At 37.2% G+C, this 72089-nt stretch overlaps 3 protein-coding genes and 1 non-coding gene across 4 annotated transcripts; 2 read left to right on the forward strand and 2 right to left on the reverse strand.

The window, feature by feature from the left end:
- The first annotated feature begins 7221 nt into the window (after window positions 1–7221).
- On the forward strand, window positions 7222–7704 carry LOC112748856 (uncharacterized). The gene has a single exon (XM_025797101.1). The coding sequence runs from the start codon at window positions 7222–7224 to the stop codon at window positions 7702–7704; it is 483 nt and encodes a 160-aa protein (XP_025652886.1).
- A 930-nt stretch (window positions 7705–8634) lies between these two features.
- Window positions 8635–9324, forward strand: LOC140179309 (uncharacterized). Its single transcript, XM_072218031.1, has one exon. The coding sequence runs from the start codon at window positions 8635–8637 to the stop codon at window positions 9322–9324; it is 690 nt and encodes a 229-aa protein (XP_072074132.1).
- A 6597-nt stretch (window positions 9325–15921) lies between these two features.
- Window positions 15922–55712, reverse strand: LOC112747143 ((-)-isopiperitenol/(-)-carveol dehydrogenase, mitochondrial). Its single transcript, XM_025795151.3, has 2 exons — window positions 55461–55712; window positions 15922–16660 (listed from the first exon to the last, which is right to left on the reverse strand). The coding sequence occupies exons 1-2, from the start codon at window positions 55655–55657 to the stop codon at window positions 16057–16059; spliced, it is 801 nt and encodes a 266-aa protein (XP_025650936.1). The 5' UTR covers window positions 55658–55712; the 3' UTR covers window positions 15922–16056.
- Window positions 40753–40861, reverse strand: LOC112752756 (small nucleolar RNA R71). Its single transcript, XR_003177174.1, has one exon. It is a non-coding gene; the product is annotated as a small nucleolar RNA R71 (small nucleolar RNA).
- Window positions 55713–72089: the final 16377 nt, after the last annotated feature.

Here is a 72089-nt window from a genome sequence, read left to right on the forward strand (position 1 = left end):
AAGGCTTTGAGCATCAGTGGATAGGAGGGCCTAAGGGAATAAAATCCTGGCCTAAGCGGCTAAACCAAGCTGTCCCTAACCATGTGCTTGTGGCGTGAAGGTGTCAAGTGAAAACTTGAGACTGAGCGGTTAAAGTCAAAGTCCAAAGCAGAAAGAAGAGTGTGCTTAAGAACTCTGGACACCTCTAATTGGGGACTTTAGCAAAGCTGAGTCACAATCCAAAGGGTTCACCCAATTATGTGTCTGTGGCATTTATGTATCCAGGGGTAATACTGGAAAACAAAGTGCTTAGGGCCACGGCCAAGACTCATGAAATAGCTGTGTTCAAGAATCATCATACTGAAATAGGAGAATCAATAACACTATCTGAATTCTAAGTTCTTATAGATGCCAATCACTCTGAGCTTCAATGGATAAAGTGAGATGCCAAAACTGTTCGGAAGCAAAAAGCTGCTAGTCCCGCTCATCTAATTAGAATCTGAGCTTCACTCAAAAACTCTGAGATATTATTGCTTCTCAACCTATTAGTCTTATATTTTATTTGTCTAGTTGCTTGAGGACAAGCAACAGTTTAAGTTTGGTGTTGTGATGAGCGGATATTTTATACGCTTTTTGGAGATAATTTCATATAGTTTTTAGTATGTTTTAGTTATTTTTTAGTTTATTTTCATTAGTTTTTAGGAAAAATTCATATTTCTGGACTTTACTATGAGTTGTGTGTTTTTCTGTAATTTTAGGTATTTTTCTGGCTGAAATTGAAGGAGCTGAGCAAAAATCTGATTCAGGCTGAAAAAGGACTGCTGATGCTGTTGGATTCTGACCTCCCTGCACTCAAAGTGGATTTTCTGGAGCTACAGAACTCGAAATGGCGTGCTTCCAATTGCGTTGGAAAGTAGACATCCAGGGCTTTCCAGCAATATATAATAGTCTATATTTTGCTCAAGGATAGATGATGTAAACTGGCGTTCAACGCCAGTTCTCTGCCCAATTCTGGCGTTCAGCGCCAGAAAAGGATTAAAAGTTGGAGTTCAACGCCAGAAATGGATCCAAACCTGGCGTTGAACGCCCAAAATGGCCTTATGCACGTGAATTACTTAAATCTCAGCCCCGGCACATACCAAGTGGGCCCCATAAGTGGATCTCTATACCATCTGCTACAGTTTACTCATTTTCTGTAAACCTAGGCTACTAGTTTAGTATTTAAACAACTTTTAGAGACTTATTTTGTATCTCATGACATTTTAGATCAAAACTTTGTACTCTTTGACGGCATGAGTCTCTAAACTCCATTGTTGGGGGTGAGGAGCTCTCGATGAATTAATGCAAGTATTTCTGCTTTTTATTCAAACATGCTTGTTCCTATCTAAGATGTTCATTCGCGCTTAACTGTGATGGAGGTGATGATCTGTGACACTCATCACCTTCCTCAAACCATGAACGTGTGCCTAAGTATCTCTTAGATTCCTTAATCAGAATCTCCGTGGTATAAGCTAGAACTGATGGCGGCATTCATGAGAATCCAGAAAGTCTAAACCTTGTCTGTGGTATTCCGAGTAGGATTCAATGATCGAATGACTGTGACGAGCTTCAAACTCGCAAGTGCTGGGCGTTAGTGACAGACGCAAAAGGACGAAGAATCCTATTCCAATATGATCGAGAACCGACAGATGATTAGCCGTGCTGTGACAAAGCATGTGAGCATATTCTTCACTGAGAGGATGGGATGTAGCCATTGACGACGGTGAACCCCTACATACAGCTTGCCATAGGAGGACGTGCGTGCGTGAACAAGAAGATAGAGGAAAGCAGTGATTCAGAAGACAAAGCATCTCCAAAACTCCAACATATTCTCCATTACTGCATAACAAGTAACCTTTAATCCTGCTCTCTTGTTTATTCGCAACTCAACTGATAAACATAATTGACTTCCTGACTAAGATTTACAAGATAATCATAGATTGCTTCAAACCAACAATCTCCGTGGGATTCGACCCTTACTCACGTGAGGTATTACTTGGACGACCCAGTGCACTTGCTGGTCAGTGCTACGAGTTGTGAAAAGTGTGATTCACAATTTGTGCACCAGAGGCACAGTAAGCTTCTCTCAAAACAGAGTCAACCAGAGCCCCCACAGTCAAACTCTAAGTTTGGTGTTGGGAGGCCACAACCAAATTCTAAGTTTGGTGTTGAATTCCCATATCCAAACTCTAAGTTTGGTGTTGGGGAGTTTCAACAATGCTCTGAACATCTGTGAGGCTCCATGAGAGCCCACTGTCAAGCTATTGACATTAAAAAAGCGCTTGTTGGGAGGCAACCCAATTTTTATTTATCTAATTCTATTTTTATTTTTATTGTTTTTCATGTTTTATTAGGTTCATAATCATGTGGAGTCACAAAATAAATCAAAAAATTAAAAACAGAATCAAAAACAACAGAAGAAAAATCACACCCTGGAGGAGGATCTTACTGGCGTCTAAACGCCAGTAAGGAGCATCTGCCTGGCGTTCAACGCCAGAACAGAGCATGTTTCTGGCGTTGAACGCCAGAAACAAGCAGCATCCTGGCGTTCAGACGCCAGAAATGCACAGTGAGGAAAGCTGGCGCTGAACGCCAAAAGCAAGCATCTGGCTGGCGTTCAACGCCAGAAATATGCTGCATCTGGGCGCTGAACGCCCAGAACAAGCATCAATTCGGCGTTTAAATGCCAGAATTGTATGCAAAGGCGTTTTACATGCCCAATGGGTGCAGGGATGTAAATCCTTGACACCTCAGGATCTGTGGACACCACAGGATCATCTCAGGATCTGTGAATCTCACAGGATTCCCCACCCACCTCACCCTCTCTCTCTCTCCATTCATGGTCATCCCTTTTGTTTTCTATTCACCACTCACATCCATACACACATCCCTCCATCTCCTCCATATCTTCTTCTTCTTCTTCTATTCTTTCTTCTTTTGCTCGAGGGTGAGCAACATTCTAAGTTTGGTGTGGTAAAAGCATAATCTTTTTGTTTTTCCATTACCAATGATGGCATCCAAGACCGGAGAATCCTCTAGAAAAGGGAAAGGGAAGACAAAAGCTTCCACCTCCGAGTCATGGGAGATGGAAAGATTCATCTCCAAAGCTCATCAAGACCACTTCTATGATGTTGTGGCCAAGAAGAAGGTGATCCCCGAGGTCCCTTTCAAACTCAAGAGAAATGAATATCCGGAGATCCGACATGAAATCCAAAGAAGAGGTTGGGAAGTTCTAACAAACCCCATCCAACAAGTCGGCATCCTAATGGTTCAAGAGTTCTATGCCAATGCATGGATCACTAGGAACCATGATCAAAGTAAGAACCCGAACCCAAAGAATTATCTCACCATGGTTCGGGGGAAATACTTAGATTTTAGTCCGGAAAATGTGAGGTTGGCGTTCAACTTGCCTATGATGCAAGGAGATGCACGCCCCTACACTAGAAGGGTCAACTTTAATCAAAGGTTGGACCAAGTCCTCATGGACATATGTGTGGAAGGAGCTCAATGGAAGATTGACTCCAAAGGCAAGCCGGTTCAACTAAGAAGACTGGACCTCAAGCCTGTGGCTAGAAGATGGTTAGAGTTCATCCAACGCTCCATCATCCCCACTAGCAACCGATCTGAAGTTACTGTGGATCGGGCCATCATGATTCATAGCATCATGATTGGAGAGGAAGTAGAAGTTCATGAAGTCATCTCCCTTGAACTCTACAAAATAGCCGAAAAGTCCTCCCCCATGGCAAAGCTAGCTTTCCCTCATCTTATTTGCCATCTATGTTACTCAGCTGGAGCTTTCATAGAAGGAGACATTCCCATTGAGGAAGAGAAGCCCATCACTAAGAAAAGGATGGAGCAAGCAAGAGAGCCCATTCATGGATCTCAAGAAACGCATGAAGCTCATCACCATGAGATCCCGGAGATGCCTCAAATGCATCTTCCTCCACAAAACTATTGGGAGCAAATCAACACCTCCCTAGGAGAATTAAGTTCCAACATGGGACAACTAAGGGTGGAACATCAAGAGCACTCCATCATCCTTCATGAAATAAGAGAAGATCAAAAAGCAACGAGGGAGGAGCAACAAAGACAAGGAAGAGACATAGAAGAACTCAAGGACATCATTGGTTCCTCAAGAAGAAAACGCCACCATCACTAAGGTGGACTCATTCCTTGTTCTTACATTCTCTGCTTTTCGTTTTCTCTATGTTAAGTGCTTATCTATGTTTGTGTCTTATTACATGATCATTAGTAGTTAGTAACTTTGTCTTAAAGTTATGAATGTCCTATGAATACATCACCTCTCTTAAATGAAAAATGTTTTAATTCAAAAGAACAAGAAGTACATGAGTTTCGAATTTATCCTTGAACTTAGTTTAATTATATTGATGTGGTGACAATGCTTCTTGTTTTCTGAATGAATGCTTGAACAGTGCATATGTCTTTTGAAGTTGTTGTTTAAGAATGTTAAATATGTTGGCTCTTGAAAGAATGATGACAAGGAGACATGTTATTTGATAATCTGAAAAATCATAAAAATGATTCTTGAAGCAAGAAAAAGCAGCAAAGAACAAAGCTTGCACAAAAAAATAGCAAAAAAAATAGAAAAATAAAAGCAAGCAGAAAAGGCCAAAAACTCTTAAAACCAAGAGGCAAGAGCAAAAAGCCAATAGCCCTTAAAACCAAAAGGCAAGGGTAAATAAAAAGGATCCCAAGGCTTTGAGCATCAGTGGATAGGAGGGCCTAAAGGAATAAAATCCTGGCCTCAGCGGCTAAACCAAGCTGTCCCTAACCATGTGCTTGTGGCGTGAAGGTGTCAAGTGAAAACTTGAGACTGAGCGGTTAAAGTCAAGGTCCAAAGCAAAAAAAAAAGAGTGTGCTTAAGAACCCTGGACACCTCTAATTGGGGACTTTAGCAAAGCTGAGTCACAATCTGAAAAGGTTCACCTAATTATGTGTCTGTGGCATTTATGTATCCGGTGGTAATACTGGAAAACAAAGTTCTTAGGGCCACGGCCAAGACTCATAAAGTAGCTGTGTTCAAGAATCATCATACTGAACTAGGAGAATCAATAACACTATCTGAACTCTGAGTTCCTATAGATGCCAATCATTCTGAACCTCAATGGATAAAGTGAGATGCAAAAACTATTCAAGAGGCAAAAAGCTACAAGTCCCACTCATCTGATTGGAGCTATGTTTCATTGATAGTTTGGAATTTATAGTATATTCTCTTCTTTTTATCCTATTTGATTTTCAGTTGCTTGGGGACAAGCAACAATTTAAGTTTGGTGTTGTGATGAGCGGATAATTTATACGCTTTTTGGCATTGTTTTTAGTATGTTTTTAGTAGAATCTAGTTACTTTTAGGGATGTTTTCATTAGTTTTTATGTTAAATTCACATTTCTGGACTTTACTATGAGTTTGTGTGTTTTTCTGTGATTTCAGGTATTTTCTGGATGAAATTGAGGGACTTGAGCAAAAATCAGATTCAGAGGTTGAAGAAGGACTGCTGATGCTGTTGGATTCTGACCTCCCTGCACTCAAAGTTGATTTTCTAGAGCTATAGAACTCAAAATGGCACGCTTCCAATTGCGTTGGAAAGTAGACATCCAGGTCTTTCCAGCAATATATAATAGTTCATACTTTGTTTGATATTAGATGACGCAAAAGGGCGTTGAATGCCAGTTCTATGCTGCAGTCTGGAGTTAAACGCCAGAAACACGTCACGAACCAGAGTTGAATGCCAAAAACACGTTACAACTTGGTGTTCAACTCTAGAAGAAGCCTCTGCACGTGTAACATTCAAGCTCAGCCCAAGCACACACCAAGTGGGCCCCGGAAGTGGATTTATGCATCAATTACTTACTTCTGTAAACCTTAGTAACTAGTTTATTATAAATAGAACTTTTTACTATTGTATTAGACATATTATGATTTTTAGTTCATCTTAGGATCATATTGATCACGTTTTGGGGGCTGGCCATTCGGCCATGCCTGGACCTTCATCACTTATGTATTTTCAAACGGTAGAGTTTCTGCACTCCATAGATTTAGGTGTGGAGCTCTGCTGTTCCTCAAAGATTAATGCAAAGTACTACTGTTTTTCTATTCAACTCAACTTATTCCGCTTCTAAGATATTCATTCGCACTTCAATATGAATGTGATGAACGTGACAATCATCATCATTCCCCCACGAACGCATGCCTGACAACCACTTCCGTTCCACCTTAGATTGGATGATTATCTCTTGGATCTCTTAACCAGAATCTTCGTGGTATAAGCTAGATTGATGGCGGCATTCATGAGAATCCGAAAAGTCTAAACCTTGTCTGTGGTATTCCGAGTAGGATTCTGGGATTGAATAACTGTGACGAACTTCAAACTCGTGAGTGCTGGGCGTAGTGACAGACGCAAAAGGAGGGTGAATCCTATTCCAGTATGATCGATAACCTCAGATGATTAGGCGTGCTGTGACAGAGCATTTGGACCATTTTCACAAGAGGATAGAATGCAGCCATTGACCACGGTGATGCCTCCAGACGATTAGCCATGCAGTGACAGCGCATCGGACCATTTTCCAGAGAGGATAAAAAGTAGCCATTGACAATGGTGATGTCCTTACATAAAGCCAGCCATGGAAAGGAGTAGGACTGATTGGATGAAGACAGCAGGAAAGCAGAAGTTCAGAGGGACAAAAGCATCTCTAGACCTTTATCTGAAATTCTCACCAATGATATACATAAGTATTTCTATCGTTATTTTCTATCTATTTATTATCTATTTTCGAAAACTCCATAATCAATTGTTATCCGTCTGACTGAGATTTACAAGGTGACCATAGCTTGCTTCATACCAACAATCTCCGTGGGATCGACCCTTACTCACGTAAGGTTTTATTACTTGGACGACCCAGTGCACTTGCTGGTTAGTTGTATCGAAGTTGTGAATGAAAAACGATTTATTAAGACGTGCGTACAGAGTTTTTGGCGCCGTTGCCTGAGATCACAATTTTGTGCACCACACGCCTAGCCCCCACGCTGAATCCGAAAGCACCGGGGAGAGAGGGCGCGCGAGAAGATGTCGTGACCCCGTCATTTACGCCAGACGTGAGAGGCGGCGTACCACGAACCCCGGAGACGAGGACACTCGTCGGGAAAGCGACGAGGGCAGAACGACGGGAACACAAGGACCCGTAATAATGGGAGCGACCCCATTCCACCGTTCCATACTCGAAGTCCGGCTGCCAAAACAGTTTGACAAGCCAACGGACATGAGGTACGATGGGACACAAGACCCGCAGGAACACCTCATGGCCTTTGAGGCCAGGATGAACCTAGAAGGAGTGGGAGACGAGGTAAGGTGCCGCGCTTTCCCAGTTACCCTAGCGGGACCTACAATATGGTGGTTCAATAACCTCCCGCAGAGTTCGGTGACCCAATTCTACGACATCAGCCACGCCTTCCTGGCTCAGTTCACGACCAGGATCACCAAAGCCAAGCATCCGATCAATTTGCTGGGAGTGACCCAGAGAGCTGGGGAGCCGACCAGGAAATACCTAGATCGTTTCAACGACGAATGCTTGGAAATTGACGGGCTGACGGACTTGGTGGCGAGTTTGTGCTTAACGAATGGGCTCCTGAATGAAGACTTCAGAAAGCACCTTACCACAAGGCCGGTATAGACCATGCAGGAGATCCAGTGCGTGGCTAAGGAGTACATTAACGACGAAGAAGTCAGCCGGGTCGTGGCTGCCAATAAACGGCAACCCCCCTACAACCAAGCCCGACACTACGAGGGTGGAGAAAAACAGAAGGAACACGCTAGGGACGGCGGTCCGAGCAAGACGCCAAAGCCATTTCCCCGAGTCGGGAAATTCACCAACTACACCCCCCTCACGGCACCGATCACGGAAGTTTACCAACAGATAGCCGAGAAAGGGATACTATCGAGACCCCGACCTCTGAAGGACAGGACGGGGGGAAACAAAAGCCTTTACTGTGAATATCACAAGGGATACGGGCACAAGACCCAAGACTGCTTCGATCTAAAGGATGCCCTGGAGCAAGCAATCAGGGACGGAAAGCTTGCTGACTTCTCCCACCTCATAAGGGAACCGAGGAGACAGAATCGGGATCACGATGGCGAGGACAGGTCCCGGGCGACAAGACGATGTCAAGAACCCGAGGAGGACGACCACGGTCTCACGGTGGTGAACGTAGTAACAGCGAGGAATTTCGCCCCGAGGTCGAAATCTGCACAGAAGAAAGACGCCAAAGTCCTGGCGGTCTCCTCCTCATCTGCTAGAAGTTCCCGGGGACTCCCACCCATCTCCTTCGGCCCCGAGGACCAATGGTTCGACGAGGTACCAGAAAGCCCACCCATGGTCATTACGGCCAGAGTCGGAACCGGCCTCGTCAAACGGATCCTGGTGGATACAGGGGCGGACTCGAACATCATGTTTCGCAACGTGTTCGATGCCTTGGGACTGCGTGATGCCGATCTGGCGACCCACCAGCACGGCGTGGTGGGGTTGGGAGACCACTTCATCAAGCCGGATGGGATCATCTCACTCCCGACCTCCCTGGGACAAGGACAGAGGTGAAGAACGGTAATGGCCGATTTTGTTGTCTTAGGAGATTCCACAGCTTACAATATCATCCTGGGGAGAAAAACCATCAACGACCTTGGGGCAGCGATTAGTACAAAGCTGCTCGTAATGAAGTTTGTTACTGATGACGGATCCGTAGGATCCATCAGAGGATACTTGGAAACGGCAGTCGCTTGCGACCACGCCTGCCTCTCTCTCAGGAAAAAGTCCAAAAAAGCATCGGGGGTTTTCCTTGCTGACCTGGATGCCAGAATAGATGACAAGCCCAGACCCGAGCCAGAAGGGGACTTGGAAAAATTTAGGGTCGGTGATGGGGAGGAGAAGTTCACGTTCATAAACAGAAACCTCCCCCATGAACTAAAAGAACCTTTAATGGAGATGGTCAGAGCCAATGCCGACCTCTTCGCTTGGACGCCAGCCGACATGCCGGGGATAGATCCCCAACTCATGTCACACTACCTGGCCGTCAAGCCGGAAGCTAAGCCAGTGGCCCAGAGGAGGAGGAAGATATCGCAGGAAAGGTATGAGGAGGTGGCCAGGCAGACGGCCAGCCTCCTTGAAGCAGGGTTCATCCGAGAGCTGGACTACTCGACGTGGCTGTCGAAGGTAGTGTTGGTTAAAAAGCACAATGGGATGTGGAGAATGTGTGTATACTATTTCGACCTCAACAAGGCATGTCCCAAGGACTGCTAGCCCCTCCCAAACATTGACGCACTCGTCGACGCGGCGGCGGGATACCGTTATCTGAGCTTCATGGACGCCTATTCTAGGTACAATCAGATACCGATGCACCAACCCGACGAGGACAAAACGGCGTTCATAACGCCAGGAGGGATCTATTGCTACAAGGTGATGCCATTTGGTCTGAAAAACGCTGGCGCCACGTACCAGAGACTGATGAACAAGATATTCAGTGAGCTCATAGGCAAGACAGTAGAAGTCTACGTGGACGATATCCTCGCAAAAACAACACGGCCCGACGATCTTTTAAGTGACCTGGGGGGCGTGTTCGCAGCCCTCCGACAACACGGCATGAGGCTCAACCCGCTCAAATGTGCCTTTGCCATGGAGGCTGGGAAGTTCTTGGGATTCATGATCACCCAAAGAGGAGTAGAGGCCAACCCTGAGAAGTGTGAAGCGATTCTCCAGATGAAGAGCCTGGGTTGTATCAAAGACATCCAACGGTTGGCAGGAAGGCTAACGGCATTATCCCGCTTCCTCGGCGCATCGGCAGCGAAAGCCCTACCCTTTTTTAATCTGATGAAAAAGGGAATAGCATTTGAATGGACCCCAGCGTGTGAGAAAGCATTCAATCACTTCAAGGAAATCCTGGCAACACCTCCGGTGCTCGGGAAGCCCAAGGCCGGAGAACCACTCTATCTCTACCTAGCAGTAACAGAGGAAGCGCTTGCAGCAGTGCTCGTACAAGAAGAAGGGAAGTCTCAACAACCGATTTACTTCGTGAGTAGGGCTCTACAAGGAGCAGAGCTGAGGTATAGCAAATTGGAAAAGCTGGTGCTAACACTCCTAATCTCCTCCCAAAGGTTGAGGCAGTACTTCCAGGGACACCGTGTAGTCATGAGAACGGACCAAGCAATTCGCCAAGTACTCCAAAAGCCCGATTTGGCTGGGAGGATGATGACCTGGGCCATTGAGCTCTCCCAATATGACTTGCAGTATGAGCCCCGACATGCGATCAAGGCGCAGGCAATGGCAGATTTCTTGGTAGAGGTAACGGGTGATCCCCCCGAGAAAACAGGCACACGGTGGAGGCTCCACGTAGACGGTGCCTCCAACCAAACGTCCGGGGAGCCGGGGTCATCTTAGAGAGCCCGGCGGGGGTCATTTACGAGCAATTGACCAAGTTTGAATTCCCTGTGTCGAACAATCAAGCGGAATACGAAGCCCTCTTGGGTCGACTAAACCTAGCCCGGGAAGTCGGGGCAACGAGGCTGGAAGTGTCCAGCGATTCACAGGTCGTCACCTCACAAGTAAACGGAAGCTATCAAGCTAGGGACCCCCTCCTGCAAAAGTATTTGGAAAAAGTTAGAGAATTGACCGAGCAATTCTTAGAGGTCACAGTCCAACACGTTCCAATAGAAAGGAACACACGGGCAGACCTCCTATCTAAACTATCGAGCACGAAACCAGGAACGGGCAACCGGTCTCTCATCCAAGGCATGGTGAAGGAACCAACAGTTGCCCTTCATTTGACGGAATCAAGCCCCTCCTGGTTGGACCACATCACAAACTTCCTGGAACACGACAAGTTACCTGACGATGAGAAAGCAGCCAAAACGTTGAGAAGGGAGGCAGCCAGATATGCAATCATACAAGGGCAACTGTTCAGAAAGGGGCTCAGCCAACCCCTATTGAAGTGCTTACACCCCGACCAGACGGACTATGTACTTAGAGAAGTCCACGAGGGATGCTGCGGCCACCACATCGGGGGCAAAGCCCTAGCAAGGAAGCCCATCAGAGCTGGATATTACTGGCCATCAATGATGAGAGACTCCAAAGAATTTGTCAGGAAATGCGTAAAGTGTCAAGAAAACGCCAACTTCCACAAAGCGCCGGCTTCCGAGCTGAGTTTACTGACGTCTACACGACCTTTCGCTCAATGGGGAGTCGACCTCTTAGGACCTTTCCCAGTTGGCCCAGGACAAGTTAAATATCTCATAGTCGCCATCGACTACTACACCAAATGGATAGAGGTTGAACCACTAGCCAGCATATCATCATCCAATTGTCGGAAGTTCATGTGGAGACAAGTGATAACCCGTTTCGGTATCCCGAAGGTCGTCATTTCGGACAATGGGACGCAGTTCACTAACAAGAAGTTCACGAAATTCCTCACCGGCCTGGGCATAAAACAAAAGTTTTCCTCAGTAGAACATCCCCAGACAAACGGACAAGTGGAGTCTGCAAACAAAGTCATCCTACTAGGCCTCAAGAAACGCTTAGACAGCAAAAAAGGCGCATGGGCCGACGAGCTCGCTTCGGTCCTCTGGTCCTACCAGACAACCGAGCAAAGCTCCACCGAGGAAACCCCCTTTCGCCTAACATACGGAGTCGACGCAGTGATACCCGTGGAAATTGGCGAACCGAGTCCACGATTACTTATCACGGGAGTAGACGAAGCAGTAGAAAAGGACCTGCTGGAAGAGACCAGAGAGATGTCCCACTTGTCAGAAACGGCACTAAAACAAAGAATAGCCCTGCGCTACAACACTAAAGTCCTCAGAAGGGATTTTGGGGAAAGAGACCTCATCCTGCGACGTAACGACGTCGGTTTACCGACCCCAGGGGAAGGAAAACTGGCGGCAAATTGGGAAGGTCCCTACAGAATCAGGGAAGTGCTCGGCAAAGGCGCCTACAAGCTAGAAAGACTCGACGGCAGAGAGATCCCGAGAACATGGAACACAGGCAACCTGAGGAGGTTCTATTCGTAGCTTGGTCGCCCCGACCAAGCAGCCTGATAAGCGAGATAGAGGTTTACTTTAATCAAATGTTAATTCCCAATTATTTACTTTTATCAAATGCCTACTGTGCTCATGAACTTGTCTAGCTAACGCCTAATTCTTACTTGTCTAAATATTCCAACACGTACCCCGCGAAGATCGCACTCGTAAACAGCCACCCGGGACTGATCACCCCGGGAAGCCAATGGAACCATAGCCATATCGAACGGCCGCGATAATAAGACCACAACGGTTTCAAAAATAAAACCACGACGACCCCAACGGGGTTACCAGTGCAAACGGCAAAACGGACATAAGCAATAAGTCCGCCCCGGAAAGACGGTAACAAAAATAAAACACCAAGCAAGATAAACGATAGTAACGATAAGTCGACCAAGCGACCAGTTAAGCATAAAAGTTATAAAGTCACGACGAAATATTCAACAAATCCACACCAAATCAAAGTTACAAGAAATCACTTCCGAGGCATGTCAACAATCTTGCCGTCTTGGATCGTCTTGAAGACCCCGATAGCCGACGTGTCGAATTCAGGAGCCACAATCTTCACCTGGGCCTTCAGAGCATCCTCGGTCATAAAGATCGCATTCTTCCCTTGCTCCTTGGTCGCTTTGTGCTTTTTCTTGAGCTCTTTGACCTCGGCTTTAGTGGCTTTGGCCAACGAGATGGCCTGGTCACGCTCCTTCTCCAAGGACGCCACCCGACCCTGAGCAGCGTTCAGCTGGCTCTCTAGGGTCATCTCCCGTTCAGCTAAACAGGCCACCGTCTCGTCGGAAGCCTTCAATTTCTCCCCGGCAGATGTTGCTCTCTCTTCAGAGGCCTTGAGCTCCCCATCTCGGACAACTGACTCTGGAGCAGCTCGACTTGAACCTTAAAGTCGTTGTTCACCTTGCCTGAAGATTCGAGCTTCCGTCGGAGAGCCTGCATTCTCGACAAATCGAACTCAGCCTTTCGAGCTATCATGGCCCCCCGGAGCAGAGTCCGGTACATCCATCTCGCCTGCCCAGCCAGGTCGGTCCCGAGAAAATTCTCCTCCGTCCAAGGATCAGCTGGGAGTCAATGAAATTTGTAGCATCAAAATTTCTCTCCATGATGGTAAGAGTCCCTTCCGGGCTGGCAGATGCCTTCCGTTTCTTGGGGGTATGGCTAAGTTCCACATCATCATATTCTTGATGGGTAGGAGACGAGTGCCCAGCAGTGGCCATCTCTTCGGGAATGGGAAAAGCCTGCACCTCGGCTGGATCTTTTTCAGACATACCGGTGTCCTGGGGAGAGGGCACGGCCTGATCCTCTTTCTCCCCGGAAGGGCCCCCCGGTTCCCCGGCATCCTTCTCGTCAGCCTTCTCATCATCGCTATCCTCCAAGAAGGTCTTGACCAAATTTTCAAGCCCAGTTACCGAAGCAGACATCTCCACTACAACGGGAAACCAAACACATTAGTCGTGAAGTCGGGAAAAACAAAATAAACAACAAGCCATGCAAAAACACAAGGCAGAATAGCTCACAAATATAATTCATGGCCGACTCCCGTTCACCCATGAGGAGATAGGGGTTCACAGGGTTCTTCCCAAAAATAGCATACAACACATCGGCTATCCTTTTATTTACAGAGGACATCCCCTTGTAGGTCACCTTGATGAAAGAGTTAGACCCCGCCCCGAAACTCCAATAGGTCGGGATGAGGCGTTCCCCCTCTAACGATAACCAAAAGGGGTGGCGACCTTTAGCAGGGCGAACTTTGAAAAATTTGTCCTTGAACCCATGATAGGAGTCCTCGAACAGACCAAATATTCTCCGGCCCTGGGCAGACCGGAAAGACAAAAACCCTTTCCTCGCCTTCCCTTGTTTGGAGGGGTTGGTAAGGTTGAAAAAGAAAAGGAAGACATCCACTGACGCCGGCAGCTCGAGATATTCACAAACCATCTCGAAACAGCGGATAGAAGCCCAGCTGTTCGGATGGAGTTGCGACGGCGACACGGATATCCGACTAAGGAGAGACATCTGGAAATCGGAGAACGGCAGTCGAACGCCGACCTGGGTGAACATGGCTTTATAAAACCAAATCCAGTCGGCGACCCGGGGAGAACGGAAATTAATCTCATACAAACGCTCGTTGGGCGCAGGGACGAAGGTCTCATAATTGGTCTCTTCATCTGTCCCCCCCGCAGAGATATCCGGCTTGCCGAAACTCCGTCAACTCCTCCAGATCCATCTGGTTCGGCGAATCCTTTATGTCTGAGGTCACCCAGGCGTAGGGGTCATAGTTCGCCGCGGAGGTGGAAGTCCGGGAGACGACGCGAGGCATACCTACAGTGGGGGTACCACTCCATTAGTCTATGAGGTCGGGAGCCCGGAAAACCCAAAAAACTAATCAAGCATGGCCAAAACTACACCTATCCCGAGAGCCACCTAAAAATCTACCCTAGAATGGTACCCCTCCCCTAACACGTCTACCTTGCAACATAGCCACTAATTCCAAGCAAGACAGCAAGAACAAACAAATACAAACAACAAGTACACAATAACAGAGCAGAAAAAAAGAGAAGTCCGAAGATTACCTGAATTTGTTTTGAAAGCTGGAAGGATGAAAGGAAGATGTTCGAGAAAACTGTAACAGCACTCTGGAATTTCCAAGGGAAGAGGAGAGAGATAGCAAAGAAATGGAAGAAACACGCATAAAAGGAGGAAAAGGTGGAAGACAAACCATTTAAAACTGCCTCCCAAGAAGCGCGAAAGACTGGGGGCAAAATAGTCTTTGCGTACGGGGTTTCCCAACCCATTATGAGCATTCAATGCTCAGCACGGAGAACGAAGCGATGAACGGTTACCTTAGTAACCAAAAGACACGCGCACAGGGGGCACGTCCACCCCACAGGCGGCCGATCTGGCGACGACGTGTGAAGAAAGAAAAAACGCGCCACCAATAGTCCTCACGGCTACCACCGGCGCGTGGGGGCACTGTTACGGCCTGGTCCAAATCCTCCGCTGGCTTGAGCCGACCCGAGCTCCACCCGACCCGAACGGTCAGGGGTAGGGCGCTCCATCGCCAACCCGGACACGCGTCCGTGACAGCTCACTCATAGCTGTGAAGGAAACGTCTCGGGAATAGTGGGCCTACCTTCACAGGGCCCACCTCTGACAATATATAAGGGGAAGATTTACTCTTCCCCCGAGGTACGTCATATATATCACATCATCCTTTCCGTCTGCGCATTTTACTGACAAGGGCGTCGGAGTGTCTTTGCAGGTGGCACCCCCTTTTTCACACGAAGTACTCGGAACCTCGCACACCCTGACCGGCAGTCCACGACCTGACGAGCCCCTACCATCTCCAAGGATTTTCGCCCGAACCGACCGGTAACCGACCTACCGAACAGATATATAGGACTAATTTATTTATTATGATTAATCACTTTCACTACGATGGAGACTGAAGTTAAGAAAATTTAAGTTAGTTGTACATTAAAAGATGGCATTTTTTAGAAACTTTCTAAATGATAATATCTCCTATGGCGTCATTGAAGATAAAGAATTAAAGACTATCCAAGAAGAGAATGTTGATAGAGTACTTAGATCAGTAGATAATGAGTGTGTGATGCAACTGTCCGATGAAAAAAAATTGATATGATCATGGAGGTACAATACCAGAGTGATGGTGAGTTTGATGGGACAAATTAAAATTTGTTATAGTAGAACATTATGGATATTATATATATTTTGGTTGTTTTTAGTTATAAATTTTTATAATTTTTTATAAATATGTAAAATTATGAAATATTAAATTTTATTAAATTTATATATTAAAATTATATATAAAATTTTTAATAATTTTATTTAATATTTAATTCAATCGAACTAATAAATCATAAACCAATAATCTTACCAATTTGTTGTCGGATCCATTTCCGCAATTTTGATAAAATATATAAAACATCAACTAAAAGTGTCAACCACCGATATAACTACCATCGACTACGAGATCATGTCCGGTGACAAATTCGGAGTCACCGGACACGAGAAACAGCACGGCGTCGGCAACATGCTTCGGAGTCAAAACCATACCCCTCAACCTCGCGTTATGCGCATACAGCATTTGCATCTCCTCCGTCTCCAACCCAAACGACGCACAGGTCAGAGGCGTGGCCAGCGCGTTGGGTGAAACGCAGTTCACCCTAATGCCGTGCGCTGCGAGCTGTAGGCTTGCCGCGCGCACTAACCCGAGAACCGCGTGCTTTGACATGGTGTAGTCGACACGCCGGGGAGTACCGTGTGTGGCGGCCACGCTTCCCGTGCACACGATACTGCCTCTCACGCGCCCCTCCATCATGGCACGCGCCGCGTGTTTGACGCAGAGGGCCATGCCGCGAGCATTGACAGCGAAGAGGCGGTCGAATTGGGAGATGTCAAGGTCGAGGACCGTCTGGTCTGAAGGGCTTAAGATGCCAGCGTTGCTGAACATGATGTCCAGTTTTCCGTGAGAGTTGACTGTTGTGTTCACAAGGATTTTTACTTGATCCTCGTTTGCCACGTCACAGTGGACGTAGGTGCACCTGCGAATGTTTCCAAGGAAAAATATCATATAGAAACGGCCTAATCACTCAAATTGATCTTTGAAAAGTTTGAGAGAATCTTTTGATATTTAATAAATATTTTAGTTAGGAGTCAAAAATAAAAATAAAAATAAAAAATCAACATCATTCAACAAATAAACTAACTAAATTACTCAAACTTTTTTAAATTACTCTTTTTTTTGTCATTTTTTTTTTCTTTTAAATACTCAAATTTTATTCATCCACTATCAGTATCACCAGTTAACCTTCGCTATCCACCACCTCTTATTTGTTGTCGATAACTTTAAATTTTAAATTAGTTTTACTTTATTTTACCTTCAAATATTTTTTAATTAATTATTTTTATATTGTTTTAAATTTTAGATGTTTATATTTAATATTCAATTTACATATTTATTAGTTTAAAAACTACTGACTCCTAAGGCTTTTTATTTAAAAAATAAATATTATCCTTTAAAAATGTTCGAGGATGTCACTCTTATTGAAGAGACAATTAATCCTTTCATCGATTTCAATCAAATTTTTTTACACGTATTTTAGATAAATAAATTTCTAATAAATTTTATTATAAGATAATTGGTGTAAAAAAAACACTTTAAAAAAAATTAGATCTCTTTTAAAATGATAGAGAGACTAATATGTCAAAAGGAAGTATCTTTTAAGGACTTATAAAAAATAAAAGTTTATTAGACTAAAATGTTCAATCTAAAATTCTCTAAAATCAATTTGGGTGTTGTTGGTACTAAAATTGAATTTTCTCAACAAAAGGCATTTCGACTACAAATTGTGTCGGTCTGAAAAAATTAGTTAAAATTACCAATAGATGCAGATACAATAAGTCGAAGTCGAAATAAAGATGGTACATAGCATCAAAGTCGAAGATTTTCAACACTTGAAAAAAAGATTGAAAAACAGTTATTGTTTTCCTTGAATATTGATAAACTCCATTTTGTTGTTATAAATTGTATTAAAAAGTATGGAGTTTATTAACTAAATCACACAATTTTAGCTTAATTTGTGGAGTTTTTCAATTATTGCTTCCAATGAACTCATGAGTGAAAAATATACTTTTTATGCTCTTAATCATTGATTTCTTAATTTTTTTTATGCCATTTGATGTCGTGATCAATTTTATTTAAGTGTTTTAGAGTTAAGACACTTTAGTGGCTTCAAGGGATCGAAAAGAACGGAGAAAAAAAGTAAATTCGGAAAGCAATTTGGAGTGGAAGTTGCTGAAGTCTCGCGTGGGTGAGCTTATGTCGCCGTGCGCGTTCTTCGTGTAGGCGAGCTTCTGTCGCGCATGCGAGTTATCCGCGAGAGCACATTTCCTTCATGTGCGCAAGATTCTCGCGTGCGCGAGATTCTTGTGAGCGCGAGACTTTTCCGCGTGAGCGAAATACCTCCACGTGCTTGGATTAATAAAACACGTGCTTCCTCACTTTGGACTTCCAAAAGGCCCTAAATTGCCATATTCTAAAGCATTTTGAGTGCTAAGATGATGAAGGGAGGGAACACACTCGTACACTTACATTTTACACATTATTTTTTTAGCCTTTAGGGAGATTCTAGAGAGAAAAACTCAAACTTCTCTCTAGAATCCCTAGAATTCAACTTAATTTTCTTGTTAGTTTTAGATTTTAGTCTTGTTTAATTTTAGTTTTAATCTTGTTTTCTTATTCTTGCATTATAATTCTATTAGACTTTAATGTTAGTTTGCTTTCTTCCATTTTGTTATTTGATGAACTTGTGAATTCTTGAGTTTCATTAATGAAGTTGATGTTTTAAGTTTTATATTTGCTTGTTTAAGTTGTTGATGTCGCTTTCTTGAATTTGGTAGTTGTAGGTTTTATTATTGTTGCAATGTATAATGTTTTACTTTTATACATTTTAAGTGTTTGATAAAATGCTTGAACTAGTTATGGAGTAGAATTTTCAACTCTTGGCTTTAGTTAGTAACTTGGGTGACCTTGAGTTACTAATGTCCAAGTTGATTGATAATTTAGAGATTTAATTATTCTTGTTTTTATTGATGCTAATCTTTTCCTAATTTAATTAGTATGTTGATTAAGACTTATTGATTATGATTAATTAAACCCGGTTGATTTTTCTCGTCGTTTAGAGGTTGACGATTGGTTTTGGTCTTTGTAATTATCATGTTGTGGTTAGTGACCAAGACAGTGATCCTTAACCATCAACCCTTGCCAAGATCTTTCTTAGTTAATTTCCTTAATTGTCTTAGTTTAAATACCTTTGATATTTAGTTATTATTTGCTTCTTTAATTTTATTTCATTAACTTCTTGTTTATTGCAATCAAAACCCTCGATTTCTCATAGCCAATAATTGAGCACTCGATTGCAATCTCTAGGGAGAACGACCCGGGATTTAAAACTTCCGGTAATTGATTTGAATTGTGACAATTTTCTAAACTTTGTAGGGTTATTTGCCAGTTTAGAACTATGCTTATAACAAAATTCGAGTTTTATAACTTGTGAATTTCTAAATCAGTGTTTAGCCATGCATCAAGTTTTTGGCGCCATTGCCGAGGAGTTGCAGCGTGTGTCATATTATTGACTGTTGTGAATATGTGAATAGTGTGAATAGCTTGCTTTTTGTTTGTTTTCTTGTTTTGCTAATAGTTGGGAGTTTGTTTTTCTTTGCTCTTTGTTATTCCATGTTTTTATTTTCTCTCTTTCTTATGAATTCTCATCCTTTTGATTTTAGGTATGGTTGTGGAAATACTATAGGTAATGGCAATTTCAATGACAGTTTGCACCAAGGAAGAAACTATCAATGGAGGGAGGAGGCTTACACTCAAAGACAATCCTCATGTCAACCCCCTCCGTCGTGCTACTATGATCTCAATTCATCCTATGGTGTATAACCACCCAATAGATTTGGTGGTCCTTGCAATAGTTATGAACCTCAATGACCATATTCATATGATCACCATCTTCAACATTGTCCTTAACCACAATACTCACAAGCCTCATTTTACCATTAAACACCTCCATATCATTCTAATCTATATTCACCATACCACCAACCTTATGTGCCTCAAGAACACCCATATGAGTCATATGAATCATACTTAGAACCACCACCATTCCAACACCAATACTCTCAAACTCCCCTTGACTAATTACCTCCATATACACAACCTCAACACTTTCACCCTTATGAACCACCTCCCATATATGAAAACTTTCTCCCAAATGATGAATCCTTCTTTCCACTACAACCCTCCATGGATGATACTCTTTGCTCCTTTCTTCAAGAGCAAAGGGAGACGAGAAAGAAAAAATAGGAATCAATCAAGCGACATAATCATTGTTGTCAAACTCTCGAGTTAACTCGTAAACTCGTATGAGTTTAGGTAGTGGAATCAAGTTAATTCAGACACAAATTCATTTCTGGATAGACTCAGGTAGACTCGAGTAAACTCGCATAAACTCGGTCAAACTCGCGAGTTTATGGGCGAGTCAGCGAGTTTGTTTTGTTTGGCCTTTTTTGCAAAAATGGAGCCGTTTTGGGCCCAAAAAAGAGGAAAAAAGGGAGCAACGTATGAACGTAACCCTAAACAGCTAAATCCCTCACTTTGCTTGCCACACTCATTCAATCACTCTGTTCTCCAAGCCCTTTTCGCGTTTTATGTTGAACTAGATGCATACTTGTGAAGGATTTGAATGTATGTTCTAGAGTACTTGTTATAATTGTAGTATTATGTTAATTTATTATGTTTTTTTATGTTGAAATTGTTGAGTTTGAATGGCTATATTTGAGTAAACATATATATTATACACGATATATATATTTTTTGCAAAAAAATTATAATAGGTAAACTCATACGAGTCTACGAGTCGAGTCTAAGTCAGCTCCACGAGTTTACCTAGACTCGCGAGTTTGACAACCTTGGACATAATGCTATCATGGCTACCTTAGTCGAAGCTTCAACCCGATTGACCTCAATACGCTCTTGCAATAATCCAAGCACTTCCACGGATGAATATGGAGAATCAACCTAAGAACTTAGTATAGAAGAGAGCTTGGAGCACCAAATAAAGGAAGAGGAGTTGATGGATGAACCGCAACATGTGAAGGATGTTGAAGAGGAGAGATTGGAGGATTCATTTCAAAAAGGTGAGAATGTTGAGTGCATTGAACTCGACAGAGTGGTTGAAAGTTTAGGAGAGGTTAAGCAAAAGATGAATTCCATTATTGAGGATGATTCTGCACCGAGCAATGATCTCAATGAGTTTGTTAAACCTTCTTCCGTGAGATTTGAAATTGATGTTGAGGAGGACTGTACACAACCTCCAAAATATATTTTGGGCAATGAAGATTATTTGAAAGAAGTTGGTGAACAAGAGATGGAATTTGAAGAAGCTTGCCAAGAGGTGGAGGTTGTTAAAGAAGAGTCAAAGGGAAAGGGAACAACCATAGCACATCTATTAGATATCTCCCTTGCTAAGTCACCACCATCCATATTACAAGTTAAGTGGGTAATCATCTCATCCTTTAACTTCCTTGGCCCATATCAATATGCTTTGTTAGAAACGGGTGGTCAACTTAGAATTTTTCTTGGGGTGCTAAGCAAGAGGAAATTGGATATTGGTTGGCCACTAGAATCAAGGTTCATGATGGAAGAAAACTCAAACTTTGGAGTCCAAAGGTGGAGTGAAGCTCAATTCGATGGATTTAGGATGAGGATTATGCGTTTTAAGGAGAATTCAAGAATTGTGTCACCTGAACGGAAACATGAAGATCAATAAGAAAGCGAGTGGACATACAAAGTTTGGGACCTCAGAATACACTTCAACAATCAATAATTTTGGGGTCTTACTACTTGTTTGGGATATTTTGAAAGCTTGGTGGCACAATTTGGGATCCCGAAGACCATTGGAAGTCCAAGCATTGGAGGGATTCAAGGAGGAATTCAACCATAAGCCACCTTGACATGAACCTCATTAACCATCCAACTTAAGGACGATAATTAAAAGTGCTAGGTGGGAGACACCAACCATAGTAAAACCTTTTTAAACAACTACAACAGAAAAGGCTTGTGGCCACACTTTTTTCTTGCTACGCTTTAAAAGCGTGGCCAACAAGAGTTAATGACCACGCTTTTATGAGGGAGGCGATTGATTAGATATTTGGCCACGTTTTTTGTTGCTACACTTTAAAAGCATGGAGAAAAGAGTCAATGACCACGCTTTTATTAGGGTGATAATTGAATAGAGATTTGGCCACGCTTTTTTTGCCACGCTTCAAAAGCGGGGCCATAGAAAAAGCAAGCACACTTTTCAAGAATGAAGACATGATTTCATTATAGTGACGTTTTAAAAGCCTGGCTATTTCTTGTAACTTTTTCGCACGCTATAAAAGTGTGGCAAAAAAGTTCCAAAAAAATTTTAATTTTTTGTGTCTGAGAGTGACAATGTTGTAACAAAACCCTTGTTCCCCATTCCCTAAGCCTAATTCACACAGCAGCGCCTTCCTCTCTTCCTCATTTTCTTCATTCGAGCACTCTTCCTCCATCTTTCTCACACAGACACGGAGGACGACAGCAGTGGTGGTAGGTTTATCGTCGCTCTGATGGCGCCTTCGCGAGTCCTGGCTACAGCGCTATTCTGTTCCTCTTCCTTCTCCATCCTTTTCATGCAGGAGCAGTGGTCGTTCTTCGTTGGCACTCTCACACTCGCTCCCAATAACACTCGTAGGTCAACCTCTCTCACAACCCCTCCGTCGGTGCTCCCTCCGCCGGTGCTCCCTCCGAGTGCTCCCTGTGTCGGCACTCCTTCAGTGTCCCTCCATGGCTCAACACCCGTCACATTGCCGTCTCCATCTCTGAAGTCATCGCGCCACTGTCTCCCTCTCCCTCACTTGTCACACCTCCGTTTCCCTCTCTCAACCCTCTTCCTCTCCATCCGTCAATGCCAACTGTCAGCCACGTTCAGCGTTCGCAGTGTCGTGGTAAATTATTTGGTCAAATTTTTTCTTGATCTGATTATTTGTTTTTGAATTTGATTTTTTGTTTTGATTTTCTTGGTTCTTCATTGTCTCTGATTTTTCTAAACTGTTTTTGGTTCTATTTTGATTTGGTTTAGGTTTTTTTCTCTAAACTTCTGGATATTTGGTTTTCGCATTAAACATTATTTCTCTATTAATATTATTTGTGTTGGAAGAGAATGTTTATTGAATAATTGGCTTGTTAATATATATTTCCAGTACTTCTATTTGGTTTTCAATGATTCCTAAGATTTTCATATGTAGCTACTAATTGAAAAATTGTATTAATTGTTCTCATGTATTCCTGAATACAACTCCGACTATATTACAGTTGCGGTACATAGCCGGTCCCAAGCCCGGATAAAAGAGGAGGGTTGTGTTAGGTCTTCGACAACCAACATAAAAATATAGTCGAATCCCTCTGACATGAATCGAAGACATTATTGCGCTAAAGCTAGGTCGTTGCCTGGAAGCAACGTGCTGTATCGCTCGAGTACGATGTCAAATGAGCAAGAGCCGCTGCATCGATGCCCAGATGTAGTGTTAAATGAGCAAGGGTTCTTGCATTTTCATGAACGGACGAGGGTAAATAAGCTAGTTCACAAAGTAAAAGGTAAATGTCGGAGCGACAGAAGGTTGAGATTTGGTACATGGAATATAGGCACTCTAATAGGAGTCCATGGAGGTGGTGGACACCATCACAAGGAGAAAGATTAACATTATGTGCCTACAAGAAACAAAATGGGTTAGTGTGAAGGCTAGGGAGTTGGATACTTCTGGTTTCAAACTTTGGTATACAGGAAAGGTGAAGAATATGAATGGGGTTGGAATTATTGTGGATAAGCAGTGGAAGAAGGACGTAGTGGATGTCAAGAGGGTGGGAGATCGGATCATCTCTATCAAACTTGTGGTGGAGGAAGGTGCTTTCCATGTGATTAGTGCCTATACACCATAAGTGGGTTCAGACGAACAACACAAGATAAGGTTTTGGGAGGATCTAGAGAGTTTGATTCAAGACATACCTTCAGGAGATAAGATTTTCTTAGGAGGAGATTTAAATGGCCATGTTGGGAGAGAAGTGACTGGGTATGGGAGTATTCACGGAGGCCATGGTTTCGAGGTGATCAATGCTGAGGTTAAAACTATTTTGGACTTTTCCTCAACCTTTGATCTTCTTATTGCAAATACATGTTTTAAAAAGAGAGACTAACATCTTATAACCTATAAGAGTGGCATGACAAGCTCTCAAATTGAATTCTTCTTGTTGAGGAGTGTCGACCGAAAATTTTGCATTAATTCTAAAATTATCCCGAGAGAGAGTTTGATAACACAACATAGGGTGCTCGTCATGGATTTTTGCATTGAGCAAAAGTTAAGAAAAAGACATCATACGAAGAACCCAAGGACGAGGTGGTGGCGGATGAAAGGTGAGGAACAAAGAAGCTTCCTAAGACGGGTAGGAGAAGAGGTAAAGTGGTATGGGAATGGAAGCGCGGAAGAGATGTGAAGGGAGATGGCAGAAGTTATTAGAAGAACAGCAAAAGAAAGCTTTAGTGAATCTAAAGGAATATGACCATGATACAAGGAGTCCTGGTGGTAGAATGCGAGTGTACAAGAAAAGATAAAGATAAAAAGGGAGTACTTTAAAAAGTGATCTTTATGCTGCAACGCAGACAACTGGGAAAAATATAAGGCGGCTAAGAAAGAGACAAAAGTGGCTGTAAGTGAAGCAAGAAGAAGAGCGTATGAGGGTCTCTACTAGTCTTTGGGCACGAAAGAAGGAGAAAAAGGTATATATAGAATTGCAAAGAGCCATGAAAGAAGAATAAGAGATTTGGATCAGGTTAAGTGCATAAAGGATAAGGATGGAGAGGTATTGGCTCAAGAGGAGAAGATTAATGAAAGGTGGAAGAGCTACTTTTACGAGTTATTTAATGAGGGACAGAAGACTCTTTCGAGCCTTGGTCAGTTATGCACAAGGGAAGAAGATCAAAACTTTGACTACTATCGAAGGATTCGAGACTTCGAGGTAAAAGAGGCTCTAAAGCAGATGAAAAATGGCACGGCAGTAGGACCTAATAATATCCCGATTGAGGTTTGGAAGGGCCTTGGAGAAAAAGACATCAACTGGTTAACCAAGCTTTTTAATGAGATTTTAAGGTCAAAGAAGATGCCTGATGAGTGGAGAAAGAGTACCTTAGTACCTATCTACAAGAATAAAGGGGATATACAAAGTTGCGGAAACTATAAAGGGATTAAGCTCATGAGTCATACCATGAAGTTATGCGAAAGGGTGATAGAACGGAGGTTGAGAAAAGAGACACAAGTAACAGAGAACCAATTTGGATTTATGCCAGGCAGATCTACCATTAAAGCGATATACCTATTAAGAAGGATGATGGAGAGGTATCGTAGTAATAAAAGAGATCTACATATGGTGTTTATTGATTTCGAAAAAGCGTATGATAGGGTGCCAAGGGAGGTCTTATGGAAGGTTTTAGAAAAGAGGAGAGTAAGAATCGCATATATTCGTGCAATTAAAGACATGTATGACGGGGTCATAACTAGTGTGAAGACTCAAGGTGGTGGGACAGAAGAATTTTCTATTGGTATAGGATTACACCAAGGATCATCCTTAAGTCCATACCTTTTCACATTAGTCTTGGAAGTACTCACAGAGCACATCCAAGAGCCTGTGCCATGGTGCATGCTTTTTGCCGATGATATCGTCCTTATGGGAGAGTCAAGGGAAGACCTAAATAAGAAGTTGGACTTATAGAGAGAAGCTCTAGAAGTGTATGGTCTGCATATAAGCCATAGCAAGACGGAATATATGGACTGTAAGTTCAGTCTGAGAAAGGAAAACCCTAATATAGAGGTGAAGATTGGAGAAAACATCCTACAAAAAGTTAAAAGTTTTAAGTATCTTGGGTGCATCATACAGGATAATGGAAAGATTGAACAGGATGTAAATCATAGGATCCAAGCATGTTGGTCAAAATGGCGGAGTGCATCTGGTTTTATATGTGACAAAAAAGTGATTTTAAAACTTAAAGGTAAATTCTATCGCACCGCTATAAGACTGGCTATGCTTTATGGTACGGAGTGTTGGACGGCCAAAGGAGAGCACAAACATAAGCTGAGTGTGACAGAGATGAAGATGTTGAGATGGATGAGTGGTCATACGCGATTGGATAAAATAAGGAACGAAGATATAAGGGAGAGAATTGGAGTAGTACCCATTGTGGAAAAGATGGTTGAATCATGTCTTAGGTGGTTTGGACATGTGAGAAGAAGACCGATAGAACACCCAGTCAGGAGGGTAGATGAGATGGAAGATGGACAAGGGGCGAAAAGCAGAGGAAGACCTAAGAAGACCATCCATGAGGTGGTCAAACGAGATCTACATGTAAGCGGTCTCTCTGTAGACATGATACATGACAGAGCACAATGGCGTCGTTTGATTCATGTAGCCGATCCCACCTAGTGGGACAAGGCTTTGTTGTTGTTGTTGTTGTTGTTGTTGTTGTTGTTGTTGTTGTTGTTGTTGTATGTATGTATGTATTCCTGAATACAGTTAAGTCTTTTTGGATTTTGCTCTAAGTTCTGTCTCAAAAGTGAATGAGAAAGATAGCTGCACCAGGAAGCACTGCCAGCTGATTGCTGTCCGAGCATACATGTTGCCATTGATGCGTAGTAGTACACATTCAGCTGCTACAGTAGTGCTGCTTTGCTGCTGGTGAGCCATTTTCTACAAATATTAAAAGTTGATATAAGTAGTATGGAGCTGGTGAGGGAGGTTGCTGTAAAATTTTTGAAGTTACTTACTAGTTATTAGTATTTACTTAAGTCTAACTCGATTTTATTTTAGGCTTTAGGTCATTTTAATTTAAATGGTAATAATTGGTATTGTTGTTTGTTTCTTATATTTGTGGTTGTAAATGACCTAAAATTGATATGTTAAAATTAATTAGTCTAGGTTATTTCTTATTTTTTGATGTCAATATTCAGATTCTTATTGTTTGTTGGTGTTGTGATAATAATTTTGATTTTGTGGAACATATTTGATACTGTTTTGAGTCCTTGATAATTGGTTACTAAGTTCTTGTAGAGGTTGTTATTAATTCAAGTTCTTTTGATACTGTTTTCAAGAGGTTCGTTTCTCTTCTTTTCTTTGCTTTATATGAAGTTATGAACTTTGGTTTGTTGTTTTGGCACCAAAGTTGTCTTGCCATGTAATGTATTCTCTTGCTGCTAATCTTCATTCCTTGAGTCATGGAAATTGATAAATTATTAGTTTTATAGAATTTAGGTAACTTCAATTCTCTCACTCTCGAAACAATCAATTGGGAAAATTGTTGCTTCATTATACACCACAACACAGTCTTCTTCAGTTCTACAACAACAATTACATTAAGGTTTCATTTATTTATTTATCTTTAGTTCTATTATACTGTTATTGATGCTGTTTGGAGGTGGATTGCATTATAAGGCTATGGATTTTTCCTTCATATGAATGTCATTTTGTGTATCTGCTGACTCATGATGAGGAATTAAATAATACCTGTCACATAGTTTTGTAATAAAATCTTTGTTTAATTCATTATTTGTTAATTTAAGTGTTTTCTGTGTGCATGTAACAATTTGTTGTAGCATAATATTTGTAGATGAACAATGAATTTGAGGACAGACAAGAAGAAGTTTTAGACAAGATTCCAAGCAGTCACCAGAGAAGAAAGCAGGTTTCTTCTTTTTACACACACTGTTCTTTTAAAAAAAAGAAAAAAATTCCTAATTTTCTATAGGTTTATATATTATTGTTCTAAATATTTTTCTGAATGTGACTTCAGTCGTTTATTTGGAAAGTTTTGATGATGAAAGAGAGAAATAGAGGCACAACTGGAAGAGATTTTGTTGATTCACTTGGTGAGTTCCATGGAATTTCATTTTTGGTTTATTTAAATAGATGCATAAAACATTTTAGTTGTGTATTTATAGATATGTAGCTTACTTGGGCAAATCATTTTGGTGATGATTACAAGATGACAATAAAAGCAAGAAGGGACTTGCAGAAATTTATGAGGTCTATATTTCTTTTGCTATTTTTAATTCTTAATGTCTTGTCATAAAAAATTGACCTTTAGTTACTGTTTTTGCTTGTGGACAGCAAGAGTATGATGAGAAGGAAGACCCCACTTTTGCGCCATTGTTATTTAGAGATGAACAGAACAACAGGTGAAAGTCTCAATTGCTTTACATTATTTTTTGCTTCCATTACTTTGTAATTTTTTTTCTTTTTTTTCTGAATTCTGATGTGTTCTATTGAGTGCCTTTTATTTGTGATCAGGAAAGCATATTATTCAAGAAACTTGGACTGAAATTGGATGCCCTTGCTCATTTCAATTTTGCTTTAAAACCGGCATTATATCATACTGCAGGTTACCCTTGATATATATGCACATCACTAGCTATTCTGCCTTTTAAATTGGCTTGTGTTGAAACTTGACAGGTTATAGAGGACATGTCTATTCAAATTAATGTGCCTGCTCGGACAATGGAAGAAGTAAAGAGCTATTATCTTGCAATATCAATTTAATCTATTCTTCTTCCAACTACTAGTGTTTTATAATGTGATACACTTTTCATGGGCATATTGCACCTGTGGCTGTCTCAGATACAGCTATGCTGGCTCTTGAGGAGGTGTTTGAAGGAAAGGGTGATATTAAAGAAGAAACAGAGCTTACAAAGGAATAGAGGAAGAGAAGGAGAGCTAACAAGAAAAGAAGATTTAAAGGTATGATTGTCTGCCTAGTGACTATACCATGATGCATAGTTGCATTATCATACCCTCTAATAGTTCTAGGAAGAAACCTACCCAACATTTTGTGAAAATCATCCATGGACAGAGAATTCTCTTTTCAGTTTTAGTATTAACAATGTTCATAGTTCAGCTGCAGTAGTAAAAAGAATGGGTAGAAGGTGCAAGAGGGTGCATAGCCTAACCAAGTGAATGGTAATTTCTTTTATATCACCTGTTCGATATGAGAAATATTGCTTTAGTGTCACTTCTCTTAAGTGTGCCAGAAAGGTTTTCTCTTTATTAACACTGACCACATTTTCTAATAGAATGAGACTTTATTATTATTAGATTGGCCATTCTATACTGAAATGTAGTTATGTTACTTGATTTCTATCTATTATTAGAAGCTTTGGTGCCCTCATCACTCTCTTTTTTCTTTTTCCTCTTTTATTTTTTGTTAAAAAGCTGCCTTAATTTCTCACTCAATTTTGACTAGTGGAGATTGCTGTAGAAAAATTTAGAATATCTTAGGCACCGTATAATTTAATTTCAATTTAGAATATCTAAAAATTTCAATGGTTGTGACTGGTGGGAGTGACATATTTAATTTATTAACACTGCAAAATGATATCATATTATATTATAACTTGATACATTTGACTCTATATTTCTTGATACATTTGACTCTATATTTCTCATATAGCTTTATGGTTTTGGTTTTGAAATTTTGTTGTTTGTAGTGCACGGTGTAGAGTTTGCATTCGGGGATCACGAGTACTCATCGACCGGGATATTCGAAGGAGAACCAAAAAAGTGTGAAGGGTTTAGATTCAGGAAGACAATATTGATTGGGAAGACAGATATGGCACCGGACGTAGTAAAAGCGGTGATGGAAGAACTTGCAGCTGATTTAGGAAGGATTTGCATTAAGAATGAAGTTTGAGAGTCATCTTTTAAGATGTTTCACCGATTATAGTAGCATGTAAATAATTCATGAAAATTAATAAAAAAAATCAATTCTTTTTATATTTTCTTATTTTCTCTTTTGTTTTTTTTAATTTGACAAAGAAAGAGGCCACGCTTTCAGGTTCTAGTTAGCAAGCCACGCCTTAAAAACGTGGCCATATCTCTCTTTGCACGCTTTAAAAGTGTAGTCATCTCTCTCAATCTTGGAACGTTTTAAAGCGTGGTCATATCTCTCTCTTGGCATGCTTTAAAAGTGTGGCCATATCTGGCATATATAGTCACGCTTTTACGCATGGCAATCTTTAAAAGCGTGGCAAAAGGTAAAGCGTGGCTATAGGTCACCAAAAGCGTGGTAATAGAGCAACTGACACGTTTGTAGATGTGACCCTTTCAAAAGTGTGCCGGTAGCTCGAAAAGTGTGACTAAAAGTTATCGCTACGCTTTAAAAGCGTGGCAAAATGAATATTTTCTTGTAGTGAACCCATCTCTTTTTATAACTCTTGTAAATATTTCTCTTAGCTGTTAGCTTGATTTGGTAGATTTTCAATTTGAATTGCATGTTTAAATAGTTGTATAGTTTTTAAGAGTTAGAAATCCTGTTAATTTGTTTGAGAATATAAATATTTAGGTTAAGAAGTCTTGTTTATGCTCTTGGTCATGCTTAGGTTGATTATGTTCAAAAAGAATGGAAAAATAAATTGTTTACATACTTTACTTAATTTAGCTTTTTATTTTTGTTGCATTTGAAAAGTCTAATTTTGAGGTTGAACTTGGTTTTAGGATGTTAAATTTAAGTTAGAAAACTCTTTTTAGGCTTATTTTTATTGTATTTACTAAGTCTTTGGTTAATTTTGAGGTTGAATTTGGTTTTAGGACGTTAAATTTAGGTTAGAAAACCCTTTTTAGGCTTAATATCTTAAGAAAAAATTCATATCATGCGTACGCACGATGTCATTCCAGAACCATTATGTTTTTGTGCGTATATCTTGCATATGCATCAATGGCAAACGCTTGTCAACTCATGAATACACATGGCAGATACGTACGCACAAATTCAAAAATTAGACCCCTTGTGCGAGCCCTAATTCGCACAACACCACACTTCACCCCTTTCTTTTCTTCTCTTTTCAACCACCGCAATATCCCCTCTTCTCCCTTCCCCCAGTTCTGCTTCGCCGCCGGCCACCCCAGTGCCACCGCGACGTCCCCTTTTTCTCTTTTTTCTCTTTTCTTTCCTCATTCATACACTCGGAGGACCAACACTGACCAGAGGTTGGATCAGATTCTTGCTAACATTTACCTCCCTGGAGCTTAGTGGAGGAGAAATTCTAGAGGTCAACCATACCATCTGGGTAGGCACGACCTCAAGCCAGTTGGTTTAGGATGGTTGGACTTCATCCAATACTCCATCATCCCTACAAGTAACCGTTCTGAGGTTACAGTTGAGTGAACAGTGCTGATTCACTGTATCATGCTCGGCAACAAGGTGTAGGTGCATGAGGTGATCCCTCAGGATTTTTACAGGATAAATGACAAGCCCTCCACCTCTGCGAGACTGACTTTCCCTCACCTCATCTATCGCCTTTGTGCAGCAGCTGGAGCTCACATTGATGGAGATACCCCAATCAACATTGATAGACGGATCACTAGGATGGATATGGAGCATGTTCATGCTAAAAAGCCCAAGCATGGACCACAGCATGAGCCAGTTCCACCACCTCCACAGGACCTTCCGGAGATGCCTCAGGGAGTCTATTTTCTTTCCTGTGACTACTGAAATCAGTTGACTACATCCATTGGGGAGCTGACATCGTTTGTAGATCAGCTGAGGATTGAGCATCAGGATCACTCTGATCACCTCCACTACCTGGTAGAGGAGCAACAGAGGTAGAAGCGTGAGCTAGAGGACCTGAGACGTCAGAAAGGATTCCCCGGAGGGAGCAACAGTCACCATGACTGAGGTAGTTGAGTTTTATTCTCCCTTCCTTTATCTTATCTTCTGTTTTTCAGTATTCATTCTATTTTCTATTTTCTATTATAAGTTTGCATGATTACAAGTAGGATTTTCTTGCATTCTAGTTCGTTGTTTAGTTTATGTTTATTTTAAAAAGATTTCTCATGTATTACTCACTGAGCTTAAATAAAAATCAAAAGAAAAAGAAGTAGCAAAATGCATGAGATTTGAGTTTTAAATATATATATATATATATATATATATATAGTTGTTCTAGTTACCTTGATGTGGTGACACTATCTCTATTTCTGAATGTATAAATTAACTGTGCATATTTGATATTGAAGTTGAGAATATTGGTTCTTGAGGTACCAGAACTTAGAGAAGTATTATAGATTCTCTGAAATAAGAAAAAGATTGATTTTTGAAGCAAAACAAAAAGCAAAAAATAATAAAAAAAGAAAAATCAAAAGAAAAAGGTCCAAGGCTTTGAGCATCAATGGTTAGGAGGGTCAAAATTGATCTGAAGCTCAAAAGAGTGGTTTTCCCTAACCATATGCTTGTGGTGTGAAAGTGTCAACTGACCCTTGAGACTAAACACTTAAAGTCATGACCAATTGCTGTTACAGAGTATGTCAAAGGCTCTGAGCACCACTGTCTGGAAGAAATAAAAAAAATTAGAACTCAAAGAGTTTCCCAGCTAATTGCTTGTGGTGCTCTTGTATTAAGTTAAGCTTGAAGATAAAACACTTAGAGTCACGACGAGGCTTAAGGTGCAAAACACCAAAGAAAAGAAAGGAAAAAACTGTGTTCAAAAATCAATTAGAGCCTAAAGAAGAGAATCTATAATACCATTCGAGTTCTAGTTCTGAAGGATACTAATATTTCTGAGCTTCAAAGGATAGTTAGATGCCAAGACTATTCAGAGTTAGAGTGTCATCAACCCCACTCAGTAACTAGGCCTGAGCTTAAATGACAACTCAAGTCTAAAGTATTTTCTCTTCTCAGTCCTATATTATTTTGGTTGCTTGAGGACAAACAACAGTTTAAGTTTGATGTTGTAATGCGTGAGCATCTTGTACCTTTTTTCTCTTTATTTTCTAATTATTTTTTATTAGATTTTATTTAGTTTCATAGTATTTTAGTGCATAAATCCTCTTTGGATGCTACTTTGAGTTGTTTTAGTGTTTTTATGATTTTAGGTGAAATTTAGAGCAATTTGACTGAGTTTTGAGCTGAAAAGGAGCAGCTGGCAGCACCCCCCTGGGTGTTAAATGCCCAGCTAGCGTTTAGCGCTAGTAAGACCCTAAATCCAGCAATGTCTCTGTCCCCAAAGGGTGCTAAACACCCATCTGGTGTTTAGCGCCAGACCAGGCAGTCTGAATTCACTCTCTTTTGGAATCTCAAGTGGATTTAGCATTTATTAGTCATTTTATATTTTCTTTTTATAATTTTTATTTACAAACAATATCTTTTAGTTTTAGGATTTATTATTTTATTTTATTTTCCGAATCAAATTAGGTTAGATATAAAAGGAAAAGATTCACCCTTTGGGGGGGATCTTCTCTCTTCCACATGTTTCACTTTTTGGAACCCTAGTTTTTTCTGTAAGTCATGAGGAACTAAACTTCCTTGGTTAAGGTTAGGAGCTCTGTTTATTTCTATGGATTAAGACTATTGCTTTTTTATTTTAATTAATGTACTGATTCAGTTTCAAGAATTGTTTTCGTTCTTAATCTTATGAATCTGGGTGGAACGAGAGTATGACCCTTATTCTACATGAGTTCTTGTGATTCTCGAGAGAGTTATCTCGCTTGAACAACAGCTTGAAAACAAATTCCTCCTAAATTGATAATTACATGAACTAATTGGAATATGTGACATATAATCCTGTTAGCTTTGGGTAATTAGGGTTTTTGTGGCCATAAACTAGTTTTGAATTTAGCCATCTAATCGAAATTAAGTGACCACGAGAGTGGCGGTTAATGAAGGTTAGAGGAGGTTAAATCACTAAGAGATTAGGGTTTAGTCATTTACAGTTTGTCATGAAATGAATCATGCATTGTTAAAATAGTTGGTAAGAACTTTTAATCTGGAAAGAGTAAACATCTCTGAAACCTTAACTGTTCTCTCTCGCTGTTTTTACACTAAACCTTTTATTTGCTTTCTTTATTCTCATGTTTATTGTTTTATGCAAATTATACCATCAAACAACCTTTTCTATTTGCCTAACTAAGCCAATTGGATAACCATTGTTGCTTAGTCCAACAATCCTCATGGGATCGACCTTCACTCACTTGAGATATTACTTGGATGACCCGGTGCACTTGCCAGTTAAGTTGTGCGAGTTCACAATTCGCGCACCAGTGCCTCCATATTTTCATGTGTTAAGTATTTTCAGGTTTCATAGGGCAGGAATGGCTTAGAGGACAGAAAGGAAACATACAAAAATAGAAGGAAAGCATGAAAATGGAGTTTTGAAGAGAAGGCAGCGACGCGAACGCATGGACAACACGGATGCGTGACTTGAGCAGCACGCATACGACGCGAACGCGTGACCCACGCGCACGCGTGACAGACGTCACGTGCAAAAACTGCAGAAAACATCCAGCGATTTCTGAAACCCTTTTTGGCCCTGATCCAAGTCCAGAAACACATACTAGAGGCTATAAAGTAGGAGAATGCATCCATTCATAGGGAGATCTTCCATTATTCACTTTTCATAATTTAGATGTAGTTTTTAGAGAGAGAGGTTCTCTCCTCTCTCTTAGGATTTAGGACTATTCCTTCTCAATTTCCAGGTTTAATGTTCTATTTATTTATTTTCTCAAATTGGTTTATGAACTCTTATTGTTTAGATTGGTTTTATATTTAATATATTTTGAGGTATTTCAGATTTTACTTTGTTTTGCTTTATTTATATGGATACTTTTAATTTAATTTAGATATTTTCTTCCTTTTGACTTTGGTTAAGTAATTGGTAACACTTGAGTTGTCAAACTCAGCAGTGGTTGAAATTGGCAGATTACTAATTGATCTAGATCGCTCTAAAGCTAGTCTTCCCACAAGGATTGACTAGGACTTGAGGATCAAGCTAATTAGTCCACTTGACTTAACTAAGTGGGATTAAAACCCAATTCTCATCACATCTGATAAGGATAACTAGGATAGAAATTTCAAATTCTTATACCTTGCCAAGAGATTTTATTATTATTAATTTATTTTTCTTGTCATTTAAATTACTTGCTCCTTATTTCAAAAACCCCCAATTTACAAAACTCATGACCAATAATAAGAACACTTCCCTGCAATTCCTTGAGAAGACGACCCGAGGTTTAAATACTTCGGTTATAAAATTTTATTGGATTTTGTTACTTGTGACAACCAAACTTTTGTAAGAAAGGAATTCTTGTCGGTCTAAAAGCTATACTTACAATGCAAATTTATTTGTGAAAATTCTAGATCGCGCGAGAGTTTCGCTCTTTCAAAATGGCGTCGTTACCGGGGAATTGCAAACGTGTGCCTTATTATTGGTTATTGTAAATATTTTTCTTTTACTTGTTTATTTGTTTTTGTTTTCCCTTTTTACTTCTATTAGCTACTATGAGTTCTCACCCCTCTCGCTTTGAGTTTAGTTCTAAATTTGTTGAAAGGAGTGGAAGCTATAACAGGACTATGCATCACGGTCAAAGCAATCAAAAATGGATGGAGCCAAGAGGATCTGATCAACCCTTTAGGCAACAACACCTTCCAAGATATCATGGACAAGGACCATTCTACAATGCATACCAAGCTGATAGATATGATGGACCCCTTGGTAGTTACCAACAAGCCCCACCCTGTGCTCATAGACCACCCTCTCAACACAGCTTTGAACCACTACACTCACAAGCTCTTTTTCACTATTTACCACTGTATGATCCTTATTCACCCCAATTCCAATCCAATTACTCCCAAGAACCACCACTTCCTTATGTACCATGTCCATATCCATCAACTCAAGAATCACAGGCTCGCCTCAAGGAAACAGTAGATCAATTTCACGCAACCCTTCATCAATTGGAGCAAGCAATAAATCAATTATCTTCCAGACGTTCGGGCACTCAAGGAATCCTCTTGACTTCATGTGGAGAATCTAATGAAGAACGTATCATGAAGGAGACACTGGAAACTCCAGTAGACAGTAAGGAGCATGACTTTCTTCTGGAACAATTAGAGGAAGCCCAAATTATCCAAGAAGAAGAAGAGTTGATTGAAGACTTAAGAGACGCTGAACCTCCATGAAAATCCAGAATTGTGAAAAATTCCATCAAGGACGTTACAATTGATGCCAAGGAGGATAGTGCACGACCCCCAAAGTGGGTATTTTATGAAGAACTAGACAGAATAACCCATGACGCAAGTTTCCTTGATGATGATAATCACAAGTCAAATTCTCGTAGTAATGAACTTGCATCCGCAAGTGAATTCTTTGAGATAGAAGAATCTTCCCCAAGTGAATACAAAGATGATGCTGAGGTAGATTTTTCTCAACCTCTAACTTATGACTTGAGTGATGTTGAGGAAGAAATCGAGGACTTTGATCGTCACATGGTTGAAATTGAAAAAGTTTGCAAGGAAGTGGAAGAATTTACAGAAGACCACAAGGGAGTAGAGCTTGTAAAACCACTGGAAACACCTACCCCAAAGCCATTACCACCCAATACAAACTTCAAGTGGGTAAGATCCTTAGCTTTTATCTTTACTTTTCCACTTAAATATGGTTTACTTGAAACAGATGGCCAGCTTAGAGCTCTTTGCGGCTTTAAGAGCAAAAGGGAAATGACTCGCACTCAGAGTTGGTATGCAAGATTCAATGAGGTTTCACACTTTAATTTGAGGCGCAAGGATTGGTGCCAAGCTCAATTGTATGGATCTCGGAAGCTATTTGGTCACTACAGTGAGAATCCCGATTACTTATCACCCGGCTGGAAAAATGCAAATCAAGACACAAATGGGTGTAAAAGTAATGTTTGGGATCCTGGAATCTGTTCTGACATTAAACACCCCAGAAGCCTGAGAACCTGTTTAAAACTGCTCAAGGGCTTTACGTGCCTTGTTTGGGACCCCGGAGGCTGTTGGCATTCCAAACATTGGTGGAGATTTCTGGATGAATTCAAGCACAAGCCACCTGATGAGCGGATAATTTATACGCTTTTTGGCATTGTTTTTAGTATGTTTTTAGTAGGATCTAGTTACTTTTAGGGATGTTTTCATTAGTTTTTATGTTAAATTCACATTTCTGGACTTTACTATGAGTTTGTGTGTTTTTCTATGATTTCAGGTATTTTCTGGCTGAAATTGAGGGACTTGAGCAAAAATCAGATTCAGAGGTTGAAGAAGGACTGCTGATGCTGTTGGATTCTGACCTCCCTGCACTCAAAGTGGATTTTCTGGAGCTACAGAACTTGAAATGGCGCGCTTCGAATTGCGTTGGAAAGTAGACATCCAGGGCTTTCCAGCAATATATAATAGTCCACACTTTGGCAAAGAATAGATGACGCAAACTGGCGTTCAACGCCAGCTCTCTGCCCAATTCTGGCGTCCAGCGCCAGAAAAGGATCCAAAACCAGAGTTGAACGCCCAAACTGGCACAAATACTGGCGTTCAACTCCAAGAAGGACTTCTACACATGCAACACTCAAAGCTCAGCCCAAGCACACACCAAGTGGGCCCCGGAAGTGGATTTATGCATCAATTACCTACTTCTGTAAATCCTAGTAGCTAGTTTATTATAAATAGGACATTTCACTATTGTATTTGACATCTTGGATTGTATTTTGATCCTGTGATCTCGTTTTGGGGGCTGGCTATCTCGGCCATGCCTGGACCTTTCACTTATGTATTTTTAATGGTAGAGTTTCTGCACTCCATAGATTAAGGTGTAGAGCTCTGCTGTTCCTCAAAGATTAATGCAAGTACTACTGTTTTCTATTCAATTCATCTTATTTCGCTTCTAAGATATTCATTCGCTCTTCAATCTGAATGTGATGAACGTGACAATCATCATTATTCCCTATGAATGCGTGCCTGACAACCACTTCTGTTCTACCTTCGACTGAATGAGTATCTCTTAGATCTCTTAATCAGAATCTTCGTGGTGTAAGCTAGAATGATGGCGGCATTCAAGAGAATCCGGAAAGTCTAAACCTTGTCTGTGGTATTCCGAGTAGGATTCAATGATTGAATGACTGTGACGAGCTTCAAACTCGCGATTGCCGGGAGTAGTGACAGACGCAAAAGGATAGTAAATCCTATTCCAGCATGATCGAGAACCGACAGATGAATAGCCGTGCCGTGACAGGGTGCGTTGACCATTTTCACTGAGAGGATAAGATGAAGCCATTGACAAGGGTGATGCCTCCAGACGATTAGCCGTGCCGTGACAGGGCATTGGATCATTTTCCCGAGAGATGACCGAAAGTAGCCATTGACAGTGGTGATGTATCACATAAAGCCAGCCATGGAAAGGAGTAAGACTGATTGGATGAAGATAGCAGGAAAGCAGAGGTTCAGAGGAACGAAAGCATCTCTATTCGCTTATCTGAAACTCTCACCAATGATTTACATAAGTATTTCTATCCCTATTTTATTAATTATTTTCGAAAACTCCATTACTATTTTATATCCGCCTGACTGAGATTTACAAGGTGACCATAGCTTGCTTCATACCAACAATCTCCGTGGGATTCGACCCTTACTCACGTAAGGTATTACTTGGACGACCCAGTGCACTTGCTGGTTAGTTGTGCGAAGTTGTGAACCATGGTAGTGGCATCATGTTTTTGGCGCCATTACCAGGGAAAGAAAGAGCGATGAATTTTACATAATTAAAGTGTAATCACAATTTCTGCGCACCAAGTTTTTGGCGCCGTTGCCGGGGATTGTTTGAGTTTGGACAACTAACGGTTCATCCTGTTGCTCAGATTAGGTAATTTTCTTTTTGTTTTCTTTTCAAAAATATTTCAAAATTTTCTCACCTGTTTTCGAAAAAAATTTTAGATTCAAAATTTTTAAGAATGAATTCTAGTGTTTCATGAAGCATGTGAAGCCTGGCTGGCTGTAAAGCCATGTCTAAATTCGTTTGGACTGAGGCTTCCAACCATCAGCTATTATACGACTGTAGGGTATGTCAGGCATGTCATGTCTGAATTACATGCTGAAGCTTGGCTGGCCATTGGCCATGTCTAGTGTTTTGGACCGGAGCTTTCATTGAAAGCTTGGCTGGCTAGTGAGCCATATCTAATTCCTAGACTGAAGCTTTAAATTAAGAATGCAAGATTCCTGGAATTCATATTAAAAATTTTGGAATCCTTATTTTTCTTTCTTTCTAAATAATTTTCGAAAAATATAAAATAAAAATCCAAAAAAATTAGAAAATCATAAAAATCAAAAAAATATTTTGTGTTTCTTGTTTGAGTCTTGAGTCATGTTATAAGTTTGGTGTCAATTGCATGTGCATCTTGCATTTTTCGAAAATTCTCATGCATTCATAGTGTTCTTCATGATCTTCAAGTTGTTCTTGGTAAGTCTTCTTGTTTGATCTTGATGATTTTTTGTTTTGTGTCTTTTCTTGTTTTTCATATGCATTCTTGAATTCTTAGTGTCTAAGCATTAAAGAATTCTAAGTTTGGTGTCTTGCATGTTTTCCTTGCATTAAAAAAATTTTTTTCAAAAATATGTTCTTGGTGTTCATCATGATCTTCATAATGTTCTTGGTGTTCATCTTGACATTCATAGCATTCTTGCATGCATCACATGTTTTGATCTAAAAATTTCATGCATTGCATCTTTTTAGTGTTTTTCTCTCTCATCATAAAAATTTCAAAAAAAATCAAAATTATATCTTTCCCTCTTTTCTCTCATAAATTCGAAAATTTGAGTTGACTTTTTCAAAAATTTTTAAAATCTAGTTGTTTTCTGAGTCAAACCAAATTTTCAATTTAAAAATCTCATCCTTTTCAAAATCTTTTTCAAAAATCAAATCTTTTTCATTTTTCTTAGTTATTGTCGAAAATTCCAAAAAATATTTTTCAAAAATATTTTTCTTATTTTTATCACATGATTTTCGAAAATAACATCATCAATTAATGCTTTGATTCAAAAATTTCAAGTTTGTTACTTACTTGTTAAGAAAGATTCAAACTTTAAGTTCTAGAATCATATCTTGTGATTTTTTGTGAATCAAGTCATTAATTGTGATTTTAAAAATCAAATCTTTTTCAAAAACTAATTTCTATCATATCTTTTCAAAAATATCTTCTTATCTTATCTTTTTCAAAAATTTGATTTCAAAATATCTTTTCTAACTTCCTAACCTCTCATCTTTTCAAAATTTGTTTCAGCTAACTAACTAACTTTTTGTTTGCTTCTTACCTTTTTCAAAACTACCTAACTAACTCTCTCTCTCTAATTTTCGAAAATATCTTCCCTCTTTTTCAAAAATTTCTTTCTAATTAACTAATTATTTTTATTTTTTATTTCAAAATTTTTCGAAAATTACTAACATTTTTCAAAAACTATTTTCAAAAATCACTAACTCTTTTTCAAAAAAAAAATTATTATTTTCGAAAATTCCTTCTCTCCCATCTTATTCTATTTATTTATTCATCTACTAACATCTCATCTCACATCTCTACCCTCCTCACAGTTGTGTTTCTTCCATTACATTACATTCTTTATCTCCCTCTTTTCTTCCACTCACAAAGGAATCCCTATACTGTGGTATAAAGGAACTCTATTATTTTTTTTTGTGCCCTCTTCTTTGTCATATGAGCAGGAGCAAGGACAAGAATATTCTTGTTGAAGCAGATCCGGAACCTGAAAGGACTCTGAAGAGAAAATTAAGAGAAGCTAAATTACAACAACCCAGAGAGAACCTTTCAGAAATTTTTGAACAGGAAGAGGAGATGGCAGCCGAAAATAATAATAATGCAAGGAGGATGCTTGGTGACTTTACTGCACCAGATTCCAATTTACATGGAAGAAGCATCTCCATTCCTGCCATTGGAGCAAACAATTTTGAGCTGAAACCTCGGCTAGTTTCTCTGATGCAGCAGAACTGCAAGTTTCATGGACTTCCATCTGAAGATCCTTTTCAGTTCTTAACTGAATTCTTGCAGATCTGTGATACTGTTAAGACTAATGGAGTAGATCCTGAAGTCTACAGGCCCATGCTTTTCCCTTTTGCTGTGAGAGACAGAGCTAGAATCTGGTTGGACTCTCAACCTAAGGATAGCCTGAACTCTTGGGATAAGCTGGTCAAGGCTTTCCTAGCTAAGTTCTTTCCTCCTTAAAAGCTGAGCAAGCTTAGAGTGGATGTTCAAACCTTCAGACAGAAAGAAGGTGAATCCCTCTATGAAGCTTGGGAGAGATACAAAGGACTGACCAAAAAAGTGTCCTTCTGACATGCTTTCAGAATGGACCATCCTGGATATATTCTATGATGGTTTATCTGAGTTATCAAAGATGTCATTGGATACTTCTGTAGGTGGATCCATTCACCTAAAGAAAATGCCTGCAGAAGCTCAAGAACTCATTGACATGGTTACAAATAACCAGTTCATGTACACTTCTGAGAGGAATCCTGTGAATAATGGGACGCCTATGAAGAAGGGAGTTCTTGAAGTTGATACTCTGAATGCCATATTGGCTCAGAACAAAATATTGACTCAGCAAGTCAATATGATTTCTCAGAGTCTGAATGGAATGCAAGCTGCATCCAACAGTACTCAAGAGGCATCTTCTGAAGAAGAAGCTTATAATCTTGAAAACCCTACAATAGCAGAGGTAAATTACTTAGGTGAACCTTATGGAAACACCTATAACTCATCATGGAGAAATCATCCAAATTTCTCATGGAAGGATCAAAAGCCTCAACAAGGCTTTAATAATGGTGGAAGAAACAGGTTTAACAATAATAAACCTTTTCCATCATCCACTCAGCAACAGATAGAGAACTCTGAACAAAATACTTCTAATTTAGCAAACTTAGTCTCTGATCTATCTAAGGCCACTGTAAGTTTCATGAATGAAATAAGGTCTTCAATTAGAAATTTGGAAGCACAAGTGGGCCAGCTGAGTAAAAGGATCACTGAAATCCCTCCTAGTACTCTCCCAAGCAATACAGAAGAGAATCCAAAAGGAGAGTGCAAGGCCATTGACATAAGCACCATGGCCGAACCCAAAGAAGGAGAGGAGGACGTGAATCCCAAGGAGGAGGACCTCCTGGGACGTCCAGTGACCAATAAGGAGCTTCCCTCTGAGGAACCAAAGGACTCTGAGGCTCATCTAGAGACCATAGAGATCCCATTAAACCTCCTTATGCCATTCATGAGCTCTGATGAGTATTCCTCTTCTGAAGAGAATGAGGATGTTACTGAAGAGCAAACAGCCAAGTTTCTTGGTGCAATCATGAAGCTGAATGCCAAATTATTTGGCATTGATACTTGGGAAGTTGAACCTCCCTTGTTCATCAATGAACTAAGTGATCTGGATCAACTGACATTGCCTCAGAAGAGACAGGATCCTGGAAAGTTCATAATACCTTGTACCATAGGCACCATGATCTTTAAGGCCCTGTGTGACCTTGGTTCATGAATAAACCTCATGCCCCTCTCTGTAATAGAGAAACTGGGAATCTATGGGGTGCAAGCTGCTAAAATCTCATTAGAGATGGAAGACAATTCAAGAAAACAGGCATATGGACAAGTAGAGGACGTGTTAGTAAAGGTTGAAGGCCTTTACATCCCTGCTGATTTCATAGTCCTGGATACTGGAAAGGAAGAGGATGAATCCATCATCCTAGGAAGACCTTTCCTGGCCACAGCAAGAGCTGTGATTGATGTTGACAGAGGTGAACTAGTCCTTCAATGGAATGAGGACTCCCTTGTGTTTAAAACTCAAGGATCTCCCTCTGCAACCATGGAGAGGAAGCATGAAAAGCTTCTCTCAAAGCAGAGTCAACCCAAGCCCCCACAGTCAAACTCTAAGTTTGGTGTTGGGAGGCCACAACCAAACTCTAAGTTTGGTGTTGAACCCCCATATCCAAACTCTAAGTTTGGTGTTGGAGAGTCTCAACAATGCTCTGAACATCTGTGAGGCTCCATGAGAGCCCACTGTCAAACTATTGACATTAAAGAAGCGCTTGTTGGGAGGCAACCCAATTTTTATTTATCTAACTATATTTTTCTTAGTTATATGTCTTTATAGGTTCATGATCATGAGGAGTCACAAAATAAATATAAAAATTGAAAACGGAATCAAAAACAGCAGAAGAAAAATCACACCCTGGAGGAGCATCTGCCTGGCGTTCAACGCCAGAACAGAGCATGGTTCTGGCGCTGAACGCCCAGAACAAGCATGGTTCTGGCGTTCAACGCCAGAAATGGCAACAAATGGGCGTTGAACGCCCAAAATGGGCACCAACCTGGCGCTGAACGCCCAGAGTTGTGTGCAAGGGCATTTTACATGCCTAATGGGTGCAGGGATGTAAATCCTTGACACCTCCGGATTTGTGGACCCCACAGGATCATCTCAGGATCAGTGGACCCCACAGGATCATCTCAGGATCTGTGGACCCCACAGGATCCCCACCTACCTCCACTCACTTCTTCTCACCCCTCTTTCACACAATCCCATAAACACTCTTCCCCAAAACCCTTCACCAATCACCTCAATCTCTCTTCCCCATCACCTCTTCACCACTCATATCCATCCACTCTTCCCCATAAACCTACCTCATAAACCCCACCTACCTTCAAAATTCAAAACCAATTTCCCACCCAAACCCACCCATATGGCCGAAACCTTTCCCCCCTCCCTTCCCTATATAAAGCCCTCCATTCTTCACCAAATTCACACAACACACCCCTCTACACCCTTCTTGGCCGAAACACTTCCCACTCTCCCTCTCTTCCATTTTCTTCTTCTTCTTCATCTATTCTTTCTTTTATTGCTCGAGGGCGAGCAAAATTCTAAGTTTGGTGTGGTAAAAGCATAAGCTTTTTGTTTTTCCATTACCATTGATGGCACCTAAGACCGGAGAATCCTCTAGAAAGGGGAAAGGGAAGACAAAAGCTTCCACCTCCGAGTCATGGGAGATGGAAAGGTTCATCTCCAAAGCCCATCAAGACCACTTCTATGATGTTGTGGCCAAGAAGAAGGTGATCCCTGAGGTCCCTTTCAAACTCAAAAGAAATGAGTATCCGGAGATCCGACATGAAATTCAAAGAAGAGGTTGGGAAGTTCTAACAAATCCCATCCAACAAGTCGGCATCCTAATGGTTCAAGAGTTCTATGCCAATGCATGGATCACCAAGAACCATGATCAAAGTAAGAACCCGGATCCAAAGAACTATGTTACAATGGTTCGGGGGAAATACTTGGATTTTAGTCCGGAAAATGTGAGGTTGGCGAACATGGAAGAGAACGCACGCCCCTACACAAGGAGAGTGAACTTTGATCAAAGGTTGGACCAAGTCCTTATGGACATATGTGTAGAAGGAGCTCAATGGAAGATTGACTCCAAAGGCAAGCCGGTTCAACTAAGAAGATTGGACCTCAAGCCTGTAGCTAGAGGGTGGTTGGAGTTCATTCAATGCTCAATCATTTCCACTAGCAACCGGTCTGAAGTTACTATAGACCGGGCCATCATGATCCATAACATCATGATTGGAGAAGAGGTGGAAGTTCATGAGATTATACCTCAAGAACTCTACAAGGTGGCTGACAAGTCTTCCACTATGGCAAGGTTAGCCTTTCCTCACCTCATTTGCCACCTATGCAATTCAGCTGGGATTGACATAGAGGAAGATATCCTAATTAAAGAGGACAAGCCCATCACTAAGAAAAAGATGGAGCAAGCAAGAGAGCCCATTCATGGAGCTCAAGAGGCGTATGAAGCTCATCACCATGAGATCCCGGAGATGCCTCAAATGCACTTTCCTCCACAAAACTATTGGGAGCAAATCAATACCTCCCTAGGAGAATTGAGTGCCAACATGGGATAATTAAGGGTGGAACATCAAGAGCACTCCATCATGCTTCATGAAATAAGAGAAGATCAAAAAGCAATGAGGGAGGAGCAACAAAGACAAGGAAGAGACATAGAAGAGCTCAAGGACATCATTGGTTCCTCAAGAAGGAAACGCCACTATCACTAAGGTGGATTCATTCCTTGTTCTTATTTCTTCTGTTTTTTTCATTTTCTATGTTAAGTGCTTATCTGTGTTTGTGTCTTCATTACATGATCATTAGTAGTTAGTAACTTTGTCTTAAAGTTATGAATGTCCTATGAATCCATCACCTCTCTTAAATGAAAAAATGTTTTAATTCAAAAGAACAAGAAGTACATGAGTTTTGAATTTATCCTTGAACTTAGCTTAATTATATTGATGTGGTGACAATGCTTCTGGTTTTCTGAATGTATGCTTGAACAGTGCATATGTCTTTTGAAGTTGTTGTTCATAAATGTTAAATATGTTGGCTCTTGAAAGAATGATGACTAGGAGACATGTTATTTGATAATCTAAAAAATCATAAAAATGATTCTTGAAGCAAGAAAAAGCAGCAAAGAACAAAGCTTGCAGAAAAAAAAGAGAAAAAAATAGGCGAAAAAAAAAATAGAAAGAAAAAGAAAAAGTAAGAGCAAAAAGCCAATAACCCTTAAAACCAAAAGGCAAGGGTAAATAAAAAGGATCCCAAGGCTTTGAGCATCAGTGGATAGGATGGCCTAAAGGAATAAAATCCTGGCCTAAGCGGCTAAACCAAGCTGTCCCTAACCATGTGCTTGTGGCGTGAAGGTGTCAAGTGAAAACTTGAGACTGAGCGGTTAAAGTCAAGGTCCAAAGCAAAAAAAAGAGTGTACTTAAGAACCCTGGACACCTCTAATTGGGGAATTTAGCAAAGCTGAGTCACAATCTGAAAAGGTTCACCCAAATTATGTGTCTGTGGCATTTATGTATCCGGTGGTAATACTGGAAAACAAAGTGCTTAGGGCCACGGCCAAGACTCATAAAGAAGCTGTGTTCAAGAATCATCATACTGAACTAGGAGAATCAATAACACTATCTGAACTCTGAGTTCCTATAGATGCCAATCATTCTGAACCTCAATGGATAGAGTGAGATGCCAAAACTATTCAAGAGGCAAAAAGCTATAAGTCCCGCTCATTTGATTGGAGCTATGTTTCATTGATAGTTTGGAATTTATAGTATATTCTCTTCTTTTTATCCTACTTGATTTTCAGTTGCTTGGGGACAAGCAACAATTTAAGTTTGGTGTTGTGATGAGCGGATAATTTATACGCTTTTTGGCATTGTTTTTAGTATGTTTTTAGTAGGATCTAGTTACTTTTAGGGATGTTTTCATTAGTTTTTATGTTAAATTCACATTTCTGGACTTTACTATGAGTTTGTGTGTTTTTCTGTGATTTCAGGTATTTTCTGGCTGAAATTGAGGGACTTGAGCAAAAATCAGATTCAGAGGTTGAAGAAGGACTGCTGATGCTGTTGGATTCTGACCTCCCTGCACTCAAAGTAGATTTTCTGGAGCTACAGAACTCGAAATGGCGCGCTTCCAATTTTTTGGAAAGTAGACATCCAGGGCTTTCCAGCAATATATAATAGTCTATACTTTGGCCAAGAATAGATGACGCAAACTGGCGTTCAACGCCAGCTCTCTGCCCAATTCTGGCGTCCAGTGCCAGAAAAGGATCCAAAACCAGAGTTGAACGCCCAAACTGGCACAAATACTGGCGTTCAACTCCAAGAAGGACTTCTACACGTGCAACACTCAAAGCTCAGCCCAAGCACACACCAAGTGGGCCCCGGAAGTAGATTTATGCATCAATTACCTACTTCTGTAAACCCTAGTAGCTAGTTTATTATAAATAGGACATTTCACTATTGTATTTGACATCCTGGATTATATTTTGATCCTGTGATCTCGTTTTGGGGGCTGGCCATCTCGGCCATACCTGGACCTTTCACTTATGTATTTTTAATGGTAGAGTTTCTGCACTCCATAGATTAAGGTGTAGAGCTCTGCTGTTCCTCAAAGATTAATGCAAGTACTACTGTTTTCTATTCAATTCATCCTATTTCGCTTCTAAGATATTCATTCGCTCTTCAACCTGAATGTGATGAACGTGACAATCATCATTATTTCCTATGAACGCGTGCCTGACAACCACTTCCGTTCTACCTTCGACTGAATGAGTATCTCTTAGATCTCTTAATCAGAATCTTCGTGGTGTAAGCTAGAATGATGGCGGCATTCAAGAGAATCCGGAAAGTCTAAACCTTGTCTGTGGTATTCCGAGTAGGATTCAATGATTGAATAACTGTGACGAGCTTCAAACTCGCGATTGCCGAGCGTAGTGACAGACGCAAAAGGATAGTAAATCCTATTCCAGCATGATCGAGAACCGACAGATGAATAGCCGTGCTGTGACAGGGTGCGTTGACCATTTTCACTGAGAGGATAAGATGAAGCCATTGACAAGGGTGATGCCTCCAGACGATTAGCCGTGCCGTGACAGGGCATTGGATCATTTTCCCGAGAGATGACCGAAAGTAGCCATTGACAGTGGTGATGTATCACATAAAGCCAGCCATGGAAAGGAGTAAGACTGATTGGATGAAGATAGCAGGAAAGCAGAGGTTCAGAGGAACGAAAGCATCTCTATTCGCTTATCTGAAACTCTCACCAATGATTTACATAAGTATTTCTATCCCTATTTTATTAATTATTTTCGAAAACTCCATTACTATTTTATATCCGCTTGACTGAGATTTACAAGGTGACCATAGCTTGCTTCATACCAACAATCTCCGTGGGATTCGACCCTTACTCACGTAAGGTATTACTTGGACGACCCAGTGCACTTGCTGGTTAGTTGTGCGAAGTTGTGAACCATGGTAGTGGCATCATGTTTTTGGCGCCATTACCAGAGAAAGAAAGAGCGATGAATTTTACATAATTAAAGTGTAATCACAATTTCTGCTCACCACCACCATAACAGGAAGCTCATCAAATGTCCAACTTAAGGACTTTAACTAAAAGTGCTAGGTGGGGGACAACCCACCATGGTATGATCGTTCCTTTTCCATTTTAGTCTGTTTTTGAATTTTGATTGAACCTGGAATTGTGCATAACATTCATTGCATTCTGCATACTGCATAAAAAAAAGATCACCCCACGCGAGCGCGCAGGCTACGCGTGGGTGTGAACTGGAAATCGGCGTCAAGATCCAACACCCAGAAAGTTGGGCTGGAATCATGCGGCTAGTGTGCGTTTAGCACAAAACGGCCCACGCGTTCGCGTCTCTGATGTGAACGCGTCACTTGCACAACACTCATCCCACGCGAAAGCGTGAGCGACGCGTCCGCGTCGCGTGGATATTATGGCCCCCTAAATGGAAACAGAGAGTTGCGCCAAAATGACGCTGGAACTGTGCGTCTAGCACAATTCACAGCGACGCGTTCGCATGCCTCACACGTCCGCGTCACTCATCTCTTACCCAACTTACGCGATCGGGTCCATCACGCGACCGCGTCATACCTCTTTTTGCCCTAATCACGCATGCCTCATTAGTTAGTTAGTTGCTTATTTTTTCTGTTCAAATTAGGATAGTTAGAGATGCATGTTTGTAGTGGATTCTAGGTGGTTAGGTAGCTAGGATGTGGTTAGTGGATTTAGGCATGATAATTGCACCGTTCTTGCTCCATGTTTTTATCTGATTGCCAATTCTGAATTAGCTGTGATGGTGTCATGTTCATATGCTATTCTTTCATGCTTGATGTTGCTATTACACCATATTCACCTTTTCAACACTATTTAATTTCATATGAACTAATTTTCCCTGCTGTTTATTACCTGGGAACATCCAATTTTAGCCAGAATGCTGCCCAATTTTCTGCAAATTGTTTTATTCTACACCATTCATGTATTGAGTTTGGAAATTCCGTATTTTGCATTACATGGCTACAACCAAATCAATTCATGAATGCACGGGCTAGCATTCTCATTCTTTATGGTTCTTTGAGTTTCCATTTGCTTATTGATGATTTCATTCTCATTTTACACCTCTTTCCTCTATATGAATTATCATCAATAACTTGCAATCCTTGCTTGAATATGAGTTGCTTATTCTTCAAGTTTGGGCAATTCTTGTTAACTAAGAAACCATTCTCATGCCACTTACTTTAACTCCTCCTTTTTCACTCCTAACCATTTTAACTTTCAAACTTCTCTTTTCGGTTTTTAACTAACTACTTTAACTTTCTAACTCAAGGCATGATTACTGTTTTCCTAATTAACATGAATTCCACTTATAATATATTTTGGATTGTGATTTTTCATCTCAGATTTTTCACTCACAAACAGTCCAAAATGTACATATATTTAACTCATTTCATAATTCTATTGCTCGTTTGCCTTTATGCTTACATTGATAAATCCTATTGGCCTACTTGTTTTCCTGCTTTAGTCTTCAATTATATCCTGCTATTTCTGCTTTTCAGGATGTCTGATCCCGTGAGGAAAGGAAAAGGAAAGGAAACCACTGGCAAACAAAAACGAGGAGAATCCTCCAACACTATTTTGGATATCCTCCATGACGACTCCTGGCGGAAAAAGCACTTTACCCCGCAGGAGAAGGCTGACCAGCTCCTCACCGCCACAGATCCAGTTAAATTTGCAAACAGATACTGTGAGCTCAAGTATCCAGTGTTTGCACTTCCAGGAACCTGTACCTGGAAAGAACTCTAAAAATTCCAGAAGAACTACAGCAGTACACCTCCGAACAGATAAAATAGAGAGGCTGGTTCTTCTTGGAACGAAACTTGACAGAGGTCAATGCTTCCTGGGTCAGAAAATTTTACTGTAACTATTTCAAGACTTTCCTGGATGCAGTGCACCTCAGAGAAAAACAGATTTTAGTCACTGAGGAAGCTATTGAGGACATCCTCCACCTTCAGCCTAAGTCAGATCAGCCTGACGGTTACCAAAAGGCTGAAGAGGATATGAGATTTATGAGATTTGACTGGGATGCTGTCAGGCAGAGAATAGCCGTTGATCCGACTGTCCCATGGGTCATGGGAAATAATACAGTGATGCCTAAGGGAATCAAGCTGATATATTTGAATGATGAGGCTTGGCTCTGGCACCAGATTCTGAGCAACTATGTGATGCCGAGCACTCATGAGACAGAGCTGCCCGCTGCTATGATCACCCTCATCTAGTGTGTGATGGAGGGTAAGGACCTGTATCTTCCACATTTTATCCGGTATTATATGGCCAGGGCCCATGTCAGAGGCGCTCTCCCTTTCCCTTATCTGATCACCCAGCTAGGCCGCCGAGCTGACGTGCCTTGGGAGCTGGCCGATGCGAAGCCGACTGCTGCAGAGTGCAAGAAGATCATTCCTCACAGCAGGAAGTTTCTGGAATTTGGTTACAGGCCACCTTTCCTCCCTGATTCTGCTGAGGCAGCCACCTCTTCAGCTGTCCCTTCAGCATCCACCGCCCCATCCCCATCCACTGCACCTCCACCTGCTCCTGAGCCCGTTTATCATTTGGTGCATCGACTCTTTACCAGCCTGGATCAGATGGAACGCCGCTACAAGCGATGCTATGAGCACCTATATTACTTGGATGACCCGGTGCACTTGCCGGTTAAGTTGTGCGAGTTCACAATTCGCGCACCAGTGCCTCCATATTTTCAGAGATGTCGAGACAAGTTCCTGTCAGAACAATATCTCCTAACACGGTCGAATCTTTGGCTGTGCTTAGACAATAAATTGAGGATAGCCATCATGATTTGGTCAATACGCTTGCACAGCAAATGGCTACAGTTTTAAATCTTATAATGAAAAATAATAATACAAGGATAGAGTAGATAGCTATGTGTCGATGATATCGTAGGAGCAATCAATCAACCGTTTGTACTACCAATAGTTAGGATGCAGGTTAATAATCCGCCTCTAATGTTAAATAGAAGAGATGATCCAAATAGAATGTTGAATGAGGCGAGACCAAGCAATGCTGCTCAAGCTTATGGTCAGAATATAACACAAGTTGTCGAACGGATTTTAAATAGAACAGGGTTAAATATATGGGTGACAAATCAACTCTATTTTATATCTCTCTTTTCAGATTATGTTTTGCAAGCCGAACTCTCCAGGAGAGTCAAAACTCTCAAATCCCTCACTAAGTTTGCAGGAGAAAGTAGAGAATCGACGATCGAGCACATAGCTCGTTACACAATCAAAATTGATGAATTAGCTAGTAATGAATATTTGAAATGATATATTTTCTCTCTTCTCTGACAAAGAATGCATTTACATGGTTTTCAAACTTGCAACCTAACTCAATTCATATCTAGGTTCAGTTAAAAAGAAGTTTTCATGATCAATTCTTTAGAGGTGAAATGAAAGTAACATTGTCTGGTTTATTCACAGTGAGAAGGGAAAAATCTAAGTCGATCGATGACTATTTGATTCAATTCAAGAATACGAGAAACAAATGTTTTAGTCAAAATAGTTCCTGAAAGATCACTTGTTCTCCAAATGGGTCTGCAAAAGATTTTTTTAATCAAATTCGTCTTTTAAAGATTTTAAATTAGTCATGTTAGTCTTTCTGTCCTTTTCTTTGTTGATGGTGTCAAAATTTACTAATGTAACGCGTTAAGTGACACCACAACACACACTTAGATATCTTAATTAACTATTAACATAATAAGTTTATGAAATTAGATCAAATCAAAACCTAATTGAGGAAAAAACTTAAAGCATTAGAATATTATAATTTAGGGTTGATTTGATCTACTTTCATAAACGAATCATATTAATAGTCAATTAGGACTACTAGGTATGTGTTATGATGTTATTTAACGTACCACATCAACAAACTCTGACGCTGTTAGCAATAGAAGTGACGGAAAAGGCTAACATGACTAATTTAAAATCTTTAAAAGACGAATTTGATTAAAAATATTTTTTGAGAACCAATTTAGAGAATGAGTGATCTTTTAAGAACTAATTTGACTATTTATTCTATAAAAATTCGATCCCAAAGGGCTTTAATTCAGAATACATACATACGTATATAATATTTGATTATTTTTGTTATGTTTTTAAATTTTTAGAAGTGTTTTTATTATTTTAATCTATCAAGAATATTTTTGTTAAGCACCCAAATCTTTTATGTATTTTACACTTTTTCCATACAATATACAATACATGCATGGTTGGATACTTATTTAAATACTTGTGGCATAATCATTTAGCTACAAGATTATAAATATTGTATAATAAATACGCAAATATTTTAAAAGAAATTAGTTTATAATGTCGAGTGTTTTATTGAAGTATTTGCGGCTATTTGCTGCGCACGGTTACAATTTAGTATGTAGTCTTTTACATATGTTTTATTTGAACTTGTGTCCTATGCAAGGTAGTTAGAATCGCGAGCCAACTTGTGAAATCGCACGAGTTTGTGATTTTGCTCCCTCAATTCATCTCGTTTATATTATTCGAGTAAGAGAAATGGCGTTCGTGCAAAATCGTCGGGAAAACATTCAAAATCGTTGAAATCGCGCTTTTGATGAAAGTGCTCAGAACCTGTCTTATTTCATTTTTATGGTCTCCATAATCTCTGTTGTTGAAGTCATTGTGTTGCCTTTCGTTCTTGGCTAAATCTCTCTTCTTTCTTCTTCCACCGTTATCACCTCTGTCACTCGGCCTCTCCCCTCTTTTTTTCTTTTAATATTGATCATTATCTTTGTTCTTCTATTTCTCCCATTTCTTTTCCTCGACCCTTTTAAGTTTTAACATTTGTGCTCTATTTTGTTCTCTTTTTTTTCATTCTGATCTATTAGTTGATTTGGTATATAGATAAACTAGATTAGTGGAGCTGCAAAGGTATTATTAATTTATTGTTAAGAAGAAGAGAATAAAATATTTGAATCACACAGATGAAAGAAAAATATAGGAATAGGAATAGGAAAATTCTAGTGTTTGAATTTTAAAATTAAAAAAAATTAAAATTAGTATTGAATTTGTTTTGTTATATTTTGAATAGTAATTTTTATTTCTCTCTATTCTTTCTGCAATTTCCTCTTCTTCTTTAGTTTATTTCCGTTACTACTCTACTCATTTGTCTTGAATGTGGGAGACCCCCTTTTTTTGTTTCTGTCAATAGTTCTATCTATAAACACTTAATTTTATTCACATCTAATGAACTTTTCTTTTTTTGGAACAAAAGGGTTATATTATACTAGTCATTATTGTATATTAATATACTGCACAAATAATTAAAACAAAAAAACTTATAATTGATAGATATGTAAAAATTTGAATTTATTTTTATATTTTTAAACCTTCATATGTTTATATTTTTTTTAATTTACGATTCACATATACGTTTCGTTTTAGGATTTTATGAATTACGATACTACAACAGTCTTATGAATAAAGATATAAACTACGAGTTTACTACTTTAGTCCTATGTCCTATGGCCTTTACTTGGCTCCCATTTTCCTCTCAAAAACACTTTAGGATTAGTTTCTAGATGTACTACTTTAATTTTGCTAATACTTTTTTCCATGGGGAATGTTAATAATAAGAGAAAATTTTACTTTTTTTTTCAAAATGTTAAAATAATATTTTTTAATTTATAAAATATATATATTTTTTTGTAACTTTTAAAATTTTTTTTTAATTTATTCTAAATTTTTTGTGTTAACTAATATTAACTTTATTTATTTTTCTAAAAAAATATATTAATTTTTATAAAAATATTCTTTAACAAAAATTTTATTTTTTGTCATTAAATTTTACATACCAAAATATCCTTTTAACAAATTATTTTTTTATTGGTTAAATTGTATTTTTACTAAAATATTTTTTAAAAAATTTAATAATTAAATTATTTTTTTTAAAATACCGTTTAGTAATTTTTTAATTATTAAATTATGATTTTACCAAAATTTTTGTTAATAATTATAGTTATATTTTAGTATTAATTTTTTTATATCAATATATATTATTTTAACATTAAATAAAAAAATCTTGGTAAGATTATTTTTTGATATCAATATATATTAATTGTTATACATATTAAAAATGGTAAGATTTTTTCTTTAATGTTAAAATAATATATATTGGTATCAAAAAATTAATAATAAAATATAAAAATAATTGTTAACAAAAATTTTGGTAGAATCATAATTTAATAATTAAAAAATTATTGAGTGGTATCTTAGAAAAAATAATTTAATTATTAAATTTTTTAAAAAATTATTTTGGTAAAAATAGAATTTAATCAATAAAAAAATAATTTATTAAAAGATATTTTAGTAAGTAAAATTTAATGACAAAAAATAAAATTTTTGTTAAAGGATATTTTTGTAAAAAATAATTTATTTTTTCTTGAAAAATAGATAAAGTTAATATTAGTTAACACAAAAAATTTAAAATAAATTAAAGATGAGATTTTTTAAAAGTTATAAAGGAGGAGAATGTATATTTTATAAATAGAAAAAAAGAGAGTATTATTTTAGTATCTTTTAGAAAAAGAAGTAGAATTTTCTCTAATAATAATTATATTAATCTAAATATTATACATTTTGTTCAAATTAATATTTTGTAAATAATTTTTTAACAACTGTATTTTCAGTAGAGAAAAATGACCATAAACATGGAGAAAATGAGTTGTGCTGAATTGGAATTTGATGCATAATATATCCCGTGCATTATATATGGCATTGAAACTTTTGAATAAGGGGAATGTTAGGGAGATAATGGTTTTATTGAATAATATGAACAATCACTAATTAAATAAAAATACATTATATTTTTAAATTAAATCTCTAAATTTTAATATTAAAATAATTATCTGTACACTAATAAAATAAATATTCAATATATCTATTATTTATATTGTTTAATATTTTTATTATTTACCCATACTTTATTTCATCGTTTAGCACTTTACCTATACTTTTCCTTGAATAAAATACTTTTGGGTGCGGAACTAAGGACGCTTAATAAATTATTGAATTAGACAGGTGATTGCGATGGCCAATATATAATTAAAAGAAAGAAACACGTTTTTTTAAGATAGCTTCACCGTGCCCACTTCCCATCACTGCTTTTATATCAAGAGAGCGAAATATATACACAAAAAATGATAAAATAATAAAATAAAAATTCACGTAAAATTATTTTTACGTAAAATTAATAATTAAAAATTATTAAAAAATATTTTAATTAAATTTATCAAATTATTTAATATTTCTTAACTATTAACTTTATATAACGATAATTACATAAAATTATTCGTATAAAAATATTTTATGTAATATAATAATTAAAATATTAATAATATTGTGTTAAATAATTTAATTATATATAAAAATAAATTATTTAATAATTTTTAATTGTTATTTTTGTGTAAAATATTATTGTGTGATTAGAATTTATAAATTCTTATATATGGTAAAATGGATGTTGATATTCAAATATATTAATGTTAAATTTTATGGATTACTCAAATACTATTGAAAACTAATTCATTTTAATAAATATTAGAAAAAAATTTTATATTAATTTTCTCTAACAATATTTAGTCAATTTTCTCTTTTTCTATTTACTTTGTTTGAAAAAAAAAACTGTTTTTAAATGTTTTGTTAACCTGAAATAATTCTTTAACTGGATCGATTATGTTAAATAATATAAAAAATAAATAAACTGAAAATCTTTTAAATGATTATGTCCAAACCTAATTCATCAAAGTATTTCTCAAAATATACTCACCATAGTCTAGAAAAATAAAAATATTATTAGAGTTGATGTGTTAAAAGATATATAAGTCACATAAAATTACCTAGATAAAACAGCAAGCGTTGACCTAAGACGGAGTTCAAATGTTATTTATTTTTTTAAAGAAGTATTTTTCATTATTTATGAATACATCATGGAAATAATTAAATAGCATATATCTAAGATGAACCTGTGAAAGCCAATAGATGCAGCTACTTGGTTGCCGAGATCATCTTGGATGTCTGCTATCACCACCATACTTGCACCTTGCTCTACAAACAGACGGGCTGTGGCTTCGCCGATGCCGCTTGCCCCGCCAGTGACTATGGCTACTTTGCCGGCCAACTTGTGGCCGGAACTACCAACGGAATTAGCTGTCTCAGGCATTTTTTTATTTGAACGATATGTTTTGGAGAAACACTATGGATGCAGAATGGAGCAGTATTATATTACTCTCGTATTATATGTATGCGCTAATGTTGTTGGTTAGTATCTACCCTAAGAATTCATTCATTATTGACACTGACACGTGGGGACAATTTAATTTATTACTCCCACTTTGGCTAAACTTTTAAAATAAATTATTTAAAAAAAAAAGAATTTAAAATATAAGGACTTTTATTAATAATAACTTTTAAATAAGTTATTTTGTATTTAAAAAGTTATTATAAAAGTTCTTATTTTAAAATTAGTTGTGCATTAAATAAAAATGATAAAATAGCTTTTGAAAATAGGAGAAACAATTTTTAACTTCTTCAAAAACTCTTAAATAACTTTTTAAAAAGTTAAAAGTTTATCTAAAAAATTATACCAAATACTATTAATGTAACTTTTTATAAGTCAAAAGTAAAAAAAAGTAGTTTTTAAATTTTTCAAAACGCACATATCCTCTAATTAATTTAAAAATTTATGTATTATGTGTTTTAAAAATATATTTTTAAATTTATAAATTAAAATTTTTTATTAAAAATATAAAAAATTTAAATTTTTAATATATTTATTTTATATTTATTAAATAAAAATATTTAAAATTTTTTATTTATAATAAATTTATCATATATTTTTAAGATGTATGTTAATTAAATTTTTAATTAATAATTCTTGAAATTTGTGTGTGAATATTAAATGGTACAAAAAAATTACCAGTCACGTGTTAGAAATATGAGAATCGGTAAAATATTTTTTTACTGTTAACATTAAACAAAGCATTATTTTAATATTTAATATTTAAACTAAGTTTTTTATTTGTTCTTTAATATTTTAAATATCTTATTATTATCTTAAATATTTTATTTTGTTCTATTATAATTTTATTCCAAAATTTTTTTTTTATTATGAGTTTTTTTAAATGAAAAAAAAATCATAATTATTATAGTGGTTACGGTAATTGTTATAATAATTTAAGAGCAAAAATAATAGAATAATAATAAAAAATATAACAATAAAAAATAAATATTTTTTGAAAAAAAAATTTAATTTTAACTAGAGATCTAAAATAGAATGAAATAAAATATTTGAAATAAAAATAGAATATTTCAAACATTAAAATGAAATTAGAATTTAGTCTACACATTAGAGACTAAAATAATATTTTATTTTTTAATATTTTTTTAAAATTTTAAAAAGATCTATAAATTTTTTTCTTAAATTTGCTTAAATTTAATATTCAAAACAAATGTTATTTTATTGTATTATTCATGTTTTCTACAGTTGATAAATAATTATTTTTTTTATTTTTATCCATATATATATATATATATATATATATATATATATATATATATATATATATATATATATATATATATATATATATATCTTCACATATTTTTTTATCATTTGAAAATGATTTGCATAGATCATGAAAAAAGTGATAAATAGTAAACGAAAAATTCTTTTATGTTACATATAGTGCTAATTAAGATTATGGCTAGAAATATCATGACAAACATTAATTAAGTTGATTTATTATTTATTTTTTATTTCTTATTATTTATTTTAATTTTGATTTCATGTAATAATGCAATATTTGCATCTTCTTGATTAAGTTAAAAAAATGGAAACCCTCAATCATTTTCATAATATACCTCTATCTAATCTATTTCAATTAATTGATAATAACTACATATCAAAACTATATGAATCATTACATTAAATATATAGTTATTCTAATAAATTTATTTTGTATTAATTTGTTTTAATAAATTTAAAGAATTTCATTCTGCATGCAATAGATTAACAAAATATAAAATAAATGAAGAAAATTTACTAAAAGTATCCCATGTAAGTCGATGACACTTTTTTCTTATAGAAGACGTTATATTAGCATCCTTATTGATTGAACTTTTCAGTAAGAAATAATAGACTAGTAATTATTGTTATATTTAGACATGTGTATTTATTATATGCGCCATATATATTTAGAAAAAAATATATTTTTATTTATAGAAAAATCAATCCAACATAATTTCCTCAAACTAATTTAATCTTAGAACATCAAAATCTTCAATAATTATTAACCAAAATTTTGAATTTAAAAAAGAAATGATTGAGTGAAAATAACTAATTTCTTATCACTTTGTATGTTCGGATAATTTCGAAGAGTTTGACGCGATGATTGCGTAGCCGCAAACAACGCAGTAATTAGAGCTCGCTCGAAATTAAAAGATAATAAGTGGAATTGGAATTTGAAAGAAAATAAAATTAAGTTTCCATAGCTAATTGTTAAAAAAAATTGAAAATGTAAAGTGTGATTTTTAATCTTTTATTATTCTCTTTCATATTTATTCTTGATCTCACTTATAAAACTAATGATAAAAAATCACACTTTACTCTCTCAATTATTAAAAAAAATTAAAAAGATCCATTTTCTCGTTTCTTTCTCGGCGTGTCTTACTTAATTTTAGAGAAGATGCAAGTCTTAACTTTTATATGATGAGTCTTGAATTTCGTTTGAGTTTGATTTAATTGATTTGGCTTATTAATCTATTTTTGAGTCAAAATCTTTAAATTAATATCAAAATTCGTATTCTTAATAATTTTATTTTTATAAATTAACAAAATTTATTTTTTAATTTTTTAATTTTTTAATTAATAATTAATAATTAATTTATTATCTAATTATTTATTAATTATGTGAAATTTAATCACCGAAGTCAGAATATTAAAAGTTATTAGAGTAAAAACAGGGACCATTTGATGTCTGAACTCTGAAAGCAACTTCTTATTAATATTAATACATGTTATATATAATGGAAATATAAAAAAGAGCTAGTGTAGAATTGTTTATCAAAATATTTTTTTATCATCATATATATATATATATATATATATAAAATTATAAAAATATTATTTTGTTGCATTAAAATTAAATTTATTATGACCTTTTAATTCTAATTTATTGTAACATAGTTTTCATATTGAGAAATTGAGCTCATGCATAGATTGAAAAAAAAATCATATTATGTATATTTGAAAAATTAATTATTAAATTAATTTTTTATATAGAATATATTAAAATATAAATATATATTAAAAATAAATTAAATAATATATATTTATATATAAATATATCATATTAATTTTAAATATAACATTTTTGTTTTTGAGAAAAAAAAAAAAAAAAAAAACCAGCAAACTGCACTTTTACTTCCGTTCCGTATTAAACGTGTATGCGATCATCATCACCCATAAGCAGTGGAACTGTGGAAGTGACCCTTCGTTTCATTTTTTTTTTTTTGACCACGTTGGTCAGCCACAAATGCTTCAAATAAATTTGAATATATTTTTTTAACAGTTATGCTATATATACAAGTCTTTTTTACTTATAAGTCTTATAAGTTGGGCCAAATCCAACATGCTCATCCAAAAAAGCGTGTTAACACACGCATTACGTTTTTAAAGCGCTCCTTCACCGTTATGAACGACTCTTCTTCTTTCTCAATAAAAATCACAATTGTTATTTTTTTCTTCGTGTTTTTCCTACTCCTCCTCTTCTTCCTTCTTCTTCTCTTTCTTCTTTGTGTTTCTTCTCTTTTTTTTTTCACGTGTTTCATTTTCATCATTGTGTTTTTCCTCCTTCTTCTTTTGATTTTGCAATATTATGTATTTTTTCTTATTTGTTTGATTTTTCCTCCCAAAAAGAATTATGAGAATATGAAATAAGAAGATGAGAATGAGGAAGAGGAAGAGGAAGAGTTCTGAATTATGCAGAATTTATCAAAATAACAATACACCCAAATATCTTCGTTTTACACCCAAATATTTTCGTGTTACACCCAAATTTACTGCAAATACAGAAATGAGTTATGTTACGTGTACACTAAAATCAACCACCAAAGTCAGTCACCAGTATAAAATACATACTAGAATACAAATATATATTGAAAATAAATTAAACCAAACATGTATTTATACACAAATACATTGGTGGATAATTTTAGTGGCTGATTTTAATTTACAAATAGCATTTTTATACAGAAAAATGTTTCCTCTAAAGCTGCATTTTTTTCTTCTTCTTCTTTTCCTTATTTCTTTCTTTCTTTTAGTTAAATAAATGTAAGTTCATCCTATTCCAAGTAATTTTACAGCATTATGTGTTTCTTCTTCTTCTTCTTTTTTTTTTTTTTATTTTTTTGTTTCTATTCTTGTTAATAGAGTAAAACAAGAAGAAGTTTGAGAAGGTAAAACAAAAAGAAAAAGATGAATAAGAAAAAAAAGAAGAATATGGTGATAATGATGAAAAAAAAAGAACCAGCAGAAGATGAGAAGGAGGAAGAAGAAGAGTTCTAAATTATGTAGAACTTATCAGAATAAAAATACACCCAAAATCTCTTAAAATACACCCAAATATCTTCGTGTTACAACCAAATATCTTCGTTTTACACCTAAATTTGCTGTAAATACAGAAATGAGTTATGCTACATGTACACTAAAATCAAGCACCAAATTTAGCCATCAGTATAAAATACATACTAGAATACAAATATACATTGAAAATAAATTAAACCACACATGTATTTATACACAAATATATTGGTGGCTGATTTTAGTGGTTGATTTTAGTGTACAAATAGCATTTATGTACAAAAAAATATTTCCTCTAATGCTGCATTTTTTTCTTCTTCTTCTTTTCCTTATTTCTTTATTTCTTTTAGTTAAATGAATATAAGTTCATCATTTTCCAAGTAATTTTGGAACATTATGTGTTTCTTCTTATTCCTTGTTTGATTTTTTTGTTTTTATTTTTGTTAAGAGAGTAAAATAAAAAGAAACTTGAGAAGGTAAAATAAAAAGAAAAAGATGAATAAGAAAAAAAGAAGAAGATGATGGTGATGATGATGAAAAAAAAAGAAGCAGTAGAAGATTAGGAGGAAGAAGAGAAAGAGATATAAATTATGCAGAACTTATCAGAATAAAAATATACCCAAAATTCCTTAAAATACATCCAAATATCTTCGTGTTACACCCAAATATCTTCGTTTTATACCCAAATTTGCTGCAAATACAGAAATGAGTTATGCTACGTGTACACTAAAATTAGCCACCAAAGTTAGCCATCAGTATAAAATAAATACTGGAATACAAATATACATTGAAATAAATTAAACCATACATATATTTATACACAAATACATATGTAGCTGATTTTAGTGTACAAATAGTATTTTTGTATAAAAAATATTTTCTCTAATGTTGCATTTTTTTCTTCTGAATTGAACTACACCTCAGCCACTTGATTGGATTCAAAACAATAAAAGGAGGAGAAGACTTGTAAAGACTCATATGAGAAAAACGCTTGTATGTGAAAAACAAACTGCTCATCAATACCATAGAGGGACTACAAAATACACCTAAAATATACCATATTAAAACAAGCATAAACTATAGAATGCAAATAGAACTGTAAAACCATCATAAAAAATAACAAAAATCATATTCATGAATCATCATTAAACAGAAACTAAAATAATTCAACTAAAAGAATAAGACAATTCACTCTCAATGAGATGAAAAGTCATAAACTGTAAATACACCCAAACTGTTTTAAAATACACCCAAATATTCTTGATTTACACCTGAACGTCTGATATAAAATGTAGAAAATTCATTAGAACTAGTACATTAGATTCAATTCAAACAAGAAACAATGAACAACAAATTTCACAGGCAAAGTCCATGCATTTTTCAGCTACACAATCATAAACTACTAACTGGATTCAAATTCAAATTCAATTATTAACTGAAATTAAATCACACCTCAAGAACTTTATTGGATTCAAATTCAAAATCTACTTCGCTCTAGTTCAGCTGACAATCTGAAGTTGAATCATCCATTATCTTCAAAACGATTTCAGAACTTGATTTCAGAAACAATGAAAAACGAGAAAATCAAAAAAAGAGAATAGAGAGAAACTTACGTAAACGGCGAAAGAGAAGACAAAGAGAAACGCACAAAAGAGATTGAAGAGAGAAGGCAAGAAAACACAAAAGAAATTCGAAAAAGGAAACGAAATCCTTTCGAAAATAAAGTTATATACTCGCGCGTTGATTGATTGAAAATTTTTTTAAGGAGGTGCGTGAAAGATATATGCCATAAAAAACGCATTTTAAAAATAAGGGATATTAAGGATTTGTAAAACTTGCATAATAAAAATGCTTGTATGCGACAATTAATCGTTTTTTTAATTCCATTTGACTTTCCAATTCCAAAGGATAGAATAATAACAATAATAGCACACAGGCTAACTTATATTCTAAAATGAGTAATGATATATGTACAAAGTCAACACTTTATTAAATATCCAAAAATCCAAAATACTTTTAACCACTCGTTTATTCTCTTGAAAATGAAACACGGACATTTTTTTCTTAATACAGTATAACGTGTAATTGAAAATTAAAAAATAATTAATCTTAACTAATTAAAAGTTTATTTTGAATATGTTTCACTCGAATTTTGGTATTTTTCGATAAGATATTAAATCAAATTTGTATCAAAATTCCAATTCCGAGAACAAATACGACACTTTTAAAAAAAAGAATGAGTTCGACTTAAAAATTACTTAAAAACAGCGTCAAAAGAATTTGCGCGAGATACTAATAATGAATTTATAACGAATAAAGTAAAATAGATAAATAAATAATTAAATAAAGAAAACTTTGAATAAATAAAACCGTCAAAATTTCAATGAAAGCAGAATGATAATGAAAATGAAAGGAAAGAAAAGAAAATGAATCAAATGAACAAAAGAAAACAAATTAAAAATTGACTTCTAATATTCATATGCACTTGCACTCCATGTTCTTCCGTTACGCCATTGAAATTGGAAATTTTATGAGTTTATGTGATGATCTAGTGTTCTTGATTGAAGTCCCTAAACCTTTCTGAGTTCTTCTTATTTATAGATCACAATGACATCTTTCTCCTGAATAATATTGACCACGACCTGGTTCCTCCTTTTTCTCAGACCATGACCTTGCCTTGACCGTGAAAAATCTTTATCGTGATGCTCCCGTGTTCTTTTGTCTTGTCCTTCAAGTCCCACGCTATTGCATCGTGCCTGTACTTGACCACGTGATGTCGATCCAGATGGTATTCTCAACTTGCTTTGAACCATCAATCTTTCGCCCTCAAGTGTCCTTCGTTTCTGTAGTCAAAAGAGAATTTCTATAACCAAGTGATACTTGTCAAATTTTGATTACTTATGAGTTGAATCTCTATGGGTCAAAATTTATATCGACAGTATATTTTTTCTGTTTGAGGATTCAAAATATTACATAATAACTTACTGTTTCACTCATTTTTTAGTCAACTTCGACAGGTGGTGTTGAAACGAGCTTGTATCAAGATCTCAAGTATTGGGAAGTAGATACGATTCATCTGAAAAAAAGTGAGCTCGACCTAAAAATTACTTAATTAGTGTCAAGGCAATCTATGTCGAGATTACTAGTGGTAAACTTTATGATAAACAACAAAAGAATAAAAGCATCAAATATTGATTTAAACAAAGAAATAACGAAATTCAAAAAAAATAAATGAAATTAAACTAAATAAACAAAAGGAAAGAAAAAGTTAAAAATTGACTTCTAATACTCACATGCACTTGCACTCCATGTTCTTCCATTGCGCTGCAGAGACTGGGAATTTGATGAGCTTATGTGATGATCTAGTGTTCTTGATTGAAGTTCCCGAACTCTTTTGAGTTTTTACTATTTATAGATCGTGGAAATAGACTTGCCATGGATCATGTTTATCCACTATCTTACTTCCTTCTTTTTTTTTCAGCCATTACCTTGCCTTGACCATGAAGAATCTTGACCCCCAAATTTTGACACCCACATCTTCCTTGGTCTTCAAAGTATCACGTTTTTTCAACTTGCTCTTCAGATTTTGCATCCATGTCCTCCACTCAGCTTGAAGGTCGAGTAGCAAGCCTTGATGATCAAATAAAACAAATAACTACCCTTCCGACTTCAACGCTCTTTGTAACATCTTTTTTCGACTTCAACTTGCCTATTTCTACTTCTGTAGTCGAAACACTACTTTTATGTTCGAAACTGCTGATAGTCGAAAAAATTCATTTTTTTGTACCAACAAATTCTCCCTTTAAAATTTGTTATTTTATTCAAAAATACAAATTTTAATATTTCTTGTGCCAAGCACATGCGACTTTTTCAAATTCTTAAAATTTGAAAGGACAGTTACGCACTATTTAAAATGACGCAGACTTTTCTGGAAACACATAATGTCCCCTGGGTCTTAATGGGCCATTCCTTGAATTGCTTCACAAATTGAATTAAATCATTCCCAATTTTCAAGAAAGTTGCTTCTTGAAAACCCTAAACTTTTTTCTCTCAGGGTAATGCGCTTCCCACAGTTTCTTAATTGCTTTTCCATTCAACCTTTATGCCAAACATCATCGCCACGTTTTCTTCTTCAACATCCATGGCCGCTACTTCTCATTCTCGTGAAAAAAGAGATAAAACCCTTCCTCTTATTCCATTAGTAGCTAAAACAGCGCAGCTTTATGATGAAGATGGAGCTTTAAAAGCTCCAAATCCAAATGTAGAAACCTCTAGTCTCTGGCGTCGCCAGGTACTTCTACCATTCTCAGTTAATAGAGTGTTGTATTCTTTTTTAGGACCTTTGAAAATCCAAGAACAGATTAATTCTATTTCTTCTTTCTTTCCATCATCACCAGAACATCTACCATTGATTTTCTGTAAGAACATCAAGGCTTCATATTTTGCTAGTCGAGTGTTCAAAACTGCTCCCCCTAAGGATTTGAGTCCTCTTTTTTCAACCTGGATGTCTCGACTAGCACCTATATATAAGCCGATTTGAGAATCTCTAAATATTGTGTATGCCTTAGAATTAGCTACATTTGACCTATCTTATATTGCTCCTTTATTAGGAGCCAGTTTGTACTTCTGGTGACATGCCACCAATAATTTTTATTTTTCTTATGGAATGATGGGCCTGCCCTTGATGGATATTTCGACCCTGACCGGTTTATCAGTCGATGGTGAATTTGTGTCATGGTCAACTGACTGCCCTAAAGATGATTTTGATATCAATTTTGACTCGAATTCCATATCAAACTTTATTCAAAACAACATAGGTTCTGACGAAAACCTTGTTTCTGATAGTGAACATGTAGCCTTTCTCTTACTTTGACTCAATTCTTTCGTTTCCTGCTCTAAGTCAGTTCAAATTCAAAAAAATAATTATTTTCCCCTGACCATTATGCTCCATTAAATAAAAACCCGTCGACCTTCTTGCCTTGATCCTGAGTTAGCTTTTTGAAACTCTTTCTTTGATTGTTGGTGAAATTCGTCAAGGAAATCCTTCGACCAAGCCTTTTGGTCCTTTTGGGTTGTAAATTTGTGGCTCAAAGCTATTTTAGAGCCTTGACTCACAGCTTCTGAATTGGAAAACCCCAAGACTCTAATTAATGGCATTCATCTTTTCTAATTTTTCTGGACGAAACCAAAAATTATGTCCCCTATTGGTGCCTTTTGACACTTTGTCAGAACTTTGTTTGACATTAATGAAGACAATAATATCTCATATTTTTCAAATCCATTTTCATTTCGACCCAGTTCTGTTTCATGTCTATATTCTTTTATTAGTTTTCAACTAGAAAATCAGTCATTAATCGATGATATGTGAGCTAGAATCTTAACCCCTCAAATTCTACCTGTCAGATTACCACATGAATCGACCTGGGCTTTCAAAAAGAAACTAATTGTTTATTCGCCCCAATATGTGGCTCGACAATTTGGTTTAGCCCAAGCCTTACCTTCTCCTTTGTCTCTCGATCCTGAAGCTCAAAAGATTCACTATGAGGTGTTAGAGATACAAGAATTTGACAGAATATTGAAAATAAACCACCAAAGGATGTCGACTCAATACCAACATCTTAATATCACACATTCCTTCCTATCAACTCATGACTTTCAAAAATGGTGGTCAAAGTACTTTTTTGCTCATTGCACCTTTGTCGATGAAGTTCTCTCAAATATGGTCTTCTCTCCTACACGGATATCGTCAAAGAAAACAAGAGGTAAGCAAAAGAAATCCTTCTCCCCAATACTTAGTACTTTCATAGGCATAATTTCACTTTTATCTTTCAATTCCTTCAGTTACTCGACAAACGCCTATTGTTCCAGTTGTTACTGGCCCACAACCAGTTGAGGAGAACTTGGATACACATGGTAGGAGTCAGAGCAGAGGACGATTGGGTGGTGTGACATTTACCTCTAAGAAACATGGGCCTATTGATGTTTTGATAAGAGCTGACACACTAAAGCCTCAAAAATTTGGTCCTGCTTCCTGATGTGAGAATTATTGTCGATTAGGAATTTTACACAAATAGAAAAAGAATTTCGTTATAAGCATAGTTCCAAACCAACTAATAACTCTCCATCAAAGTTTTAATCTGTTTGTCACAAGTACAAACCCCAATAAAAATCGAGAATATTTAAACATCGGGTTGTCTCACAAGAAATTACAATGAAGTGCTCAATTATTGGCTATGAAGGAACAAGGGGGTTTGATTTGGTGATTTACAAGAAAAGTAAATAACAAGAAAGTAAATGAAAATAATTAATAAAGGAAAGGAAAGGAACTCTTGGCTAAGGCATAGAAATTGAGATCACCATCCTTGTCTATAAACCATATATTGACAATTATGAGGGACCAACCCATCAGGTCTACTTCTATGCTTAAAGTAAGTCAAATAGGCTTTATCAACATCAAACCATAAGTCCCAACCTAGCTACTAATTGACTTAGTAGTAGGCTAGTGTTAATGGGTATCAAATTGACCACTAAGGGTTCTTAAATCACCAATTCAATTAGACCTAATGACTCAAGGTCACCCAATTCCCTTAGCCTAGGCCAAGAGTATAGAAAACTACTCTAATACTAGTGGAAACATTTTATCAAACACCTAGAGTACAATAAAAGTAAACATCACAAAATACAAGAATTAATAAAAGCTATAACTAACATAAGCAAGAAATCAACAATAGCAATTAAGATAAACATAAAAAGATGAAAACATAAAATTGCATTAAAAGAGAATCAAAATCTACAAGAGTTCATAAGCACAAAATCAACCAAGCAAAGAAAATAACAAGAGAAACTAAGAATACTAAGTCAATAAAACAATAAGATATAAAGAGAGTTGAACTAAAAACAAGAATTAAAACTTGGATCTAAGAAAACTTGACCTAAACTACCCTAAATTCTAGAGAGAAGGGAGAGCTTCTCTCTCTAGAATTCTAACCTAAAATATGATGAGTTGGGTTCAAAAGCATCAGAAATGAGTTGGATTTGGACCTCCTTGAGCTTAGAAATCGCCCCCAGCGTATTGCCTTTAATGAGGTCACATGTCGCTTATCACACATACGCATGGGTCACGCGTACGCGTCATTGGCAACTTTCTTTATCACGCGTATGCGTCGGTCACGCGTTCGCGTCGCCTTGATGATTTCCTTTCCACGTGCACGCATGGGCCACGTACACGTGTCACTGGACAGATTACCAAAATCTCATTTCTTCATGAATTCTCCATTTTTGCATACTTTTTCGTCATTTCTTCAATTCAATCCTTGCCTTCTAAACCTGAGATCACTTAACAAACATATCAAGGCCTCGAATAGAATTAAAGTGAATTAAATTTAGCAATGTTAAAGCCTAAAAAAGCATGTTTTCGCTCTTAAGCACAAATTAGGAGAAGTTCACAAAACCATGCTATTTCATTGAATAAATGTGAGATAAGTTGATAAAATTCCTTAAATTCAACACAAGATAAACCACAAAACTGGGGTTTATCAAACCTTCCTATAGTTAAACTAAGCATGTCCTCATGCTAAACCAAGAAAGATAAGAAATGGGGTATGAACATTTATTCAATGCAAATAAACTATATGCACCTATCTATATGAATGCAACTAAATGTAAGATGCTCCTACCTACTTAGTTAAAAGTAAATCATTCTCCAATAACACATATGAACATGTAGGGCTAACATAGTATGATGATTCATGAATTTCACTAATTTAAATATCAAAATGAAGTTCAAATAGACTTGCAAGAAGAAAGCTTATGAAAGCCAGGAACAAGGAATTGAGCATCGAACCTTCACTGGAAGTGTATCCGCTCTAGTCGCTCAAGTGTATAGGGTTGATTCACTCAATTCTCCTCTTATTATGCTTTCCAAGATTTGTTTTTCATCTAACAATCAACAATTATTCAATGCATGCATACATTTATCATGAGTACTTATCTTTAGGTTGTAATGGGGCTAGGATATAGGTAAGGATGCATATATAGCCAAGTGAGCTTGAAATTTGCATCTTTGATTAACCTAAGCTCTCACCAAACACATATAACAACCTATACAATTCTAATACACCACCTAGCTACCCAATTTTTACTTTTTCACACACTCATGCATTCTCTTTAATTCACATTCCATATATTGTTATTATTACTTTACTTTGGGGGCATTTTTGTCTCCTTTTATTGCTTTTCTTTTTCTCTTTTTCTTTTTCTTTTATATATTTTTTTCTTTCGATTTTTCTTTTTCTTTATCATTTTTTTTCACACTAAAGTATATACAAATTTATCAATGCATATGGTTTTAAATATTTAATGCATGAGTATGTACCAAATTCCCAAGATCTTCAATAAAAATACAAAAACACACTTTTATCCCAACCAATGTTTCCAAATTTTCCAAACTTGAATGATAAAAACTCTCACTAGCCTAAGCTAATCAAAGATCAAAATTAAGGACATTTATTATTTTTCACTTAGGGATAGTGATGTGCTAAAATTAAGAACAAAAGGGATTTAACATAGGCTCAAAATTGGCTAAGAAAAGTGGATAAAAGGGTAAGGCTATTTGGGTAAGTGAGCTACTTGAAATGAGGGCCTCAATCATATAAATGCATTCATACACGAAATAATAGACATAAAGAATCAAATAATAAATCAAGGATTACAATCATAAAGAGAGAATAATACACAAAAGAAGTTAGGCTAAAAACTCACATGCTTGTGTTCTTAGCTCAAAAATCATGTTCCAAAATTAATTCCTTCAAGCAAGTTCAACACAAAATTTTTTTTAATCAAATTGGTAAGTGCCCTAAAACAGTCTCTTGGAAAAGAAATCATCACTCTAACCAAGTAGTCCTAACAAGAAAGAAGTGGCAAAATATGTACAAATTCTAACTATCATGCAACCTATCATGCAATGCAATGACTAACTAACAAAGACGATTAATAATTGGTGTTGAAAAAGGAAGTAGTTACCCACGGAGGTCGGTCCTCGACCTCCCCACACTTAAAGATTGCACCGTCCTAGGTACATGCAAAGAAGAGAAAGGTGGATGGGTTGCTATAACTGATGAGCTCCTTCAAAAGGTTGTGCGAAGGGACTTGCTTGTTGCCCCATTCGAAAGCTTTTCGTTTCCCTTCTTGGTGGCCAGCCTAAAAGGAGAGAAAAAGAAAGAAAATTAACCCCACAACAAAGATATCAAAGCAAATAGAACATAGGCGGGGTCTAATGCCAAATAAGAGTGGAATTCTCAACTACATGGTAGCTACAACATGTAAGTGAGAGAGAAATATAAGCAAAGGGCATATCAACTAACACTTGATGCAAGAGTAAAATCACAGCACAAGCAAATGGCATGAAGAGAACACTTAGAAGCATCAAGTTCAAATAGGAAAGAGTGGATCATGAAAGGCAATATGAGTTCATATCAATGCATAAAGGATGCAAGAGTCATCAAAGATTAAGCATTGACCTAAAAATTTCATCACCCAATCAATATCAAACAAGTCAAGAAGCACCAAGATCCAAGAAATTCTCAACAGTTGAGTAGGAAAATTCAACACCAATGTTAAAATAACAAACAAAGAAAAGAAGAACAAGTTACAAAAATAAAATTAAAATGCAATGAACAAAAGTATGCAAATGTAATAAATAAAAGAAAATGAAAGATGAGAAAAATAAGAAGCGAAAACTTAAAAAGAGGGAGAATGAGAAGTGGAGAAAAATGATTGAAAAATGTTGAGAGAAGTGAAAAGAAGAGAGATAAAAGAAATGGGAGAAGGAAAGAAAATAGAAGAAGAAAGGAGAAAGAAGAAAGAAGAAAAAGGAGAAAAGAAAGGAAAAGAAAACATGGTAGAAACAGGGCGCGAAAGCGACGCGCGCGCATGGGCAATCGTGCGCGCGAAAAGCAGGAAGGGAAAGTGACGCGTAAGCGTCCCTCACGCATATGCGTGAGATGCAGAAAAGAGAGGGGACGCATATGTGTTAGATACGTGTACGCGTGGGCATAAATCGTGCTCTTCTCACAAAAGATGCACAACTCCTGCACAACTCTCTGGTTTTTATACTAGGAGCTCCAACAGCATTTCGACACGTACGTGTCGCTCACGCACACGCGTGGGCTACGAAAATCACCGAGTGACGCGTACGCATCAGGTACGCGTACGCGTGAGAGCCTCCCTTCCCCCCCCCCCATTTTTTTTTACACATAAAAATAGAAATAGGGCACTCTCATCTACTATATATATACTTAAAACCAATCAAAATGCAAAATTAACAAAACTTCTAACTCTTTTTGAGAAATTTTTCAAATACTATACTAGGCAATTCAAATAAAAATACAATTCAAACAGCTAACCTACAACTTAAGGCATAAATCTAATCAAACAAACTAACAACCAAAACACTAAAACAAGAATATGCAAAGAAGAAAACTACCTAACAATGACAACTCAATTCATTCATTGATTATATATACAAGAGAATGGAAAGAGTTTACCATGGTAGGGTGTCTCCTACCTAGCACTTTTATTTATTGTCCTTAAGTTGGACAATTGGGAGGCTCCTTGTCAAGGTGGTTTATGCTTGTACTCATCCTTGAACTTCCAAGGATGCTTGCTCCCCAAACGGTTGTCAGAATTTCCAACCGGCTTCACCAAGTTTGGGTGAAGTTCTTCACAAGACATGAGCTCCCAAAATTGGCATTCATGTTGTGATCCGAGATCCTATATCTTATTTTCACACCCGTCTTCTAATTGATCATCATTGTTCCAATTGGGTGACAAGCACATAGAATTCTCATTGGAGAACCAAACTCTCCTCCTAGACCCATACAATTTAGCATTCCTCAAACCATGGGCCTATGCCTTGAGGGTTCAACCTTAACGAGGCTAGCATTATTTTGCTAACCACTACACAATTCTCCTTTACTCTTCAATCCACAAAGAGCTTTAAGTTGACCATCCATTTCAAGAAAACTATATTCAAGTGGGAAAATAAAGCTTAGGGATAAGAGATTTACCCACTTGAGTGATGTAATGGATGATGGTGACTTAGGAAGGGGTGATCCCAATAATCTTGCAAGTTCCACTCCCTTGTGCTCTTCTTTGAATACCTCAACTTCTTGGCAAGCATCTTCAATGTCAATTCCTTGTTCACCAACTTCCTCTACACATTTCTCATTGCTCAAGCCATGTGTCGGAGGTTATGCACGGTCCTCCTTATCATCAATTTCACACAATAATGAGGAAGGTTCAACAATTTCAAATGGCACATTGGTTGGTACGGGATCATCTTCAATGGTGGGGCTTGCTTCTTGCTCAAATTCTTTCAATATTTCATCATCCACAATATGCCTAGGAGGTTGTACATGATTCTCCTTAAGATCAAATTCAAGCTCAACAGAAGAAGGTTCAACAACTTCCACCAAGTCATCAACAATATTACTTGGGTGGAAGTGTTTTCAAGCTTGGAATCTACCCCTTTATAAATCTAATGACAATAGCTAATCTATATAACATTTAATCATTCTCAAAACATCAAAGAATACCACCAAAAAATCTCTCTAAAATAACAACCACAAAGTATCAAAAGATGCCAAGTTGCCAACAAAATCATCAAACAATCACAACCTTTGAGAAAAATATATCTGCAAATAACAAAATATACCTTTATCATTTTAAAATAAATCTTTGAATGAAAGTATTAAACCAAATGAGAATGTTAACCATACCTAGTCATCATCAAGATTATCAATTTATGCCGCCATAGAACAAGCACCGTCATTAGAGGAAAATATATCTGCCAAGGGAATCAAATTAATTATCAAGTCTATATTCAACAACTTTTAATTGGTAACTAATACCTAAATTCTAAAATAGAAAGACGAAAAAACAAAAATAAAATAAAATGAGAAGAAATATGAAAAAAATTCTATACCTTGATCAACTTGTTGAATAACTTCACCAT

The sequence above is a fragment of the Arachis hypogaea genome, chromosome 15, assembly GCF_003086295.3.
Source record: "Arachis hypogaea cultivar Tifrunner chromosome 15, arahy.Tifrunner.gnm2.J5K5, whole genome shotgun sequence".
Taxonomy (NCBI): Eukaryota; Viridiplantae; Streptophyta; class Magnoliopsida; order Fabales; family Fabaceae; genus Arachis; species Arachis hypogaea.

Bases quoted from the DNA above. Each gene is read 5' to 3' on its own strand.
- LOC112748856 (XM_025797101.1), top strand. From the start codon at position 7,222: ATGGGAGCGACCCCATTCCACCGTTCCATACTCGAAGTCCGGCTGCCA.
- LOC140179309 (XM_072218031.1), top strand. From the start codon at position 8,635: ATGGCCGATTTTGTTGTCTTAGGAGATTCCACAGCTTACAATATCATC.
- LOC112747143 (XM_025795151.3), bottom strand. From the start codon at position 55,657: ATGCCTGAGACAGCTAATTCCGTTGGTAGTTCCGGCCACAAGTTGGCC. The intron at 16,661-55,460 runs GTTCATCTTAGA...AAACATTCGCAG, and splicing joins GCATCTATTGGCTTTCACAG to GTGCACCTACGTCCACTGTG.